The sequence below is a fragment of the Tyto alba genome, unplaced genomic scaffold (genome assembly GCF_018691265.1).
Source record: "Tyto alba isolate M040663 unplaced genomic scaffold, T.alba_DEE_v4.0 Super-Scaffold_39, whole genome shotgun sequence".
NCBI lineage: Eukaryota > Metazoa > Chordata > Aves > Strigiformes > Tytonidae > Tyto > Tyto alba.
The window spans coordinates 14,967,863-15,037,800 of record NW_024881314.1 but is presented as its reverse complement, the minus strand read 5'-3'; the positions used below and the strand labels follow the sequence as shown (position 1 = coordinate 15,037,800).

The 69,938-nt window shown below is 49.4% G+C and overlaps 3 protein-coding genes and 2 pseudogenes across 3 annotated transcripts in view; 2 read left to right on the top strand and 3 right to left on the bottom strand.

Moving 5' to 3' along the window:
• LOC122154362 (dnaJ homolog subfamily C member 9-like) overlaps positions 1–2,389 on the bottom strand; it is a 146,253-nt gene extending 143,864 nt beyond the window's left edge. The window contains exons 1-3 of the mRNA XM_042802316.1: positions 2,385–2,389; positions 972–1,065; positions 766–906 (exon numbers count right to left, since the gene is read on the bottom strand). Of these exons, the coding sequence (XP_042658250.1) occupies positions 766–906; positions 972–1,065; positions 2,385–2,389 (240 nt within the window). The remainder of the gene's footprint in view (positions 1–765; positions 907–971; positions 1,066–2,384) is intronic.
• A 12,682-nt stretch (positions 2,390–15,071) lies between these two features.
• LOC122154361 lies at positions 15,072–24,163 on the top strand (annotated as a pseudogene).
• A 20,065-nt stretch (positions 24,164–44,228) lies between these two features.
• LOC122154381 (PHD finger protein 7-like) lies at positions 44,229–52,625 on the bottom strand. Its single transcript, XM_042802586.1, has 14 exons — positions 52,148–52,625; positions 51,350–51,420; positions 48,997–49,097; positions 47,868–48,000; positions 47,317–47,448; positions 47,072–47,196; positions 46,708–46,802; positions 46,512–46,613; positions 46,098–46,222; positions 45,848–46,010; positions 45,655–45,758; positions 45,325–45,438; positions 45,055–45,173; positions 44,229–44,888 (listed from the first exon to the last, which is right to left on the bottom strand). Exons 6-14 carry the CDS (start codon positions 47,121–47,123, stop codon positions 44,311–44,313), a joined length of 1,452 nt encoding a protein of 483 aa, XP_042658520.1. The 5' UTR covers positions 47,124–47,196; positions 47,317–47,448; positions 47,868–48,000; positions 48,997–49,097; positions 51,350–51,420; positions 52,148–52,625; the 3' UTR covers positions 44,229–44,310.
• A 2,081-nt stretch (positions 52,626–54,706) lies between these two features.
• LOC122154384 lies at positions 54,707–61,686 on the bottom strand (annotated as a pseudogene).
• Positions 61,687–62,683: 997 nt separating this feature from the next.
• Positions 62,684–69,938, top strand: part of LOC122154360 (basic proline-rich protein-like) — a gene marked incomplete at both ends in the record, with an annotated part of 8,488 nt that continues 1,233 nt past the window's right edge. The window contains 5 exon segments of the mRNA XM_042802315.1: positions 62,684–62,828; positions 64,985–65,336; positions 65,515–65,702; positions 66,183–66,199; positions 66,482–66,594. Coding sequence (XP_042658249.1) covers positions 62,684–62,828; positions 64,985–65,336; positions 65,515–65,702; positions 66,183–66,199; positions 66,482–66,594 — 815 coding nt within the window.

The following is a 69,938-nucleotide window of genomic DNA, read 5'->3' as shown; positions in this document are numbered from 1 at the left end:
TAAAGATTAGCAGCAACCTATCACAGCTCAAAAGCCTTTCACAACAATTTGGGGGGGGGGGGGGGGGGGGGGGGGGAGGGGTGAGAACACAGGTGTCCAAATGTGAAAGTCAAAGACACAGAGCAAGATCTGTAACCCAGAAATCCTGTAGCAAACATTTGCCTCAAGAACAGTTCCATTTTATTTCTAACAAGGAAGATTAAAACTTAGCATAAAAAAAATGCTTCCCTTTGGTCCCGGATTGATATAACCTACCCGCCTTTTTTCTCGCAATCATTTTCTGCTTAGACTCTCTTACAAAACCTTTGTAGAATGGGACTTCTCCAGAGGCAATGGCTTTTTCTACAATTTTCCATGTTCTTGGTCCATCTGTATAGTCCACGCACAACACAGACTCCATTATTCTGTCCAGGTCACCCTCAAAATCCACGTACGCTGCTTTAATAACAGCTAGCTCTTTGTCCAAATCTTTCTAGCTCTTTTCGAAGTCTTCAATATCTTTCACTGTGATCTGAAGCAAAGAAGTGACACTTCTGGAGTTACATGATTAATTCACCAGATGGATTTCAGAGACAGCGTTAAAAAAAAAAAAAACAAACAAACAAACAAAACAAAACAAAACATAGCAAAACAAGAGAAGCCACGTGCTTTACCTGAAGCTCGCCAGGGAGACACGGCCACAAGCCCGAAGCAGGGAGCTCCCCGCTTCCTGCAGGGCCTGCCCCCGCCCAGGCGAGCCCTGCGGGGCCCCGGCCCAGCTCTTACCTTCTTGAAGACCAGCCGCCAGTACTCTTGCCAGTCCCGCTCGCCCCTCAGCACCTCGCCCTCCTCCTCCACCGTGCCCTGCTCACCGTACAGGGCGCGCTGCTCCGCCTCGCTGAGGGCGGCGTAGGCCTTGCCCAGGATCTGCGGGCACGGAGGGGCCGGCCGGTCAGGCCAGCAGCAGCGGGGCGGCCGGCAGCCTCCCTCACCTGGAACCGCCGCGTCGCCTCCTCCTTGGCGTGGGGCTCGGCGCGGCCGGGGTGGACACGGAGCGAGGCACGGGGGCAGCCGCAGCTGGATCTCCTGCGGCGAGGCCCGCCGGCGGGTACCCAGGACGCAGCAGCGCTCGGCAGAACCGAAGGCGGCCCCGCACGGCTCCAGCAGCCCCAGCCTGCCCGGCCTCCCCTCGCCAGCCTGAGGCCAGCACATGCGTGGCACGGCGGCAGCAGCGCCCTCAGGGAGGCGGGCGGGATTCCCCCCCCTCAGCCGCACCGCGCCGCTCGGCCCCGCTCCGCTCCGCTCCGCTCCCCTCCGCGGCTCCAGCCGCTCCAGCGGGCGGGCGCAGGGGGCGGCAGGGGAGGGGGAAGGCTTCCCACACAATTAATTGGAGCAGGCAGGAGCTGCGCAGACGCCGGCGGCCAGGCTGCAGCCGGCCCGGCTTTCCCCGCTGCTCCCCCGCCGTTCCGAGGATGGTTTGGGTGCGGACGGCTGCCCCTCAGGGACGGGCCGGGAACCTGCTGAGGAGCGAGAGCCTCCGCCCTCGGGACGCAGCTCTGTGTTCTCCTGCGAAGGAGGAAAGCCAGGTGCGCTCAGACACAGTTAGCAGCAGTACATTTTAAAACCAGCGGAAAACAAACAGATAAAACAAACGGGCGAGCAACTCCTCTTTGGCTTTCCACTTCCCACTGGTAAAACGAAGCTTTGCTGGCTTTTGTGAGTCATTCGGGATGGATGAAATCCACTGCCTGCTGAAAAAGCTTGCCTTCCTTCTAAAAATAGACTCTCCAATATACCTATGAGGCTTTCACTAAGTCAGACAGACCCCGGTAGAAAAAAACAAGCACCTCTTCAAAATACCTACATTTATTACATCCAAACTCAAAGTTCTAACAGTTCACACATAGTCTCTTCCTTCCAGGCTGTCCCAAATGTGACAACAGGAAGGCAAAAGTGTTTGCATGTATCCAAACAAAGCCATGGAATAAAAGTCCTGTAAAGATACGTTTACACAAAACTCATGTGGTCTTTAAGTGAAATGCAACATAAGTGGTATACACTGATTGATTCGTACAAAAAGATGCATGAAATAAAAGTTAGTATTTTACCTTTCCTGTGCCTTTTGTTGAAATGTAGAACATTTCACTGCCAATACCATAGAGGGAATAAAACACAGCAGCATTAACTCAGATTTCAGCTCTTATTTACAGCATTTAGACTGGTAACATTGCAGAATATTCTTGCTTTCATTAAAAATATCTTATAAAAGCTAGCCGTTATCTACCATTACTGGAGAGCTCTGCTGATGTCAGTGAGTATCACTATTCACAGCTTGATTAACCAGTTACTGTTGTACAGTTGAGGCTACAACTGCAATGATTATTTCAGTCAGTTCTGAGAGATACCGCATCCTCTCTTACCTTGATCATCTTTTCTACTTCTCCAGTGGGCCCTTTATGGGTTCTCCAAATTTTGGTGCTAATGCAGACTGCAGCATTAACACAGCAGGACAAAGACATGACAACCAAAGGGCATCAAATATAAAATACTTAACCATTTCATTCTTCCGATTTTTTCAACTTTAACTTTGCCTCGTTTTCATATGAAGAAGCTTTGGCTGTTTCAGCTTTGTTTACAGGTTTCAGCAGTTTTCTTTTCTGGCTTTGCTTTCTGGAACGTATCAGGTCTTCACATCCAAGTTTGACCATTTTTGCTTCCCACAACTGCATTTCATTCTCGTACCGAACCTTATCATCTTCAGCAAGCTGCACGTATGGCTGGGAGAAAATAAGGTATCAACAGTTACAGAAGGGGCTTTGTCAGGATAACTGCCATGTCACATCCTCCTCTTTGATACAGAGGTGACTTACTACACGACCTGTGTAGTGCACATCCCAGGCATCCACTTTCACCTTCAGAAAATTCAAAAAACATCCAACATAAAAATACAAAACCTTAGTATTGAACTGTGGTTATGTCAACAGATTGACATCCCTGAAGAGGAAGTTTATTCAGTACGACTACTAACAGCTAAGGCTTTTATGGGAGTACTAGTCTGAGAGAGATGGCTTATGTAAGAAACAGGAACTGATATTTCTGCAGAACTATTTCAAATTCTTTTTCTACAGAAAAAAAACATGAACATAGTGCATAGTTCTAAGAACGCATTCAAAATAATCTGGAAGAAGGGCATTCAGGAGGAAGGACGGTAAGGTACAGAATACTTGAAAATTGGGAGGTTTAGATTAGATTTCGGTATAGCACCCCTCCAATTTTCAATACCCCCATCTGCAGGTTCGTATTTCAATACACTGAGAAAGCTGGCAAAAAAGTATCCTCAAGACAACCAAAATTAATAAATTACTGCGTGCACATTACCTGTAGATTTCTGTTGCTTTTACCTGTCCAAAGTCTTTCCATGAGCAGCAAATTACTATGCTGGCATTTAAAAATGAGTATTATTAGAAAAAACCCAAACTGTTGCAGATTATTCCACCTTCCTCCCTAGATGCCGCTCAGCATCCATTTCCAGGCATACAGAACTTCCATCCCATCCCACTGACTCACATTTCATCAACACTGTGAAAGAAATGGTCACTACTGGAATAAAAGTAATGACGATCTTTTTCAAGGCGTACAAATAAGATCTCAGAGTATTGTCCTCAGTATTATATTTTGAGCAACCGAGTTCAAGATTTCCTATGAATTTATTAATTTTGACTCCAGTTTGTAATTTTCCAATTAGATCAGAGCCTCACCAAAACCCACTGACATACCTGCTGTTGAGAATCGGACAGTTGTCACCATGCTTCAAACAATTGCTTCCTCTTTGCCTACAGGATACAGAATATACAATACGTTAGGATTATTTTCACAGCAGACTGACCACAGGGTTACAGATGAATGTCACACTAGTGAAAGCCAAGTATAAACCAATGTAAAAAAGCAGAAAGTCATATGGGATTAATACCCCACCCTCCTAAAATAGGTAAATGATAAACAATACGATTCACCAAGTTGCTGGGCATCACTCGAGTCACATTTACAGACAATATAAGCACAAAGCAGTTTAAGTTCGCCAGGAACCTAAAAGAGCTTGTACAGCCTCTGCGTAGTGTTTGTGTGTTCCTAGGCAAAGGAAGCAGAGAGAGCTGGATTGCTTAGCGTACCAGTGGTAGTTTGGAGGGGAGACTGCTGTACAGCGACGATCGTACGTGCTAGCGCTTTCTGTGAGAAGTTCTCGCTGTGAGCCTAAAAGCGCTGTTCTGGCTCTGATTAGTGTTTGTGTGTTCCCAGGGAAAGGAAGAAGACAGACAGGGATTGCTTAGTGCAGCGTGGTGACGCGGAAGTCTCAGACACAACATGCACGATCATTGTGATCAAGTTAATGCCACTTTATTAAAGGATACACAGCAATTTATACACTAGCACAAAGCGCACGTGTTATGTTTGGTTGCTATTAGGTTAAAGCTTTGGTTGCTATTAGGTTAAAGTTCACACGCCTTGCTCTGCCATACCTACATTTTGTTTATACAAATTTTTATCTTCTTTTTTACATTCCAACCTCCTTACCTCTTTGCAACATAGGCAGTTTCTCAAAACCCCAATTTCCTTATCTCTTTCCACCTTGCATATGTCCTTCACAACAGCTGCGGTTGTGAGGCCCCTTGGTCTGGATCGCTCACAACGTGCCTATTTGCTTCCAGCCACTCCACAACTTTTAGCAAGCATACAAGTAATTATCGTATGCACTTGTAGCACTCGGCTGGCATTATTAATTTCCAGACTTGACTCAATTACAAGTTTTAAGAAGAGCTCCTTTCTAGCATATTCATAGTTCTGGTGAAAACAGACATACTCCAGCAGCATGTGAAGTTTTGCCTAGTAAAAGGGATGTTCACAAAACAAATCCATCCTGTATCTTGTAATTTACTTTGATATGAAAAACCTTGAACAAAAAAATACGCTGTGTCAGCAATCAAGTTAAACAGAAACCAAAAAGGTGACTAATCACTTCAGCAGACCTAAAGAGCAGGTACTTTAAAATTAAGTGAGTGTTTTTGTATCATCTACCATTTCTAGTGGGTCAGACTTTGATGTGATACCTTACTACAGCTTGTTCCGCTACTCAAGTTAGAGATGTGTCCATCCTTAATTGCGTATTCAAGGTCTCGGCTCTGTTGAGCAATGTTGAAATAAGCCTAATAAGCCTACTGACTGGTACAGCATCCTGAGCCTCGCACACATGCAAGCTCACAGAAGAAACTTGGCAGGTGAAAGTCAAAGACACTCCTCCTTTCTCACTTATTTTCTAAGCATTTTTCTTTTAACTTCAGTAGCATAAAGATGATAACACAAAATAGTGCTAAACAGAAACCACTCAGCAAGCATGACAACTTTCCAAAGTCAAATACCTGTGTATGTCCTTTTTTTCTTTTCTCCTATGCTGAATATCCTAATACAAAGACAAGGACTTCAAACACTGTCACTGTGAGACCCAAGCAACAGCATTCCAGAAATTACTCCAGGAAGCTGTACTGCCATCCTGCATCCCCTTGTTTTGGTCAGTATGTGTTACAAAGCTATCTTAGCATACATAAACTAAACTGGAGAAGGCAGGTCCAGTTGTATGTTAATTACTTCAGCAAAAGTCAAGCATGTAATCTTCTTCTGTAGCACAGCACTTCTGCCTAACTGGACAAGAACACTGAATGACAGGAAAATCACAGATGCATCAACACATACAAAGTGCTGGATGAATGAAAACACTTGGCCAATGGGAAGCAGACTCAACATAGCCAGTACCATGCTCTTCAGAAGCAAAACCTTGTTTGGTTTAGTATCAGCCTCAACTCAAAGCAAACAGAAACATAAAGTGGGTTCAAAATTATCAGGTTTCTGTAGAAGTCTTCTTCTGTTTGTAGGAACTGCTAAACTACATAGGATTAGCGGCAGGTAAACAAAACTGGGAAATCGGCAGTAGGAGATACAAAAAAAATACAAAAATGATGAGGATCTTGCGTAGTATCTGTACATGTAAGAAATTGGTCTCCCCCCGCCCCGCCAGGCTCCGGCAGCCTCTCTCCCTGCGCCAAGGCTGTGCCCGCCTCCGACCCAGCCCCGGCCCCTCCTCCGCCTCTTCTTCCTCCCTCCCTGCCCGGCCCCACAGCCCACACTGACCCCTGCCCGGCGGGGGTGTGCGGCGGTGGCGGGGCCAGCAGCAGCACTGGGACCCCGCCAGCGACGGGGGGCGCCGGCAATGCCGGCGGGGCGTCTCCTTCGAAGAGCCGCTGCCGCTTCTGCCACGCTGCGGCTGCTGCGCCGGGTCCCCGCAGGCCCCCGGGGGTGGAGACGGGGGCCTGGGGGCGGGCGAACCGGAGGCAAGGAGGCAGCCCCCGCCCTGCCCCGCCCTGCCCCGCCCCTGGGGCCCCTAGGGCCCGGCCGCGGCCCCCATGGTATGAGCCCCGCTGCGCACACGGCCGAACGGGCCCCCCCCACCCCGGCCCGGGGGCGGGGCTGCTGCGGGCACCGAAGGAAAGAGCTGGGAGCCAGCCGGGGTTAGTGTTGGGGTGGGGGGTTGCAATGGGATTTGGGGTTTCAGGGGGAGCGACAGCAGCTCGGAGAAGAGCAAGCACGCTCAGGCCCTTAGGAACAGGGAGCTGGGGTGGGGTGTGCCTTGATCTCTGTACGAATCGTTATGGACTCCGAATTAAAACACTGGGTGCTGGTTATGGACCTTGAGTAGGTACCAGAAGGGACTGGTGTTCGTTTGGAAGATCAGCCAAAGATGAAATGAGCGTGCGCAAGGATGGAGTTCAACCGGCGCACACGGTGAGGAAGACTATCGACATGCACCAGAGGACCCCCGTCCAACATATCCACACGTGGGTTAGAGACATTTGCATATGATAATGCTTTCCAGGAAATAACATGAATATGCTAATCATTGCCCTTCCCTCTTGGTATTCAAATCAATCAGTAAAGTTGCCCAGTGATTTCTGGTGTACCATAATGAGATGGTATCCAACTAAACAGCTCAGAAAGTGAAAATCCACCTGGAGCTATTGTGATCTGATGTAACATTTAGAAAAGTTTGGAAGTGGTACGGGACGTTGTGTTGATTTTGTTGAGATTTGTTAACCTCGGCACAAGAGGTGCTGTGAATCAATGCACAGGAACCTCCTTGGTGCAGGGTAAGCATAGCAAGTACTAGATGATTTTGTGCCGCTGTCAAAGCTAAAAGAGAATTTTCCTGTTGCGGGGCTGAAGTGGCATCTGCTGTGCGAATTGTCTGTGGCTTCCATGGCAGCAGAGAGATTTCTGAGAGCTCTTTCTAGTTCATTTACCCTGACTGTGGGGATTAACGTTTTCACTAAACGTCTCCAATCATGGGGGGTTCCTCAGACAGTGGGGTGATGAGGTGGAGGGTCAGATCTATGCGTGGGGCAGGGGCTGCGTTAACCCCCCCACCTCCCACTGCAGGAATTCCCACTGGCAGAGGCGATGTGAAACAATCCTCAACCCTTTAATGACTGAAGAAGGAAAGAGAGAGATGGGAGAGGGCTGGGGCTGGGGCTGGAGCGGGCGGGTGCGGGTCGCATGTCCCAGGGGTTGTGCCCCACAGCTTCTGTGCCCAGCTGTCAGAAGCGGCCGGGGGGGTGTGGGGCACTCTGCCCCGTGGGGTCCCTCAGGGCTCTGGCTCGCTTGGTGGGCACGCTGCTGTCATGCGGATGCTCTGCCTCTTGCTGCTGCCCACCGCTGCGCTGTCCCTGTGCGGCAAGTGGGTCCAACCCCCCCGGGGCTGCCTCCGCAGCGCCTCCCCCACCAGTGGGGCCCTGAGGGGTGGATGACACTGGGGGGCAGCCGGGGGGCTGGCCGGGGGGCTCAGTAGCGGGATGCGCAGGGGGCTCAGCAGGACACTCTCCAGAAGACCCTGCGGGGGATCCTTCCAGGGACTCTCCACAGGACGGGCCTCTGAAGTCTCCTCGGAAGTCTCCAGGGAGCTCTCCTCCTCAGCAGCCTCCGAGGGGCTCGGGGGCAGCCGGGTGGGGAGGTCTGCTGCCACCCCACCCTGCTGCCCCTTGGGGTCCTGCGAGGGGGAGGCCGCCGCACCCCAGAAGGGGTCAGCGTCCCCCAGCATGGCCACTGCCAGGCTGAACCTTGGGGCTGTTGTCCTTGCACCTCATCCTCCAAGAAGTCGGGGACTTCGCCGACGGAGGTGGTGCTGGCGAGGCTGTGGGGGACATCGGGGAAGGTGTTCTCGCCGGCCACCATCTCCACTGTCGCCGCCTGCTCCTTGCAGCCGCCCTCTGCCCTGTGCTCCGAGAGGTGGGGGAGCTCGTTGAGGGAGGTGGTCAGGTTGGGGACATTGGGGACAGTGTCCTCACCATCCCCCAGCCCCGCCGCCACCGCTCGCTCCTTGGGGCAGCTGCCCCCTCCCACATACTCGGAGAGGTGGGGAAGCTCATCAAGGACCTCGACAGTCAAGCGGGGGACATCGGTGCTCAAGCGGTTGTCCGTGCTGTCCCCTGGCTGTGCCACCACCGCTTGGTCCGGGGAGCCTGTTGCCATTCACCATGTACATGGAGAGGTCCGGGAGCTCATTGAGGAAGGCGGAGCTGGCCAGGCTGTAGGGGAAATCAAGGACATCAGGGACGGTGTCCTCGCTGTCCCCCAGCCCCGCCACCACCCGTTGTTCCTTGGGGCAGCCACCTGCCCCCACGTACTCGGAGAGGTCGGGGAGCTCACTGAGGAAGGCAGCCAAGCCAGGGTCATCGGGGCCGGTGTCCTCGCTGTCCCCCAGCCCCGCCACCGCTGTCTGATCCTTGGGGCAGCTGCCCTCTGCCATATAGTCCGAGAGGTCGGGCAGCTCTCGGAGGAAGGCGGCCAAGCTGGGGCTGTCGGGGCCATCGGGGACAGTGTCCTCACTGTCCTCGGTGTGGAGCCAGGCGGTGGTGTCCTCTGCCTGCTCAGGAAAGGCCTCAGCGAAGGCAGCTGGCCCCTGCTCGGGCAGGTCTGTGCGCTTCCCCGGGGCTGCTGGGGTGGTCACCACTGCTGAAAAAGCAATCAAAGACAACCAGTCCTTGGTGATGCAAGCTCTCCTCGGCTTGGCCACCCACCTGCGGGCCCTGCCACCCCCTAAAACTCACCCTTTGGCTGTATGGTGGGTCCGCTGGTCGGCGGATCAAGGGCAGGGGGGTGGGGGGTGGCAGCAGGGACGCTGTCCTCAGTGGCCACCACGTTCTTGTTGGAGGCCTCTGATGGCTTCTGGGCGCTGCCAGGGAGGGTGTGGGGCACAGGGGGGCCCTGCACCCAATGCTGAGTTGTGGGGTGACAGGGTGGCGGGGGGACGGGGTGGGCAGGGACGTGCCACAGGCAGGAGCCCGTGGGGTACAGGGGATCCCCCTGGACCACAGCCCCTGGCCCCAGCCCCATCGGCTGGTGGGGCACCAGTGTCCCCAGCACCAGCTGCTGTCCCCAGCTGTAGGCAGGGGGACAGGGAGCAGCCATGGGGGAGAACTGCACCCCAGGGGGGAGCTGCACCCCAGGTACCAGGGGGGGAAGTGGCACCATGGGGGGAAGTGGCACCCCAGGGGGGAGCTGCACCCCAGGGGGGAACTGTACAATGGTGGGGAGCTGGACCCCCAGGGGAAGCGGCACCCCAGAGGGGAGCTGCCCCGGGGCCCCCATGGGCCCTGGCACCCCCTGCCAGACGCTGGCCTGTGGCAGCTGGGAGGTGACGGGGTGGAGCTGGGCGGGCTGGGAGGACACCGCCAGCCCTGGGACGGAGAGCAGCATGCCAGGCAGGGACCGGTGGTGGCATGGCCTGGAACACTGAAGCTCTGCAACCCTGTCTGCCTGGGGGGTTGGAACGTGCCCCATTATGGCATCACCTCCTGATGACATCACACACGCAGGGGCCGGGACCCGGGACCAGCTGTGAGCCCCTCCACGGGCAATGGGGTCCTGGTCCCCCCGGCCCCCTCGCTCCATGGCCGCCCTCAGCCTCTGCTCAGCCACAGCCCAGGTGACACCCACCCTGTGCCTGCACCCTGCTGGGGGCTGCTCTGGGCAAAACCAGCCGTGGGATGCCCCTGCAGCTCATTAAGATTATTTAGCCTGGATAGGGAGCTCCCCGGGGGGAGGCCCCAGCTGCCCTTGCAGCAGCCCACGCAGGAGGAAGCTGAGGCCCAGGCTCGCTCATGCCAGTGAGGAGGCCACAAATCCTCTGTCACTGCCGTGCCTGCGGCCAGTTTGGAGGGGGGGAAGGTGCTGCCTGGGGCCGAGGAGAGGAGAGCCCCAGGGCGGACGGGGGGCCCCGTCCTGACGCCTCACTGGCTTCACTCCCGGGCAAGTGCTTCTCCTCTGCGCCAGGACGGAGAGCACAGCGGGGGCTGGAGAGCGTCCCTAGGAGCTGCATGGGCTCTGGGGACATCCCTGAAGTGGGGGTCTGTGAGAGCTGTTCATGTCACATTGTGAAATTTTAGTCTATGTTTTTGAACAACTGAAGACATAATAAGCACTGGTTTGAGGGTCTTTCTGAGAATGTTTTACTAGTGTAGGCTTAACTGCTGCCTGTGGCATAATAGAATTCAATAGACCGGAAAAGGAAAAAGACAGGAGTTCCCCATTCCTTGTGGAAAACCTGCGCTTCAATATTAGTTCTCAATAAGCCCTGCAGTCCATTACTAACCTGCGGCCTGGGGACTTCGTTCCTGCAAGCTGCTCCCACGGGTGGCTGGGAGGGAGGAGTGTGGTCGCAGTGGAGAAGAAAACGACGGGACTGTGCTCTGAATCCATGTTTTCATCATCATTAAAGATTGGTTTTTGTCTGACAACAGGGAGAATAGTATTAAAATCTCACCCTTCCCAAACTAACTTGGATACTATGCCCTGTGGTTTAAGATAATACAAGTAACCAGTTTTCTCAGTTTTTATAGTCCACTTTGTCATGGTAAAAACTTTTCTTTCACTAATTTGAGCAGTTTGGTTTTTTTTCTAGACAAAGTAGTGGGTTACATTTACGGCTGATGGTTCAGATTGGTGTTTTTCTCTGGGTTTTGTGAGGTGTGGTGAGTTTGGCATTTTTCAGCTCCTTGACAGGAGGGGCAGAGTTCATGTTTCAGGGCTCATATGCCTCTGCTTTATTTTGACAGACAACGATACTTTGTTCGTAGAAGCATAACCATGTGCATTTATACGCGATTAGACATTAACTGATTCATTTACAAACTACACTGAGAAGTTTCCCGTAGTGATGCTTCCCTCTCAGATAAGCACAACTTTTTAAAAATTCCCTGTTAGCCGAAAACTGACAGCTTCCCCCTTCAACTTTTAAGCACTTGTGAGCATCTGACAAGGGTCCCTCTCTGAGATATTCTGGAGCAATAAGGTGATCTCAAGTGGGTTTCGTTGTTTTTGTTTCTTCTCATTAACCACACGATCACTCTTAAGCTGTCATAGGTTTGGATTTTGTTTTGAACAAATACCATTACACTAGGTTGGAAATGCCTTTTTCAGTGACACTCGGAGGATATAGTGCAGACTTTCAGGATACAGTAGAGGTTAACTATTGCTATATTTTGATGTTAGAACTTGAATATGTGTTTGATTTTTTGCGAACAGATTGATGAGTCTTCTGCATCAATTTCTCTGGCGCAGCTTATTAAGGTATATACTTGTCAAATACTTAAAAAAATAACAAGTGTTTGCTTTGTATTTTTAAATCTTATACTGTGATCTGTAGCTGGATAACTGTTGTAATGTGAACAAAACTTAATTTTTAATAATTTACAGTACTTGTTTTAACTTTACAATGTGTGCCTATTTTGTTACTGTCTTGTAAAGATTAGTTCCCAGTTTGGGAAGATAGAAGGGGAGTAACTTCTCAGCTGCAACATACTGTTGCAGTACTACTCACCTTCAGAACACAAAGAAGCAGCACTTCAGAAGCTCTTTTGCTGTTTCTCATTTTTTTCCTTAATTTTGCACTGGAAACTAACAGAATTTTCACAGAATAACTTAATTTGCTGTAAGTTGTGAACAGCCAAAAGAGAAGCGTTCCTGTACCACGCACAACTGCACGGCTATTTTCTAATTTCTAGTCACTGTATAGATCCATTCGTGGAACGCTGCACAGTTTCATGTAGACAGTGGACAACACAATCTCAGTTGTTTGAATGCAGGCTGTGGAAATTGTGTAAATGTACCTAATGGTTTGTAGGAACATACCATGTGTATGTGTGGCATATTAGCAGATGTGACTTTCTGAAGCTGTTGTAACGCCATGTTTTGCTATGGAACTGCTTGCATTATTTGCTCAACGCTGTGTAACTTTGCCTGGGAAAGCACTAGTGATTGCACTGTGTGAAAAGGAGGAGTGCTAGCCAGGGAAATTACTAGTTTTTAAAGTGACAAGGATTAGAGAAGGTAGGACCCAATGCAGAGGAGCTAGTTCTTTCTTCTGAAAATAAAGGCTGGAGTTCATTACCAAGAAAGAGAAATCTCCTCTCCCTCCCAATGCAGAATTAAATTGTGTATATTTGGGAAGACAGAAAACCAACCAAACACACACAATTAGTTTGGAAGGTAGCCACCAAAAGAAATTGGTCTCCATTAGTGCTGTCCCTAAACGTACCCTTAGTTCTGTAAACTCATGTGAAGTTTTACTCTAAAATGTGAAACGCTGTCAAAGTGGTGTACGCATTGAAGCTTTCGAGAAAATTTAAGTGTTTCAGAAAAATGCAGGAACATGGCATAAAGCAGCTCAAAGCTGTTACTTATTCTAACCTCTTCAGTGCAGACTGGTTTAGCATGGAGGCAACGTGTTGCAAAAAAGTTTTCTGCATTATTATTACTACGTATGAAATGCTTTATTTGAATTTTGGTCTATGCCTAGTAATGCTTAGTCATTTTGGGACGTGTTTTGTAAACAGCTTGGGTTCAAACAAATTAGTCGAGTATCTGTAAAGTTTTCTCTAAATGTTAATGAAAATTATTTCATGGATGTCAACCTGGATTTTGTTACGGTTGAGAAAAAACTGTGTCTATGAAACGGCCATTTAACAAACTGTTGAAACTAGCTGGTTACTTTTGTGAATGAATTCATATAAAAACAGACACACGAGTGGTAGATCTGAGTGACAGGTGCTTGAAGGTCCAAATCATTTACAGTCGCTCCCTTAGGCCCTGCTTGTGTCTGCACTAGTGTGTAATAAAAACATTTGAACAAATACTACTGAAAAAAAAATCAGCTGGCTTCAACAATGTGACGATCTCGTTCTGTGTAAGGTTTCTGTTACAATTTGCATGTTAAAAAGACACAGTCACCTGGAGAAAAACTGCAGGTTGTGCTGACTGTAGTTAAATCCCTTCATATGAAGAAGTTAGTAGGCAGGGGACGTGCCATTTGGGCTGCCAACAGCACATGACAGTCAAATTTCTACCAAAAAGGATCTTTTCCTGAGGCGTTATAAGAAGCTTGATTCCTTTTAAAGCTTCTGTATCTGAAGGCAAATTTCAGCAAGCAACATCTTCCCCAACTCTTAAGTTGTGTGTCCTTTTAATGCTGGAAAATGTTGTCCTGGGTTGAGTGAGTGGTGAAGTTTTTTGGTGGCAGGGGAGGGGGATATCGGGGCGGCCCCCTGTGAGAAGCTTCTCGAAGCTCCCCCAGCTCCACGTCAGCTCCACTTCTGTTTGGGAAATTGAGCCAATCGGCTGCGCCTCTGCGATAACGTATTTAAGAAGGGACGTGGTGACGGGCAGTCGGACTTGTGAGGAGGAGTCACTGCAGCTGCATGAACACCAAGGTCAGTGGAGGAACGGAGGAAGAAAGGAGGGGGGAGGTGTGCCGGAGCAGAGAACCCTCCTGTATCCTGTGGTGAGACGGCAGGGCGGCCCCCCCCTGCCACCCATGAAGATCTACGGTGGAGCAGACATTGATTTACAGCCTGTTGTTCCTGCTCGGATGATCAAGGTTCTGTGCCCGAAGAAGGCCGGGGTCTCATGGAAAAAGGTAGCCCCGCTGCTGTAATTCAGTGCTGGGAGGATTGCAGCATGCGGGGGAGTCCCACGCCGGAGCAGCTCGGGAAGGGCTGCAGCCGTGTGAAAGAATCCAGTCGGAGGAAGTTAGTGACCCATGACGGAGCAGTGTGGGGAACGCTGCGGCCCATGGGAGGAATTCAAGTCAGAGAAAGTTTGTGGAGGACTGTCTGCTGTGAGAGGGGGACCACGATGGAGCAGGGGGTAACAAGTTTTGGACACTCCCCTCACCGAACATGAAGGAAGTGGCAGCACTGACTGCACCCCCCATTCCCTGCCCCTGCACCACTGGGGGAGGAGGTAGAGATATCGGGAGCAGAGCTGAGCCCGGGAAGAAGGGAGGGGTGGGGGGAAGGTGTTCTCAAGATGTGGCACTGCTTCTCACTGTCCTACTCTGTTATGTGTTGTTTGTGTCTGTAATAAATGTATGGGTTTTTTTCTTCCCCTAACGAGTCTGCCTTTTGCTCGTGATCATAAAAGGGGGATTTTCCCCCATCCCAGTCCTATCTTGAACCCCAAGCCTGGCTCTCTGTCCCTTCTCATTGCCGGAGGGGAAGGGAGAGAGAGGTGCTGCATTGTGGTTGGCTGTCAATCAGGCCTAAACCACAACAAATGTAAATAATGATACTTGCATAGAACTCTCTCAACTAAATGTACAGTGAAGACCTTCCCCTTCAAATAGTCTGGAGCTTGAGAATCAGTTTAAAACTACTGGACAATAATTTTTTTTCTACACATAACTTCAATCCACTTGGAAGAAAATTGGACTGGTTACGTAAGACTTTATGTAAGGTACAAACAGAGCCTAAGGTTTTGAGTGCCCAAGAATGCTCTTTTCAAGTAGGTTAAGAGGCACATAAACACCACGTCATGGCATAAGGACTCCCCAAAACACCTTCAGGAGAACTATATTTTATATAAGCAGCTGTTTTCATGCAACCTCAGCTAGGGTGGTCCTGCTCTTTACAGCATTAGGTGAGTGGTGTTGTCTTCAGCTGTGCGGGCTTAGATGTGTTTCTAATGTGTGTGTCAAATAACTGCCTGTTAAACAGACTGCCAATATGTCTGAAGCCAAAACTTCCAAAGAAGAGAAGATAAAAGCTATGATGATACAGTCTTGCCGGCAGTATGATCCAATCAAGTAAGTGTTGACAATGTCAAATCTGTTCTCTAAAGGCTATGGAAAAATTGTAGAGATGTTTGTTTGGACAAGAGTGACACATGCATACCTTTTTCTTTTTTTTTCCCCAAAAAATTTTAGTTACATGAAGAAATCCTTGGGTCTACCTCCACCATCATTTACTTGTTTTCGTTGCAGAAATCCTGGCCACTATATAAAGAACTGCCCAACAAATGGGGTAAGATTGTGGGGGACTTCTGGTGTTACTTTGTTTTTAATTGTTTTACCTCGGCAGTTATGTGACAAATACATGAATATTCATCTTGACAACTGTTCCTCTTGGGGTGAAATACAGAGGTTATATGGCAGTGGTGCAAAGCCCTTCAAATTTCAAGGGAAAGATGGAATTCTCAACATGAAATTTTCTTTTTTTCTAGGTCATAGACATTACATGTGCCCACAGATCTTCCTCTGTGAACTTGAATGCATATCTTCATATATTTCAATCTTGCTGAAATTTTTCTGTTAGAAAGTTCAAAACACTGCTCAAGCCTTTAGAGCATCCTGGCTATATTCATCAAGCAACCCTTAGGCTAAGTTAAAGGGGAGGATTAGAGCCTTTTGCTGCTCAAAATAATCAGTGAAATGTCATTGTAAGTGTGGGTCTTAAGATGAGATATGTCCGTATTTCTTTTCTTATCAGGACAAAAAAATTTGAGTCTGTTCCCAGAATTAAAAAAAGCACAGGAATTCCAAGGAGTTTCATGATGGAGGTGAAAGATCCCAATACAAAGGGTGCTGTGCTGACCAAGACAGGAAAATATGCAATACCAGCTATTAATGCGTAAGTATGGAATTACTGGGACTGACCAAAAAGTGAACGAGAGAAGCCGTGCGTAAATGCCTGAGTGACAGTGCAACCAAGCTGGCCATCGTCTGTAATTACGGGGAAGGAAGCATTGTCATTGGATCTTAACCTTGAAATCTGTGATACTTTCTAATATTAAAATAGGGAGCTCCTGCTGTTTGTGTCCCTGGAAATTGGTTAAGCTGCTGGTATGCTCGGAATCTGTATTTCTACAAAGCATTTCAGTACTGTTTACAGTGGAGTCGTTCCCTTTGAAAGCTCCTTTTACTTCTGGTTTATGTTTCAAAAGCTTTTTGAAAAATTTACCATAGAGCTATTGGACTGAGATGTCCTTCCCCTCTGGCTTTTACCAAAGCCCACGTGTGAAACAGACTGACATTTTCTTGTTGCTATAAATGAAGAAGGTACTACTGTGTGCTGACAAGAGTGGCTGTTTTAAAATGCACTTGGAAGCACTTCTGATTTTCTGTCATGGATCTCCTTTCATAGAAGCTGTAACACAGACTTCCATGTATAAAACATAATTACTCAGAGAGTAACTTTCCCCAAGCCTCCAATTTACATTCACCCTCTGGCAAAGGAGAGGTAGGATTCATGTCACCTGATTTCTAGATGTCAAAAATGATTTTTCCAGTCTGAGCTAATTTCTTAGATGATACAACAAATGGGAAAGTTCTGCAGAAGGAAAGTTGTTCCCCCCCTCCCTCTTCCAGTGTTGTGACTCTAGAAAAGTAGGTTAAACTAAATGCCTGTGTTTCTGAAGGCTAATGTGGAGTGAGAATTCTATCTATTATCCTCCTTTCATAAAAACCAAAGCTTGGAAAAGTTTTCCTTTATCCATCTTTAACTTTTTTCTTTTTCCTTCCCCACATACCCTCCAGGGAAGCTTATGCTAGAGGAAAGAAGGAGAAGCGTCCCTTCTTACCAGAGGAGCCATCCTCTTCCTCCTCAGACGGTGATCCTCTTCCAAAGGAGTTGATATGTCTCATTTGTAGAGATATCTTGACTGATGCCGCTGTTATTCCCTGCCGTGGAAACAGTTATTGTGATGAATGTTAGTGTTCCTCCCGTGTTTGTTAGATCAAAGCACCACATCTGATATTCTGAAAGCAGAAACAGGAGATAACAAAATTACTTTGCTAACAGCTCTATTTAATACTTAACTATACCCTGATTGGGAAAGAACCCTGCTCATAGAAATTAAGACAAAAAAAAGCAGAAAGGTTTTTTCCCTTTTTATGCATCTAGTTCAACCCTCTTTACTTGCAGAGGGACGGGTATGAGAGGAGTGCTTAATTGTGCAGGTGACTACAGTATTGGATATCAAATGCATTTAGCCCGTCCACAGCCTTTTCTCTCATGCAAAACTCTATGGCCAACGCTGGTGACTTCCTGTGATCTGCAACAAATAGCTAGTTAGGCATGTGATCCACATTCTTCTCCATGGCAGAGTCGGTTAAAACCTTCAGGACTTGAACATACTAATGATTGAGGTGCGTTTTACTCATTAACCTTGAGGTTGGTGACTTCGCACTGTTCTAGATAGTGGAAAAAAGACTAGTTGGAACATCAAGACACAGCCTACTCTACATCTTCAAATATTACAAGAGTGAAATGTCAAAACCGTATAGTGTTTTGCTGCGTACTATCAATTTTTTACACTACTGAACATTTATAGATTCAGGGTCTCAATTCAAGACCATATTCACCATCAATCATTTAAGTGTTTTTATAATTGACTAGAACTAACAAAATTTCCTTAGTTTGCCTACGAACTATTCTGATGATTCTAATTATTCACAGGTATTAGAACAGCATTACTGGAGTCTGAGGAACACACATGCCCAACGTGTCACCAGACAGATGTTTCTCCTGATGCTTTAATTGCCAACAAGTGCCTACGCCAGGTAACAGGAAGATTTTTACATCAACTGTTTGTAAGAAAAGTCTGTTTGTAAAAATCTGAAAGGGAAGAAAATACTAATTTACATCTCCTTAAGCAAGGCTGACTGAATAAAACTAGATTTATTTCTCAAATACATTATCTGTTGCTACAGAAGCATACAACTCTTTAGAGACAATCTGGCAAATTCAGGTCACGTGTTTGTTTAACATGATTGCCTCAGTTTGGTGTTAACACTGAAGTACTTTAAATACAGATACTCTGAGCTACCAGTCATTAATATCAGTGTTTAATGTGATGTGTTCATACACAGAACGCTTTGGGCTGGAAGGGACCTTTAAAGATCATCCAGTCCCAACCCCTTCCACCAGCCCAGGGTGCCCATCCAACCTGGCCTTGAACCCTTCCAGGGAGGGGGCAGCCACAGCTCCTCTGGGCACCCTGGGCCAGCACACAGGGAAGAGTTTCTGCCTTATGTCTAATCTGACTATATCTGTGTGTTGGCTTATTTTGGGACTGATAGTATTTATGGGAGCACAGGAGTAATTTTACTCTGTGGGGGCTTTTGTCTGTATATCTCCTGGAGGTTCCTATTACCTTCTTGCAAATGTTTTTCTGCCTTCAGCAGGTGAACAACTTCAAAAATGGAACTGGCTACACAAAAAGGCTCTGTAGGCAGATTCAGCAGCAACAGCAGCAGCAGCCGCCACCACCTCCACCGCCACTCAGGGCTCCGACACCTCCTGCTGCTCTGGTGACGGCCTCTGAACTTTCTAAATCTTCCTCTGACAATCAGCAGTTTGTTGGAAGAGAACATAAGTTTTCTTTCAACATATGCAATAATATTTGTATTTTGCTGGAGCTTATTTTCCAACTGTTTGCATTTATTCACCAGGGCTATCAGGTTCCTGTACTAAAGCAGCCAACATTACCAAGTCTTCTGGGCCCCCAAGGACAATCAATACCCACAGCTGGTAAGTAACTGTAACTTTAGAATTTCTTCTAAAAAATTTTCTTCAGATAAAGTGAATGGGATTTTTTTCTTTTTCCTCTCCCCACACCAAAAGGTCACCCAATGAGAGCTGGTGGAGGCATCAGTCCAGGCTGGGAACTGTAAGTATTCTACAGAAATGAAATATATTGCTACTTGTAACCTGTTAAACAAGGCAGTAACACATAAATTATACAACAGCTGCTTTACAATGAAATAAGTATGCACAGATAGTTGTGGAGAATACAAGTGGTAATTAATTTTTAAATGGCTTCATTTGGCCTAACAGAGGGGTTCCTTCTTGCAATAAGATTATTTAAAATAAAACTCCAGTACATGACTCAAAGAGGACTCTGAAAAATTAACTCTTTTTGAGGAAACCATAATTACATATAAAAATGAAATCTAATTAAAGGATTGGGTGAAAATCCAGCCTTTTGATTAATGGCTGAATAGGGCTGAAGAAATTGATTTCCCAATAGAAATCAGCCACCAATAGATTTTTTTAGAAACCTAGTTAATATTGACAGATCAAATTACTGGAAGAGGCAATGCTGTTATTTTATGACAATTTTGAATGTCTTCAATTTAGTCATCTCAAATAGCCAAGCTGTTTTCTCTCAGCCAGAGAGAGAGGATCCTGTTTTATCTATTAGTGCAGTATCGAGTTATTCCTTCCTTTTGGTATATATTTGTTGTAGAGAGATTGTAAGGGTGCACTGTGTTTATAAAATCTTGAAGATCAGTCAAAACAAAAACCAGGATCCATCCCACAGATTGTCTAAGACCTCAAATTCAGTAAGAAAGAAAATAAAAAGTCAGGGACAAGAACAGGCCAAATACATCATCACGAGGCAACAACACAGGAAACGTGTGGAAGAGGTTAGAAGTCTGAGAGCAGATGAGTTAATCCCTGTGCAGTACGTTGAAGATCAGAAGTGTGAAGTATTAAGTGTATCGAGGAGTGGCAGAGGAGAAGTGGGCACTTGGCTCGTGGGAGATGGGAGTCTCTTTTAAGCACAGGCAGACTCCATCCACAGTTGCAAAGCTGAGTACACGGAGAGAAGACTGAGGGAACTGCTGGGGGTGAGGGTGTGGAAGGAAGTATGAGGATCGAGAAGTGAGTGTAGTCTCAAATGAACGGAAAGCAGGGAGGGAAAGTGCTCAAGGTGAGAACAAGAAGTGCTTGCCACTGTGCTCCTGCTTCGTTCCTTCACTCTTTCAAATCAGAGCACAGTGTAACAAACAGTGATACGTGTTTTGGGGTTTCTTTAGAAGTCCAGACTGAGGATGCCACACAGGGAACATATCCAAAGGACTCAGACCCCAACAGTACCAGCACCAACACCGGTCTTTGTGCCTGTGCCTACACCTCCCTTGCACCCTCCACCACCCCACTGCACCTCCTCTCCCACCGCGGGTACCACCACCACCACCATTTCCTCCTCAGTACACACCTGATCAGCCCCCATCTGCTGAGTGCACTGTCCCCCCTCCAGGATATCCCCCAGCTCCTGTAAACATGTCATCAGCTTGGGTGCCAACAGCAGCACCAGCGGCTCATTCAGATCCCACCCCAACGACACGAGCACCTCCTTTACAGAATCATAGAATCACTGAGATTAGAAAAGGCCTTTAAGATCATCAAGTCCAACCGTTATCCCAACAATGCCAAGCCCACCACTATACCACATCCCCAAGCACAAAATCTACACGTCTTTTAAATATCTCCAGGGATGGTGACTCCACCATCCCTGGTCAGCCTGCTCCAACGCTCAACAATCCTTTCATTGAAAAAATTTTTCTTAATGTTGATCTAAATCTCCCCTGGAGCAACTTGAGGCCATTTCCTCTTGTCCTATCCCTTGTTAGCTGGGAAAAGACACTGACACTCATCTCGCTGCAACCTCCTTTCAGGTAGTTGTAGAGGGTGATGAGGTCTCCCCTTGGCCTCCTTTCCTCCAGGCTAAACAACCCCCAGTTCCCTCAGACACTCCTCATCAGACTTGTTCTTTAGAGTCTTCACATCTTCATTGCCCTTCTCTGGACATGCTCCAGCACCTCGATGTCTTTCTGGCAGTGAGGGGCCCAAAGCTGAACCCAGTATAGGAGGTGCAGCCTCACCGGGGCCGAGTGCAGGGGGACGGTCACTGCCCTGGTCCTGCTGGGATTTCTGACACCAGCCAGGCTGCTCTCGGCCTCCCTTACCTAGGGAGGAGTTTTCCAGAGGACAACAGAGACTTAAAGTAGAGTAGGCATTTGGCTCAATGAAGTTGCGCTGGTTTTCGTGTTTATATTTTGATAGCGTATCGCACTGCAGTTACACTGCATCTGACATGAGCAAAAATGGCATTGTGTTCCTTCCAATATACTTTTTCGTTGCAGGTGGTAAATGTGCAAAACTAAACCAAGACACAAGTAATTCTAAAACTTTCCCTAAGCCTTGTAGGAATTCTAAACTGCTTTTGCTTACATAGGATGTCCACCTTTTGCATTTGCATGCAGTATACATTTTCTCATATTGGCCGTGTTTTGTTTCTTGGTGTCTTTTGGTAAAAAAGGTCAAATTAGAATTGGAATAAAGGTTCAACTTCTTTTAACAGGGAAAAGAAAAAATCCAAACTTGATGAGATTACAAACGATTCTGCCAAGGAACTGTTGGAATATAAAAAGATTCAGAAGGAGCGTAGGCGTTCATTTCCCAGGTAACTGGAAATTAATAATTTTCCTGTCTGTAATGGAGCAGCAGATTGTCTAGAAGAATCAGGAGGAGTTCCACTCCACCTCTCTCTCGTTAGATGGACTGGATGATTCAAGGGATTAGCAGTGATAGGGGTTTCAAATGTAGGTTAGTAGCTCCAATATGGTAGAGATTACAGCTGACCGACAGCGATAATTTGGCAGCAGTTCTTACAGAGCAGGTGTGTCTTTCGGTAAAGCTTCTCTGCAGTGACGTCCTTCACCTCCTGACAGCCATGAGGAGGCCAGAAACTGAATAGGTGCAGCTGCTGGATTTTGTGTGCCTCCCTGCTCTGATTGTAACCATTACCACAAAGCACTTCAGAGGAGATATGGGAGAGAAATTGTCTTCATTTCCACTTTTGGTTATCTCATGTGGATACATGGAGAGATTTTAACCTGGACTGCCAGCTGGTGGCTTTCACTAGTAATTTCTTGATATTTTAAAATTTTTCTTAGGAACTGAAAGGTCAGACATGTTTGTAGAGAAATCTTAAATTGGTAAAGGACTTTGAGAGGAGGCATGATGCTCATGAACATATGTGGAATAATGTGAAATGGCCCTTTAAAAAATAACAAAAGAAAAACTTGTGAAGAAGAAACTCTGGGTAGCTGATGTTTTTTATCCCCAGAATTCACTTGGGCAGGAGTCAGAATAGCTCTCTCTTAGTACTGCCATCAGTATCTTTCCTTGAATAATGGCCTCATGGCATATTACTAGACGCTGAGTTTAACAGCTTTTAGATATGACTTTTCCTGAAATGCGGGCACTATCCTCGGTTAGAGCTAGAGCTACGTACAAAAATTTGCTAGGGTATCTGTCTAGAAGTCCTGTATGTAAGATTGCAGCACAAGTACTTTGCATCCTGTACAAGGTCCCAAATAAATAAGTAGGGAAGTTAAACAGACTAAGCTGGCACTGTAAAATGGAGCTTTACTGTCTTCAGGTGAAATCGTGTTCTCTTGGTATTTGTTACCGTTCTCTAGCCATTAAAACTTGCTCTTTCTGCATCTTACTGCAACAAAAATGATTTGCACCGCAGGTGGTTGTGGAGTAGTGAAAATATACACGTAGCAGTAGAAGCCAGTAACAGCACCTTAAATCAGTCAATAGCTCTGGTAGTTCATGTGATAGAAGTAAGTGGAAATAGATGTACCCTTCCTGTGTGTTTTCACACTAACAAAGCAGCAGTTCTGTCTTGTAAGTGGAAACCTTTGCGTGTTGCCAAATTCTTCAGTGCGAAGTAGCATTATGTCAGCATCTGAAAGAAGCTTTGACATGAGCATATGGAGAGGAAAAAAAGCCAAACCAAATTTGGGAGGGAAAAAAATGGGGAGAGTTATTCTTTTGAGTTAATTTCATTTATTTTTACTGTGTTGTGTTTTTCTTAAGGTCCAAGTTTCCCTGCAGTGCTTCATCTTACAGTAGAAGTTTGCATAGCTACTCCGAGGCAAGATCGGGTTCTTCCCGCACTCGCTCCTACTCTCGATCGTTTCGTCATTCCCGTTCTCGTTCCTACTCGCGATCGCCACCGTACCCAGGAAGAGGCAAAGGGAAGAGGCACAACCATCGTTCTAGGTCAAGGCCATGTGGTTATGATCAAGGTTCAAGGTCAAGATCACCCACATCCAGAAGGTCCCATTCACGGTCAAGGTCTCCAGTATTTAAAGGCCAGCCTCCCCCTAAACTTAGAAGGAGAGAGGGAGCATTTTAACAGATATAAAGAGCTCCACCATATGATATGAAAGCTTTTTATGGCAGATCTGTTGGCTTTAGCGATCCATTTGACAAAGGACTGACACAGAGAATGGGAAAGGAACTATAGGGAAAAATTTTACAAGGGCTGTGCTGTTGACACTCAAACTTGACCTCCAGTAAACAGAGAGGACTTTTCTCCAGCTGGGTTTGGTCCACTTGGGACGAGATGGGAGGGCTCACCAAATGCTCGGGAATGTAGGAAGGATTATTCTGGTGGGTAGAGCTACCAAAGTCATAATAGAGCTGGAAATTACGCTGAAAAACCGTCTGGAAGAGAGAGCGATGGCGTCAAAGACCCTACAAAATCCAAAGAGAAGGCGGTGGAAAAGCCACTGGAAGATGACGAAGGAAAGAAACATAAAAATTACCAGAAGAGAGGACAATGGGAGGAGAATTAAGGATTTCCCAGTCCTGAGTGGTATGGGAGATGGGAGACAACCAAGGGAACCAGTTACAGCAGCAGATGTTAAAACAAACTCTGTTCCCAAGCAGAGATGATGCCACCCCTGTGAGAGATAAGTTATGGAAGCAGATGCTATTGCTTTCAGACCAACCTCTGAAAAGGAGAAAAAAGAGAAGAATAAACCAAAAGAGAAGTATAAGCCAAACCCAAAAATTGAAGCGGCAGAGAAGAAAGTAGAAGTGGCCGTTCCTCCCAAGAAAGTCAATATAGTAACTCCAGCTAAAGTTCCCAAGAGCAGGTGGACACCGATCATGAAAAATCTCCTTGACAGGAACCTCCTGTGAAAAAAGTGGAGGAGTAGACAGCTTTAATTCCTTTATGTTCTTAATTCATCTTCATATGATCTCTTGTCAGGCATTTTTGAACTTGTGCATGCTCTTTATTTTGAAGAGAAGCACACAGCATCATTTCTCTTTTCTTGGTATTTAGCTACAGCTGCCAACCTTTCCAGAGCAGAGTTATGCTGTAAAACTTATTTTTTTTTTTTTTTTTTTGTGGGGAGAGCAAGAGCAATCTCAGGAAAGGATCTGCCCTGTAACAGTCACATTAAGAAGAAGTGGTAATGACTGCAAACGTGACTTTCAAGTAACTCAGCTGGGCTAATAGATGTTCAAATAAGCTTACTGCCCTCAGACCAAAATCTTAATTGGAACAGATAATTAAACGGGCATCTTGCTCTCTAGATTTCTTATTTGTGAATTCATAAGCACTGATTATGTATTCATGTAGTGGTTTGGGTAGTCCAACATGTTTGTTAATTCTGACTTGGGGAATTGCTCTAATTAGATAGCACTTGGTCAGTGCTGTTTTGGTTCTAGTTTGATTTGAGTTTATAATGGCTTTAATCTTCCTAATACAAGTCTTGGGTTTTTTGTTGTTACGTTTAATACAAATATGAAGACATGACTTCAAACAATAAACAACATGTGATAGAAAGAAACCTGATTCGGTATGTCTTTAATTAGATGTGTTGTATATTACAAGCCATGACAGGTCACTGGAAAATAACTTGATTGGTCAGTCCAGTAGACAGCTCCCTTTTACGTTTGTTTTCTTTCTCGTATTGGATGCATCAAAAAACTCAAGAAATTAAGGAAATAGGCTTGAAAGGTAAAAATAAAAAGAGGCGATCGTTATTAAAGGCATAAAACTAAGAAAATTGGCGTCTTTGGTGAAGAAAGAGCAGAAGGTGGCTGACAAACTCAGGATGCAGCAAGTATATTCCTTCTCCATGTTTTAAGGTTTCTCAGTATTTGAAATGAGGCTTGAAAGGCCTCTATGTTTTTTTTCCTCCTTCAGCTCCAAAGTAAGCTTTTTATGACTTCATCATAACATTGCTGCCATACAGCTTTGAAGAACGAAGGATTAAGGGTGAACAGTGAATGAGTATTTTTTCAGGAGTGGGGTGGTGGGTGGGCGTTGAAGGGAAGAGCTTCTTCTTGATTCTCTAGCAGTCTTGGTGGACACTGGCAGGAGAAAGCATTTAATTGACTTCTTTATGTATTATTATCCAAGCTGACATAAAACCTAACTTGGAGGAAATCATACACATGCTGCATCCACAAGCCCCTTTGCACTAAACTCCAGAGGAGAAAGGAGTCCCTGCTTCAACAGCCGTACAGCTCAGGCAGGTGCTACCAGGGTTCCTCCTGCCCCTCCTTCAAGAGGAGCAGCCCCCCACGGCTTCCACTGGCGCAGGTGTCCATGTGGATGCTCCAAAGCAGGCCTTGGTTCTGGTGTGCAAAAAGGACAAGGCTAAACAAGTTGAGTTCCCTGAGTTTGTCTTTAAGAGTATATTTAATTCATTTCCTATCCCTTCTGTTATATAGCAGAACACAAGAATGACACAGCAGATGAGACACTGGCTTAAACTGATTAAAAGAAAAAAACAAAATAAAACAACAAAGAAAGAGAGAAAGTGAGGATTTAAAAGATGTGACTCACTGCCCAGATGTTGTTCATTTCTATCAGTTATCAGTATTTCTGTAAAGCTTGTGGCTGGGGATTGGGACATTCTTGCTAACCCTGGTTTTAAGGCTGCAGTGACATAATACGCAATTCAAGCAAATCCAGCCAAGGTGCTCTCAGGAGCAGCAGTAATGTGCGTTACAGAGCACCTTTATCCCGTGCTGAACAAGGGTGGGGAAAGACATAGCTCCCTTTGGGAGATGCACTCACATCATGTTGAAAATGTTGAATGCAAGACCTCGCTAAATTAGCTGCTGGTCTCACTTAAGGCTGAGCAGCTGTCACCTGCCTCTGTGAACAAGAAAAATTAAGTCAATGAGGTGGATTCAGCACACTGTGGAAGAGAATGAGTGCGGAGCCGCGGACGAACGACACGCCGAGACAGGTTCAATGTGGAAGATAGAGCATCAATCAACGCGTGTCTTTATTGGTCCAGGGTACATATATTTATACAGACAATGATAATTATTATGCCTACTAGTCACTAGCTGATTGGCTTAAGCTCTAAAGGTCATGTTTGCACGGTCCACCTACTTGCAGTTAGCTTACAGCACAAGCTTCTCATAACACTAAGTTTCTCATGCTACTATTTCTAATTCCTCTTGTCTTGTTTTCGATACACGACAGTACCATAACACAATGTTTCTCAGACCACCGTTACCATAACACTAGGTTTCTCAGACCACTATTCCTAATTCCCCTTAACCTGTTTTCGACACACCACGGTACACAGGGCTGAAGCATCCTTGACATTCTTCATGTATCAGCAGCTGCGAGCAGCTGCAGGCAAACCCTAGTGAGGCCCAGCATCAGCAGCTAGAGCAGGCTCTGATCATACAATTGCTCGGTGGGCTCAGGACCCTTGTCTCTGAGCCATTCTCCAATAATTCCCCCTTTTTCTTTTTGTATGAGCAGAGCCTGCCCTAACGTTCGTTCAAAGATTTTCTTAATACATGACAAGGCACAATTTAAGCATGCAGGCTTACAATCTATTGGCTAAAGGCACTCATCACGCAGCTGGGAGTGCTGTGATAGGTCAGCATCGTTAGCACGCGTGAACAAACTAAACCTATTTTGCGGTTAGTGTATCCAGGCATTCAAACTGGAAGGAAGCACTAGCCTGACTTCCTCATTCTTGCCCTTCCAGGTGACCTCAAGGGCAGGATTACCACGTGGCAGTTTTCTGCTCAGAGACCCAGCCTGGATTGTCCAAACCCTGTAGGATCAGTGCATAACCCTGATCCCCCCCCCAAAAAAAAAATTCCTACCAGCTTTTCCTCCTTTTTCTTTTTTGGACAATCCAGACTCCTTTTAACATTTGAATCATAGCATTCATAAAGCATTTCCACACAGACCCCAATACCATCATGACAAGCATAATGACAATCAGCATTACCAGTCCATGCATCAACAAAGCTTTCAGCCACCCAGTAATTTCCAAGTTTTGTAGATTTATAACCATTCTGTCAGTCCATTTTCCAAATTCCCAAGTTTTGTAACCATTCTGTCAGTCCATGTTCCAGTCTTATGCAGTCTTATGTAGCAAGAAAACCATCCTTACAGTTTTAAAAGTGTCAGCAATTGTAACAACAGAGTATGCAATACAGAATGTAATACAGGTTTCTCCATGCTATGTTTTAAACATTGCAATGAACCCACGACATACAGTGGATCTGATACTACATGAACAAGTTTTTGATACCAGTGTTGATGTTGAACAACATACAATGACAGTTCAGAGTTCTAAAGTTCGTAAGGAGTCTCCAGACCCCCTGAGGAGAATCTTGTGATCTTGAGTTCCCAGGTGTCCCCCATTTGTTGTCACTACCAGGCAGGCCAACGCTCCAGCAGCATGCCAGTCCCCTTCTAACAAGGCATCACGAATCACCCCACTCCATCGGGACTGAGCTAAAAGCGGAGCTGGTTCTGGTGAGGGTGACGGGAGTGGGTGTGGCTGGGCTGCCGGCAGCGCTTCCTTTTCTTGTAATTGTAAATGCAGAGTTCTGTTCTGTAGCTTAACTTCTGTAATTTTCTTTCAAGTTCTCGGACTTTGTCCCTGTCCCTTACCGATGTGTGACCCTCTTGCTTTAATTCAGACAGAGCCGCTGTTTTTCTCTCCGAGTCAGACTCTGACGCGCCGTCAGGGGCGGAACCATCCGAAGGGGGTGGGGGGGGGCGGCCGGCAGAGTTTATGGTGGCATGCCACTCCATCCGGTACCCCCGCGCCGCCTGATTTCTCTGCGGCTTCTTGCACGGTGGAGCAAACAGGAATACTTGGTGACATGCCCTTAATAGAGCGCAGCTGCTGATTAACCCCGAAGAAGGTGGCTAATCGTGACGGACTGTTGCTTTCGGCAGGGACCGGCGGAGATGGTAGAGCGCCGACAGCCGCCGTAGCAGCGGCAGCTACTTTATTTTCTGCTGGCATCTCCCCCAGAGCTTTTACAATTGTTCGACAGACCACCCCTTGCTGTCGTGCTTCACTGCCTTTATTGCCTCCAGTGATAGTCTCGTCCCACAATAAATCACCTACTTCGCGCCACTCCTGTTGGCTAAATATTAGCGAGGGGCCATCGTCCCTCCACCCCTCCGCCTCCGAGGTGGGGGGGGTGGGGGGGGCATGACTGTAAGGGCACTGGGTGGGGCTGGCCTCCGGACTTCCCCTACTTATGTTAACTGAAACCAGCACTCCTGTTGATGGTACAGGAATACGATCAATGTCAAAAAGCATAGATCCGGATGCCTCACTATCTGGGGTAACAGTGGAACTTTCCCCCCCCAACTTTGTAGTTGCCACAGCTGCAAGGTTCTTTTCAAGCTGATACCGCTTAATAGTATTCACCATGTCCCACCACGGGTTCATCATTTTCCTTGCAGCTTTATCCTCGTCAATTACCATATCCCATAAAATATCACCTAATCGTCTCCACTCATCGACATCAAAAAGAGAATTAGGATCTTGAAAACATCCTTTGACCCGTCCTAACGCTACTAAACCCATGAGTGATTTTATACAATCCACTCCCCGCTTTTCTAAAAAGCGCTGTAATAAATCCAGGGCTACCTCCTATTCCATCTCGTCAACCTGGTGCTCTTTGATTAAGGCACCTTCGGTCCTGTGCTCCCTGGATAAGGCACAGTACCATTACTGCCGACCCACCCCTGATTAAGGCACTGTCGGCCCTTTGCTCCTTGACTAAGGCACAAAAATACTCCCGCCGGCCTGTGCTCCCTGATTAAGGCACAAAAAATACTCCCGCCGGCCTGTGCTCCCTGTTTAAGGCACTAAAAATACTCCCACCGGCCTGTGCTCCCTGTTTAAGGCACTAAAAATACTCCCGCCAGCCTGTGCTCCCTGATTAAGGCACAAAAATACTCCCGGCGGCCTGTGCTCCCTGATTAAGGCACAAAAAATACTCCCGCCGGCCTGTGCTCCCTGATTAAGGCACTAAAAATACTCCCGCCGGCCTGTGCTCCTTGATTAAGGCACAAAAAATACCCCCTTACTTTGATATGTTGCTGATGCTCCATGATTAAGGCACCAGTTGCAGCTCTTTCCAGCAGCCCTTGCGGAGAGTGACGCTCTATCTCGGTTCAGGTCCTCGGAACGACCCGTTGGAGGCCCACTGTCCGATCGTTCTTGATTCGGCTAGGCGCTGCTGTATCTGATGTTTCCCCACGTTCGTTTCTGCCGCCGCTGTATGCAGCACCTTTCCGCGTCAGTTCCGGCGCCCCTCTGCATCAGTTCTGGTGCCTCCCTGCTTCCGCTTCCGGGACCACCCTGCGCTCGCCTCCAGTGTCCCCTCGCATCCACCCCCAGGGCCGCTCAGCGTCCGCCTGTGGCGTCCCTTCGCGTCCGCCCCTGGGGCTGCCGCAGTCTGCTCCTTACCACGTCAGTTCCGGCGCCTCTCCACTTCCGGTCTCGGGGCCACTCACTTCCGCTCTTCGGGGCCGCTCCGCCTGCGCTCTGTGGGGCCGGTCACTTCCACTCTCGGGGCCACTCCAGACGGCTTCTCTCCACATACTCTCCTGGGGCTGCTGGGGCCGGCGCCTCTCCGTCTCAGCTCGTGGACCCCAGACGCTGCTGTATTTGGTGTTTCTCTGGGTCCGTTCTCGAATTCCTCGGTCGTTGCTGTTTTCTCCGGGTCCGCCGCTCCGTCCGTGTTATTCTTCTATGCAGGTCCCTGTTCGGGCGCCATCTTGCGGAGCCGTGGACGGGTTCAATGTGGAAGATAGAGCATCAATCAACGTGTGTCTTTATTGGTCCAGGTACATATATTTATACAGACAATGATAATTATTATGCCTACTAGTCACTAGCTGATTGGCTTAAGCTCTAAAGGTCATGTTTGCACGGTCCACCTACTTGCAGTTAGCTTACAGCACAAGCTTCTCATAACACTAAATTTCTCATGCTACTATTTCTAATTCCTGTTGACTTGTTTTCGATACACGACAGTACCGTAACACAATGTTTCTCAGACCACCGTTACCATAACACTAGGTTTCTCAGACCACTATTCCTAATTCCCCTTAACCTGTTTTCGACACACCACGGTACACAGGGCTGAAGCGTCCTTGACATTCTTCATGTATCAGCAGCTGCGAGCAGCTGCAGGCAAACCCTAGTGGGGCCCAGCATCAGTGAGGCAGCATCAGCCCTTAGAACAGGCTCTGATCGTACAATTGCTTGGTGGGCTCAGGACCCTTGTCTCTGAGCCATCCTCCAACAAACGAGCACTTCAGGCTGAACCTCAGCAAGACATGAGACACTGAAAACAGATTCTTCAGTGATGCCTCTTACCAGAGAGAGCTGCAGGAGTTTCAGCACGTCTAGTGGAGAACGAACGCTCTGTGGGTCCAAGCATGCCAGTATCAGGAAGGAAAGGTGGGCTGTAATGGTTTAATGGTCTTTATTAAGTTAAAAAGGGGAAGCCTAGCAAGGCAGAGCAAAGCTTCAAGTCACCAGTGCCTGGGGAACTACTTCAACAAGGAGGTGACACCGAGCACACTCTCGGTGGTCTCAGTCCAGCCGGGATCAGGGCGACGCACTGAATAATGACAAATTCTCTTCAGTTTGTGAAGGGGGAACACTGTCAAGAGGCAATGCTGCCATCCTGTATGCAAGCCCCCAACTTATTACCTCCTATTTACATCTTTCATTTCTGTTTTCCCATCCTACTGACCTTCAGATCTAGCCTCTTTACTGACCACTCACTCATCCCACGCTCCACAGCTGCTGTTCCGACCTGCAGCTTCTCACGCTCGCAACAGAGTGTTCCGCACTCTTGCTGCATTTACCCACAACCATCCTTCTAGTCTGAGGGTCAGTTTACAATTTTGCTAACCACCAATAATTCATTCCCACATATCCCCCTTCTTTGTTTTAAAATTTCATTTTCAAGGTGACTACTGCGGTCCATCACAGTTTGGCCTTCCACACTGTAGACAGGAGGCTTCGTGTTCATCGCAGGATGGCAAGTTGGCTGATTTGGTTGAAATTGGGGCCAAATAAGTGAAAGAAGTCATTGAAATCTGTCACGGTTTGATGCGGAAGTCTTGGACACAACATACATGATCAATGTGATCAAGTTAATGCCACTTTATTAAAGGATACACAGCAATTTATACACTAGCACAAAGCGCACGCGTTACGTTTTGAAAGCTGCTTGTTCACACGCCTTGCTCTGCCGTACCTACATTCTGTTTCTCCCTCTTGTTATCTTGTTTCTTACATTCCAACCTCCTTACCTCTTTGCAACATAGGCAGTTTCTCAAAACCCAACTTCCTTATCTTTTTCGACCTTGCATATGTCCTTCACAACAGCTGCAGATGTGAGGCCCCTCGGTCTGCATCGCTCGTAATGCGTCTATTTGCTTCCAGCCACTCCACAGAACTCTGTGCTTCCAGGGGACAATAAATAACCAAGAGAAACCTATTCCTGCAAGCACAAGCTTGGGGCAGGCTGCTCTGTCACGGGAGAGGTGAGAAGAGCCGAGAAGTGCCTGGTTTGGGGTGGGAAGTGCCTGGGCAAAGGGAACCCCAAAGTTAGCTGAGCTGTGTGACCATGCAGGGTAAGGACTTAAACCAGGGGGGTTGTGGTGCACAGCCAGGGATCACGGATTGGAGCCGAGACATGCAGGCAATGCAGAGAGGAGGCTGGACTGGAACGGTGTTTGCAGCTCCGTTGCTTGGCCATCCAAGTGACAGGGTGATGATGGGACCACAAAGCAGCATCCAGAGGGTGACAGCAAAGACAACTACAAAGAAGGAATTCATGTTCATTGTCTTCATTGTGCAGGTATGATTTGGGGAAAGGCAAAGCTCACCTGGAGTTGCTTGCAAGCAAAGTCAAGAGCAAAATGAAGAGCTTCAGTTGCTCATGAGAGACCAAGGCTGAACAAGGAAAATGCAGGGCTGTTGCTGAATGGAGAGGGCAAGTGAATAACAGCAGCCAGGGGTGGGGCTGAGGGACTCAGTTTGCCATTACTGAAAAGGTCTCCAGGCCTGCGTGCAAGGTGGTCAGGGGTTAGAGCACCTGGCCTGTGAGCAGAGGCCAAGAGGCCATGAGGGAAGGCAGAGGACAATCTCATCACAGCTCACCTTTCCTATGAGAATATTCCTATTCATGGAGAATAAAGAGCCAGGCTCACAGTGGTGCATGCTGGAAGGACAAAAACAATGGGCAGAAGGTGAAAGAGGAGAGGTTCAGCCTAGACATAAGGAAAAACTTCTTCCCCATCAGCTCCATCAAGTGTTGGAGCAGGTTATCCAGATAGGCTGTGCAGTCTCTGTCCTGGGAGGTTTTCAAAATCCAGATCGTTCAAGATCGAGCTGAAACACCTGGGTGTTTTTAATAAAATGGCAATGTTTTCCCACCATGGCAGAATGTGGAAACTTCCAGGAAGTACATTAATCATAAGAGAAGAAATACTGATCTCCTTCTGCCCTTGCATTACCCCTCCTCTAGTACACTATGTGTTTAATCTCTGTCCCCTTTCAGGTGTTCCCACCTCTCTTGATTAAGTGACCATGGCTAAGGGCATCCTGTCAGCACACAAGCCCTTCCCTTGGCTCTCCAGATTTCCCCCTCACTCTTTGGTGATTCAGACACCTCTCAACTATTTAGTTGCTGCTTTGAGCTTCAGGGAATTAGACATTTGCCTTATCTCTGAGAATTCTAATCAACTCTAGAGTCAGCTCCTTCATTATGTTTATATCTCTGCATTCCTAACCATCTGTCTAAAGCAGTTTCATGTACAAACATGTCTTGTGAATGGTGAACCTCATTAGATACAACTTGGACTTGGCATACAGTTAGGCAGAGTGTTTTAAAGCTTATTGAATCACATCAGGTGTAACTTCTGTTTACGGCAATGAGGGGAATTCTTCCTGTGCCTGTGTGCAGCCAGTTTTCTGAGGAAAGCAGGTGGGAATTGGGGCCAAGGAGCTGTAACAGTCAGCTGTAGACTTCAGTGGAGAAGTCTGATGTAAGGAAAAGTGATGCAAGGCTCAGGGGGCTGATCAGAGAAATGAGGGGGCTGGGGAGGTGAGGAGCAAGGTTGTCCATAGAGAGCCTGGCCTCAAGGGACTGCTTTTCCTACCTGCCCATATCAGCCTAGCGACCGTCTGCATCACTATCACTTGGAGAACGCTGCTATCACTTCTTCTGTAAACAAACATACAAAAATTTACAATATTACAAAAAAATACAATATTATCTTTTATCTGAAAGGCTCATCTGAACTCTTCCTCTTTAACTACTGTCCTGAAACCTCTCCAATTAGGTGCAGAAGTCTTGAAGACTTGAAGAAAATTGTGGACAGAGATAAGGCACCTGAGGGCTCTCTGCCTTTTAATGAGCCCCGTGGTGGTTTTAGTGCCGAGTGTGTGGATGTGCAAGGCTGAGAGGAGCTTGCTTAAACTGCTCAAAGAGTCAGAGTCAGCAGCAAACATTGAAGTTTCTTGGAGTATTACTGATCCCCCCTGATGGCCATTACCAACAGAGGCTCCCCATGGACTCGTTAGAGCAGGAAATTGCAGGCAGTGATGCCAGTCAAAGGCAACGTGCTGGTGGCTCTGATGCAGTGTAAAGCCTTGGTGTGTTTTATCAAGCCAAATGCCAAGCCCTGACCCCAGCCCCTCAGAAGAGAGATCCTGTCCATCGCATGAGTCTCAGGCCTCTTCCTGGGATGTGTTTCAGGGGGTGAGGCCAAGTGAGGGACAACAGTACGGCACCTCCTGTGTGAGGAGACAACGTGGCCTTGGTGCCATGAGGACAAGGTATCTCCTCATAGGCCTGTGGTGGCAGAGACATCAGCCACAGCCAGGGGCACAAAGACCTCTGTTCTGTCAGGGCCTTTCAGCCTTGCCAGTACCCTTGGCCACCTCTATGAGGGTTGGTCCTCCACTGTCCCAGGTCTGCGCCTCTTTCCCTGCGGGCTGTAGACACCCAACACACTTCCTCACCGTGTTCTCACCCCCCTGGCATGTCCTTACCCTCACTGACAACTCCCCATCCCCACTGGCTGTTCCTTCAAACAGAAAATCATGGGCTAACCCAGAGTGACCTGTCGTGCCAAAGCACTACCCTTCAGGTGACTTCTCTTCCTCCTCATATCCATCTGGACATCCAAAACTGCGTTTTCCTGTAGTTTTATTTTCTTGTGCTCCTTCCCACTACCAAAAAAACATGCAATCATCTCTGAAAGTACCCATCAAGCTTTCTCACGGTACTGCTACACTTCCCTGAGCCTCCACTTCACCAGGCCAATGAAGCCCCCCCCCCCCCCCTCAGCCTTTCCACACATGGCCCCTAACCCCATCTTGGCAGACCTCATATGGGCCCGCTCCACCCCCTCCCCACTCCTCCAGAGCAGGGAATCCCACATGAGGACACACTATTCCAGATGTGGCCCCAGCAGTGCTGAGTCGGGGGGGTGGGGTGATAACTCCCACTGTCTGGGTGCCCACGCTCCTCCCAATGCAGCCCAGTATGCACATGGCCATATTCACGGTTAGCACCACTGCCCTGTATGGCGTCCTTCGTAACGCCCAGGCCCTTCTCCTTAAGGTTGCTCCTCCTCCCGTTCAGGTCCAAGCCTGCATTGATCTACAGGGTTGTTTTACCCCCTAATGTAGATGATCAGAAGATCAGAAGGAGAAGATCCCTTCTCCTTGGAAAACTTCTCGAGGTTTCTGTTGGCCAAATCCCTGAGTTTCTCAAGGTCTGCCTGGACTGATACTCCACTGTGTCAGCTCTTGTTCTGTGCGTGCATGTGACTCACCTGATTTGTGGTATCACTAGCAGCGTCACAGCATCGGGAATTTAAGTAAGGATATGACAGATAATAAGGAGGAGATTCTAGTTAAAGTAAATTGCATGCCAAGATAGGTATTACAGTGGTGACCATTCCAGAAATGCCAAATCAGGGTACAAAACAAGCATGGACATACTGGAGAGAGTCCAACAAAGGGTCGTGAAGATGATGAAGGGACTGGAGCATGTCTCCTATGAGAAGGGGTTGCGAGACCTGTGACTGTCCAGCCTGGAGAGACATGTCCATTTCTGGAAAGGGGGGATGGAAAGCCCTGCTGGGCATATCTGTCCCCCTTGAATCCAGGTCCTTGTGCAAGGCTCGGGTGGTGGAGCTCGTCTGGTGCCCACATTTGTCTGAGGGATGGCTGGTCAGTGCCATTCCCAAGCAGGGAGTGAGAGATTTGGTGCCGGGACAAGTCCTGCCCAAGGCGGTTGCAGCTCACAGCTGTGGTGTCTCAAGTCACTGACCCATGGATGGGGCCTGTGAGAAATAAAAGCCCACAGATGTCAATCACCACAAGTAATGTGGCTGACATGATGCCAAGATGCCAACATGGAAATTTCCAGCCCATATAGTATGTTCAGGAGAAGAAATCCTGATCTTCCTCTGCATTGACCCTCACTAATCTTTCACATCGATCCACATGTCCTGCTTAAACTGACCCCTTCTCAACTTTCTGCAGCCTGCCAGATACTCCTCCTAGCCAAATCCTTGATTATGTTCCTACCTGTCCTTTCCCATGTATATCACTTGGGATTTTCCACTAAGGTTACTGACTGTGGGAAGTGGCTGGTGATAGGAATGGCACGGTGCGTGGGAACTGGGGATGGGGTGGGACACGATGGACAACAGAGCTTACACACACAGTATCGTACAGAAAGGATCCTACTTTTCCCACATATTCAGACTTCATCAGGAGTCACTCTGGATCAAGAGGAATTGGGGGAGGCTGATAACTCTTGTTCTGGAAGCAGAAACAGACGGAAAACTGGTAAAAGCAGGTATCTTGTTCTATTGTTACTTCTTACAGAAATCTTCTGTTTGGCTACACTCCTGGAGTCTCCCAAATCAGCCACACGAGACCTGAAGAATTAGGGAGAATTATGCAGGGAGCCTTGGATTGTTAGGGCATTTTGCATGATAATGAGCTCTCTGGTGCCAAGTTCCTGAACTGCAGATACTGAGAGAATGAACCAGCTTATATTGGGCTAAAAAGACAAATATTTTTTTTTTTGGGGGGGTGGGGGTGTGGAGGACAGGGGGGAGAGGGCAGGGGGGGACAGGAACAAAGGTGGCTTCTGTGAAAAGATGTCAGAAGCTGCCCCCATATCCATCAGAGCCAGTTCCAGCCGGCTCCAAGGTGGACCCACAGCTGGCCAAAGCTGAGCCCATCAATGACAGTGGTAGCACCTCTGCGATAACATCATTAAGCAAGGGGGGGTGGGAAATGTTGTGCAATAGCAACTGGGGGAGAAGAGTGAGGAATATGTGAGAGGAACAACTCTGCAGCACCAAGGTCAGTGAAGAAGGAGGCGAAGGAGCTGCTCCAGGTGCCGGAGCAGAGATTCCCCTGCAGCCCATAGTGAAGACCACGGCGAGGCAGGTTGTTCCCCCACAGCCCCTAGAGGTCCACGGTGGAGCAGATACCCACCTGCAGTCCTTGGAAGACCTTATGCCAGACAAGATGAGTGTCCCCCAAACGAGACCGTGGCAACGTGAAGAGCCCGCACCAGAGCAGGCTCCTGGCAGGACCTGTGGACCCATGGAGAGAGAGGAGCCCATGCTGGAACAGATTTGCTGACAGGACTTGTGACCCCATGGGGGACCCATGCTGGAGCAGCCTGTTCCAGAAGGTCTACAGACCATGGGAAGGAGTCCCGCTGGAGAATTTCATTCAGGACTGTCTGCCATGGGTGGGATTGCACACTGAAGCAGAGGAAGAGTGTGAGGAGGAAGGAGCAGCAAAGACAACATATGATGAACTGACCACAATGCCCATTCCCCATCCCCCTGTGCTGCTAAAAGAAACAATTCCCAGGAGCTCAGTTTTACATGCGAGGTATGCAATGCATGCACCCGAGGGGCATTTTACACAGCAGTTCTGTATGTTCCCAGCACAGCCCCTGTGAACTTTCTGGAAAGCTGACAGTGTGCATCCCGGCCACAAAGGCTCGGGCTGAGGAGCCAGAGAGGAACGTGGCCAGAGGAGGATGAACGAGAGCTCCTAAAGTCTATCCAGAGGAACAGCACGGCCAAGGGACTGACAGGAGCCTTTCCACATCACCGTCAACTTCCTGAGTTTTCAGGCTGCCCCCTCCTCCCCCGGCGTGCATGTCCAGGCCCCTTACTGCACCTGAGATGAAAGCAGGGCTCCCAGGGACAGCCTTGCTTTTTGATACAGCCGACTCATTCTCAAACCAAGGGCAGGGGAGGAGCGGACCACAAAGATTCTTACGTGATGTACAGCCACTGGGGAAAGGAACCAAAAGCTTGTCTTCAGCATTTCCATGCTGCATAAGATAGCATTTTAGAAGGCGCTCAATAACAATGTATTTTAAAATTTTGGCTTGTAAGGCATCCACTACCATTATGAGTCTTTAACATGAACACTCTTACTGTAGAAGTTGCACAATTAATAGGGAAAGAGTTTACTTGCTCTTAGATTTTTTAATTTCCTCCTGATGCTTTAGTTTTTCGAAGAACAACTGAAAAAAATCCGAACTTTCTACGTGTCTAGGAGCAACACAAACAGCACCTATGTCAGCACCTGCAGAGAGATTCCATTTCTTCTGTTATTGTTGGAAGTCACTTTCAAACATCAGAACTATGACCAGACAATAAAAGTTGTACCTTTAGTGTGTACTCGAAGCTTGTAAGAACCACATGTAAATATTCTGACACCAACATTTGCTGCTGCTGAAGGGGGAAGATTCTGTGGGTAGAAGAGAAAGTGTTTACTTTATAATATAAGATACACATTGACCTGTGTGCAAGTTTAGGTGGCATATGGGCTCTTTAGAAAGACTACAACAGCCTCCATAAACAGTGTGTCCTGGTTTGGGCTGGAATAGAGTTAATGTTTCTTTTGGGTAACTAGATGAGTGCTGTGTTTTGGATTCAGCATTGGGTTTGGTATGAGAAGAATGTTGATAGCACACTGATGTTTTCAGCTGCTGCTGAGATTTCAGGGACTCTCCAGCTCCCCATGTCCTGCCCGTGCGCAAGGTCACAGGGAGCAGGGAGGGAGCACGGCCACAGCACCAGACTCTAATTGGCCAATGAAATATTCCAGATCATGTAATGTCATACTTACTATATAGAGGAGGGTTAGTCGGGAAGGTGGGGCTCTCTCTTGCTTCCAGGATTGCGGTTGTGGAATCTTGGTATTTTGGGATCTCTAGCCAGGAACGGGCTGGGTAGTTAGCAGGTGGTGAGCAATTGCATTGTGCATTGCCCGTTTATAATTTCTACTACTGTCATTGTTTTTATTTTATTACCATTATTAAACTGTTTCTACCTCATGCTGCGAGTTTCCCTTTACCCCTCCAATTCCCTCCCCCATTCCCAGGTTGAGGGGAGGGTGTGTGAGCAGCTGTGTGCTGTTTGGCTGCCGACCAGGCTCAAACCACAGCACAGTGTCTTCTCACTCCCATACTGAGTTGTTAGTCTAATAGCCTGCTACTGTTTTTCTGAAGTGAGTGCTTGCAACTTAAAAAAAAAAAAAAAAAAAAAAAAAAAAAAATTATGAGTAATGTAGCAGTCTTTTCATTAATTTACACAGATTAAGACCTGTTATTAGTCTTCCCCACAGCAGATGCAAATAAATGAACACAGTCTCTGCAACCACAACAACGGGGATCAGGGATCACTTCCCCCCTCAGGGTCCTGACCTCCTTTAAGTGCAGACGCCTGTCCTGGAGTGGGCTCCTGCAAGGGGTTTAGGTTGGCCTCTACGCCATCGCTGACCCCTGTGTGTGGCAGGGTGGGGGGCCCTGCCATCTCCTCATGGGATACAGCGGTCTCTTCTCTGGTGCACCTCCCTCACGTCCTTCTCCTTCCTTCTGCTGACCGTGGTGTCCATCCTTATTGCAACTGCTCCTCACAAGTCCCAGCCCCCTCTGAGGTTCCCCTTCTTAAATACGTTACCACAGAGGCGCAGCTGGTGGGCTTGGCCCTGGCCAGAGGCGGGTCCCACTTGGAGCGGGGGAGTTTTCGAGAAGCTTCTCACAAGGGGTACCACTGTAGCCCCCTCCCCAGCTACCAAACACCATGCCACAGAAACCCAGCACAGTAGGGGAAACTACTTTTCAACTCTGGCAGAAATACTGATGCATACCTACAGTACAGAAGCATCACAAAATGAAGGAATGACGTATCTGTAATTCTACAAGATAAAAAGATGCTCAAAAGAATTCTCATTATGCACAGTTCACAATGTGAAGCTGGTTTCTTTTCCTGCTACTATGGTAGATCCACTGACTGACAGGTTTTCAGATCCAAGATGGCTGCTTTTGTCAGGTGACCCTGGATTAGATCGATGTCTTGTGAATGCTTCAGGAATAATCACATTATAGTACGCAGGATGGAGGAGCTGTTCTTTTCTAGTGCATGCCAATCTTGGTATTTTTTTTTTTATTTACATAATGAGATGTGGAACATTCACTGTTGCAAAATTAGACTTGTGCTAATAGCAAGTGAGTTCTGACTTGAAATGCCTTTCGTTGTTTTATGGTATATATTTGATAGAACTTCTTCAATAAGCATGAATGAATTGCTTTACAATATGGGAATACGGTAGTTAGTTAAGCAACATCTGCTGGGAACAAGATCTCATCTACCATGATCTGGCAGCTGAAGGTGTAATAGCGGCTCCTTTGTTTTCTTGCTACAGTATTTACCTGTTCAAGTGTTTGTACGTCTAAAAATGTCGCAGGCCCCATGTTGTTTGGGAACGGTATGCTAGAATGCTGCCTCCAGTCAGGTAGCCCAGAACTGCATTCTGCTTTGGGCTGGATTTGTCCATGAGAGCTGAATTTTTATCCTTGTTTGCTTCACCGGGAAAGCAGTGCAACACATTTGGCCGTGCCTCAAGGGAAGGACAGAAACAGAACTGCAGGCAAGTCACAGGACTGATCTAAAGAGTTGTGGCACAGCCCTGCAGAGGAGGTGGCCACAGGCCGTTTGCCTCCAGTTGACAACAAGGGCTCTTTAACTTGCCGTGGGGCAGATGGTGAACAGTCGCATGAACTTTTCCACCAGCTGAGCTGCGGGGTTGCAACAAGTAGCCCCCGGGCAGGAATATCTGCTAGTGACACTGCGGCTTCTCTAGGGAATGTCTCAGTGCAGCCCTGAACTAAATGCAGACGGAGCTGGTGATGTTTGCTCCTAATTTCAACAAATGCTGAATTCACTCAAGTTAGCTCGGCAAGCTGACAGCTTGTGTCAGTCATTCCAGCTCCCTGGAAAGTGAGGTTCAGCTCTCAAGAGGTATCTGAAAAGTTTTCCGACAAACCATGCTTTGTCTGGAAAAGAAAGATTGCTAAACAGTAAATATTCCATAGCAATGGATTGATTTTAATTTGTTTTATTTTGTTAGGATCCTGTCTTGGGTTTGTGTGTGGCAGGGTTCTGGTAGCGGGGGAGGGGGATATAGTGGTGGCCCCTGGAAGAAGCTTCTCAAAGCCTCCCCAGCTCCAAGGCGGACCCACCTCTGTCCAAGGCCAAGCCAATTAGCAACAGTGGCTGTGCCTCTGTGATAACGTACTTAAGAAGGGGAAACTGCAGTGGAGGAGGAGTTGCAAGGAAAATATCTCTGCAAGCACCAAGGTCAGTGGAAGAAAGGAAAAGGGGGGGGAGGATGGCCGGAGCAGAGACCTCCCTGCAGCCCGTGGTGAGAGGGCAGGCTGTGCCCTGCAGCCATGGACGTCACTGGTGGAGCAGATGCCGACCGGCAGCCCTTGGAGGGCCCCACGCCGGAGCAGGGAGCTGTGACCAAAGAAGGCCAGGACTCTGTGAGTGGCCCACGCTGGAGCAGTCCATTGCTGCGAGGATTGCAGCCCATGGGAGGGACCCACGGTGGAGCAGGGGAAGAGTGTGAGGAGGCCTCCCCCTGCAGAGGAAGGAGAGGCAGAAACAGCGGGTGATGACCTGAATGCAACCTCCATCCCCTGTCCCCCTGCACCACTGGTGGGGAGGAAGAAGAGAAATTGGGAGCAAAGTTGAGCCTGAGAAGAAGGGAGGGATGAGGGAAGGTGTTTTTAAGATGTGCTTATATATCTCACTGTCCTACTCTGTTTGATTGTTATCTTAAGTGTTAGCGGTGTTCTTTTTTTTCCCCTGAGTCTGTCTTTTGCCCGTAACTATAATGAGTCATCCCTCCCTGTCCTTATTTGGATCCCTAAGCCTTTTGCTTTATTTCCTCCTCTCCATCACTGAGGGGGGAAGGAGTGAGCAAGCAGCTGCATGGTGCTCAGTTGCCCTCTGGGGTCAAACCACAACAGATGCTTAAAACTGGGATGCGAGTTGTGACTTGAAATGACCCAAACCAAACTGCATACAAGCAAGCTTACTAGTTTAATAGGGCAACGCTTCCAGCTGAGACAAGCATTCATTAAGCTGACTCCTCAATCTGATTTGTGGTGTACTGACAGGCCATTCAGCCTTGTCATGCTGTTGGCTTGCCTGTAAGCTGTGACAAATTCAAAGACATACAGACCTCCAAAGGTGTTAAGCATACGGGTCTGCAAAGTAGGTGCCTCCAAGTATTACAGGAAATTAAAATTACATATTGTGCAAAATGACAGAGCTTGGTTTGGAATGGTTTTGGGGTGTTGAATTATGATGGCTTTACACACCATCACAATTAAACACAAGTAACATCTTATTCTGGCAATGCGATGAGCATGAACCGTGAAGAATCAATATAGTCTTATGGGTGTGACTGTGTTGGGATGTAGGAGACCTTAACTTTGCTCTGCTGTGCTCTGCATTGCTGTGTTGTGTGGAGTTGTTGCTGCTGCTCTGTTCTTCCTTGGGCTTGTCTTCCCCTCCATCAGCTGCTACAGCTGCACTGTTGCACATACAGCAAAGCAAGGTTTGACTACAAGGCAATCACTTTAAGCTATAAATATCTGTAGCCCCCCCCCCATTACATCTTAATTGGTAAAATGACCAAAGGAGAGCTGTGAAAGAATGCCAGGAATTGATAAAGGAACTGATGAAGCCGACAGAGTGAACCTGAAGAAGCAACACTGTAATTAAAACAAAGATATACTGAGATAAGCACAAGGGATGACACCATAAAACCATCAAGCAGGGAAATATCAAGATAAGCACACAGGAACAAAAGCTGTTAGTTGAACAAAGGAGAACAACTTGAACTATGAATGAGATTTCCTCATTAACATAGTAAAAACCCACCCTTGAGTTGGAAAAAGCCCCCTACCAACAAAAGTCCCTTTGTCACTGAACATGCACAGTTAAAAAAGAGGATATTGTGACTTTAAATGGAGACAAGATGTTGCAAGGACCAATGTGAGCGAAGGTGGCCAAATTTAACAGTAAAAAGTACTGATAACTGTCACTCGGGATGTATAAATGCTTACTGTGTATTAACACAGGTGTGCTAGCTTTGTGGAATTAGCACATAGCACCCATCTCTGTGAAGATATGGATTAAACAAATGTCTCAACTCTGTGTATTTTTGGCTTATTGCTCACCAGGTGAAAGTACCCAGATTTTTAGGACAACACCCCCATTGAGCCCAGCGACACCTCCTGTATGGCAGCAGACTGCAAGGCAGTGATCTCCCTGTTGAACAGGGATCTCTCTCAAGGTCACTCATCAAACTTGAGAGACCTCTTACCTGGCATCTGATATCTATAATGACATAAGCAACATTTTACATTAGGCCTAAAAATATATTGTATGCTAGTGACATTTGTATATCCAGACACAGTATGATTATTAGAAGTGTAGTAAGAAGTAGAGCGTAAGTGCTGCCTACATCGTTATTGAAAGTGCATTTAAAACACTGTGAAACCACAGTTTGGAACTTCTGGGCGATGTGGTGGTTGAAGGCTGTCTTGTGTATAGTGTTCATGAAATTATAGAGCTCCTTCCTTTCCTCATTGCCTCTGTTGACAGAAAATCCCCTGCTTGCCTGAGAGAGGACAGCAGCTCCCTCCTCTAAGGCATCAACTTCCATGCGGCAGGAAGGCCTCTCAGGAAGACACTTAATGCACACAGCGTAAGGCCACCTGTAGCTCGCCCAAAGAGCAGAGGGTTGTTCAGTCTGCCCAGCCACCCCACAGGATTTCCTTCACGCTTTGATCGCCTTATTTCTTGATTCAGGCTTCTAGCTCGCTGCCAACTTCTACAGAGCTCTTCAGCAGTTACTCTGCAACCAAATTCTGTCTCCTCCCTGCACAAGAGAGGGGCTTGCTGGTCTCCAACAGGTGGGAAATTCTTTCTGATAATGGACATTGCCCAGGTGCCTTGTTACACTCCAACAGAGCTCCATGTGAATTTGTTGCTCTCAGAGGTGTATGATGCGACTCAAGGCCTCAGGAACAGGTGCTGCTCTGGCTCACCTGAGCTCTGCGCAACATGTCCCTTACCAAGTGTTTACAACCTCTATGCAAAAAGGATTTATTGTCTTCTACTGCAAGAACGAAGACTTCAGCTGGTACAGCAGCAACCATGGTGGGCAACAGGAGCTGGAACTGGGGAAGGGCAATGCCCTTTGGCTACTACTGCAGCAGCACCATCTGCAGCAACCTTCATGTCACACCTCCAGAGGTGACTCTGAGGGGAACTTTTAAAGCAGAGGCGCTTTGCCGCTTGTGTGATCGAACTTTCCCCGGGGAAGCGGAGCAGGCTGCGGGGCCAGCGAGGCCCGAAGCCCACGGCCATGGCGCTGGGCAGCCGGCCAAGGCCAGCCCGCGAGGAGGGAGGTCTGGGGAAGGTGCTGCCGAGCCCCGGGGAGAAGACAACCCTGTGGGCCCAGCCCCTAACGCTGCCCCTCGGGAAAGGGAGGGGAGGCGAAAGCCGACAAAGGAGCGTGGAATCTCCCCGGGCAGAGATGAACGGCCAACTTTATTGTAACACTGGAGGGGGATCAGGGCCAGCAGGCAGGGCCGGCGCAGGGCTGGTCGCGCGTCAGCGTCCGGGCCGGCTGTAAGGGTTCTGGGCCCGACGTCGCAAGCGGGAACGGTCTCGCCCCCGCACGGGCCCGGGGTGGCTGGGGCGGCAGCTGCTCTGGAGCCGTGCAGAGCTGGGGGAGGACCCCGCTGGCAGCTGGCTGGCGGTGCTGGGGCTGCCGGTCTCGGGTACCGGGGAGCCACGGGAGCATCCCGGCACCGGCTGTGCGGGGCTGCTGCTCTCAGCCCTGGGTGCTGGCGCACAGCTCCTGCCACGGCCTCTTGTGCGCCGGCTGTAGGGCTTTTGGGCCCGACGCCGCGAGCGAGAGTGGTCTCGCAAGCGGTCGGGCCCAGGTGGGCTGGAGCAGCTGCTGCTCTCAGGCGCTGGGGAGCTTTGGGATGGCCCCGATGCCGCTTGGCCACCAGTGCTGCTGGGGCTGCTGTTCTCCCCTGCTGCAGAGTGAGAGGAGGACCCCAGTGCCGCTGTGCTGCCGGTGCTGGGGCTGCTGGTCTCTGGTGCTGGAGAGCTGTGGGACGGCCCCGATCCTGACTGGCTCTCAGCGATGGGACCCGCGACCTCCGAGCTGCCACTGGAGGCTGTAAGGGGAAGCAGGAAGGTCACGGGCACGGCCCCCCAGGCCCGCGGCAGGAGAGGCCAGAGTGGTGCCCCCAGCCCCCCTGGAGCAGAGGGGCTCTGCCAAGCCCAGAATGGGCACCCGCTGCCAGGCCTCACCCGGGGGCACCCGAGTGCTTTGCCTCTTACCGGTGCCCAGGCCAGCACAGCTGTCACACTCCCATATGGCCGTGTCGGTCCCCAAGTGGGAACAGCGTCTGTGGGTGCCCTCGGCAGCGCAGGAGCAGCACAGGAGCAGTTGCCAGGGCCTGGGGAAGCAAACGGGTGCGTGGCTGTGAGGACAAAGTGACCGCAGCACAGGATTGTCCGGCAGAGCTCTTGTTCTCCGTCCCTCCGCTTTGAGCCCTTGGTGAGACAGAGATCCTGGGCAGAGCCCAGGGTGCAGCTCGGGCAACTTACCCCTGTTGCTCTGCGTGCTGCCTGCCTCCTGTGCAAAGGCACTCACGGGCATCGCAGCGGCTGTGCCTCTCATTTGGTGCTGCATCTGCAGGCTCGTTCTCCCATGCCGGCAATCTGAAACACAAGGGAAAATTGCTGAGCCCCTGCTGCCCCGGCACAAGGCAGATGCAGGGCGCCCCTGCTCTTCCCCCCCTGCCCGCTTTCCGACTCCTGCGGGAAGCTGAAGCCCAGGCTGAGGGGAGAGGCCGGAGGGCCGGGAGCGCAGGGGCAGTCCCTGGCATGGCAGAGCGCTGGCACCCTCCTGTCTGGTGCGGCGGGCAGGACACCAACCTGAAAGGGACTCGGATGCCCATGGTGAGCATCTCCAGGAGAAATGCACACCTGTCTCTACAGAGAGGGCACTGGAAGCAAATGCCAGCGCGCGCAGCCTGTCCCTGCAGGGGAAACATGAGGAGCAGGCGTGAGGCCTTGGTGCTGCTGGGCGCCCACCGTGCCCCCCCATGGGCGAGAGAAGGGCTCCTACCTGGATGCAGGCCCTGTGGAACCAGGCGTGTTTGCACGCTGGGCACACCATGGTGCCGTAGGACTTCCTGTCCTCAACAGTGTCCAGGCAGATGAGGCAGGCGGTGTTCTCCCCCGGAGCCGCCTCCACTGCCTGCTCTGGGCGGTGCTGCCAGCAGAAGGACCTGGGGAGGCAAGAGGAAAGGGAAGGGTGAGGAGGTGGGAATGGCTGGGTCCTTCCCCGGTGGTGGCGAGAAGGGGAGAGGAGGTACCTGTACTGAGGAAGGAACTGTGTGACGCATTCCCCCTCCACGGCGCAGGGGAGGTGGAAGCTGCGGTCGCAGCCCTCCTGGCAGCAGGTGATGGTGGCCCCACTCTTGCCACAGACGAAGCAGCGCTGGAAAGAGCAGAGCAGCCCCCATCAGCGGCAGCCACAGGGCCTCCACAGCCAGCCCCACGCCTCCAGGCTGGGCGCAGGATGTGGCCCCACTGCTGGGTCAGAGCCCGCGGATGCGCCCGGCACACGAGGCTCCTGTGCTGGGTGGAGGCTCTGTGGAGCTGCTAGGCACGAGACTTTTGTCCCAGAGCTGCTTGGAAGGGCTGGGATTTCTTTCTTGGGGTCTGGGCTAAGCTCCCACACCGCTCCCGTGGCACCACAGATCTCCCTGAGCTTGTCCAGTCCTCACCTTCTGTGCTGCCCGCTCGACTGTATGGCAAATATCCTCTATGAGGAATCCCATCAGGCCCACGTTTTTGACCCGTTGCTGGAAGAGGCCGTTGGCAAAATACTGTGCAGGAGAGACGATATGAGGAGGTGATGAGGAGGAGAGCGTGGCCGGGACTGCCTGTCGGCAAGCTGGAGGGAGCCCCGGGGGCACTCACCAGGCAAAAGACATGGGCACAGATCCCTTGCAGATCCTGCAGTTTGTACCCACAGATGTCCGGGTCAGCCTCTGCTCGGCCACACAGCATGCATGCTGGAGGGGAGAGAGCAAATGACAGCGGGAATGAGCAGCTCATCTCTGCAGGGCCGGGGCAAGCGTCCCTGAGGGCTGGCCTTGCAGGCACGGGTGTCCCAGCAGCAGGTGCCCACGGCCCAGCCTGGGCCCCGCTGGCTGTGGCACGGAGGGGCCCTGCCCCGGGGCACTTGGGGAGCTCCTGCCTGCCCCTGCCACCGCTCTCGGCCCCACGCTGAGCGCCCCGACAGCTCCTCTGCTATGCTGCGGGAGGGATGCTTTGCTCTCACCTGGCTCCATCGAGTCGTCGACCTTCTGCTTCCTCGCAGACATGGTGCACATCAACGGTGAGCGCTGGGAGAGTCGCTGTCCCTGCAGCGCTGGGGTGTCTCTCCCAAGTGCTCCTCGGCTGACTCTGGGGGAGAAGCAGGGCGCGGGTCAGCTGGCAGCAGAGGCCCAGCGCCCCCAGGCATGGGGCCGCCCTCCTCCCTCGGCAGCCCTGCACGAGCCCCGTCCCCCCCTGCCCTCCCCTCACCTCACCAGGTTGCACTGAGGCACAGCCTGAGCCCAGCGATGATTTATGTAGGCTTGTCCCCCGCGGGTCACAATGGCCACAGTGACATCAGCAGGGTCCCCTTTAGCATTGACTGCTCGTTCCCAATGAGTGCTGGTTTTGCAAGGCAATCCCAAAAGCGGAACACGGGTTAAAACTCTTTCTCGAGGGACCTTTGGGCAGGGGGGCCAGACAGCAGAGCTGCCCGAGTCTCTGGAAAGTCTCTCTGAGCTCCTCCTGGGCAGAGGCAGCACTGGGAGGAAGCCCCAGGAGCTGTGGGAGGGAACAGCCAAGGGCATCCTAAAGGCTCTCCTGGAGGGCTGCAAAGGCAGAAGGGCCAAAGGTGGAGAAATGGGATGGATCTAGGTGGGGTGCTTGGAGAGGGAGCAGTGCTGCAACTGTGAAGAAAGCTGCAGCTTGTGGGAGGGAAAAGAGATCCCAGAAATAAGTCCACTGTTCATCTGGTGCCCTGGCCACCTCCCCAGAGCTGCCTTGGTCAGGCAAGGCAGACCCTGTGGTCCCACAGAGCCCACCTGCTCGCTGCCGGCCGCCCACTGACTGAGGAAGAAATGGGCGTAGGACAGTGCCGGTGGGGAATAAGCTCTTTCTCCAGGTTGCAGATCTGAGCACCTCCTCTGGGGTTCAGTCATTTTCTTGGAGCCGTTTCTACAACAGACAGAAGACATAACCAAGATGACAATGGGAAACTTGACTGGTGTCGAAACAAGATCTTGTCTTTATGCCCCTGACATCCTCCATTTCAGAGAAACATAGAATCATAAAATGGTCGGAAGGGAAATTCAAGACTGTCTAGTTCCAACCCCCTCCCATGGGCAGGGGCATCTTCCATTAGACCAGGTTGCTCAAGGCCCCATCCAACCTGGCTTTGAACACTTCCAGGGAGGGGGCAGCCACAACTTTACTGGGCAACCTCTTCCAGTGAAGGGGTAAAGGGAGTCTCATAGGTTGAGATAAAAACAGTTTAGTAACTGTAATAAAATGAAACAATAACAATAATAGAAAGTACAAATGGGCAATGCACAATGTGATTGCTCACCACCCACTGACTGCTACCCAGCCCATTCCTGGCCAGCAATCCCAAAATCCCAAGATCCCACAATGGCAATCCTGGAAGCGAGGGAGAGCCCCCCTCTTCCTGGCTGCCCCTCCTTTCTACACTGAGCATGATGTTACATGACAGGGAATATTCCCTTAGCCAGTTTGGGTCCGGTGCTCTGGCCGTGCTCCCTCCCAGCTTCCTGTGCACGTGCACACGGGCAGGACACGGGGAGTTGGAGAGTCCTTGATGCCTCAGCAACAGCTGAAAACATCAGTGTGTTATCAACATTCTTCTCATACCAAATCCCACACTGAATCCAAAGCACAGCACTATTCTAACTACCAGGACCTCGACATTGGACAGCTTCAGATAGCAGACAGGTAGCAGTTTACAGCAGGGCAGCAGCCTAAAGCCCGACAAGGAAAGACAAGGACTGGCAAGGGTTAGGTCAGATTTGACAGCTCTGAAGGATGAAGGTAGTAATTGTTTCCTATGACAGAAAGAGAAACACAGAAAGAGAAACAGAAAGAGGCTGAGAAGAACAAAAAGCAAAGCCAGGAAAAGGAAACCCATTCCAAACACATTTTGTGACTTGTTTTTACCTGACATAAAACAGTAAGTAGGCTTGCTGCCTGAGAGCTGTGTCGATGTCTCAGCAGTTCACAGATGTATCGTCCATCTTGTGTCACCGTCCATTGCTGGCCTGTGAAAAAAGGCATCGATATGTGGAGATGAACTGCGTGGTTTCTCCAGAAGAACACAGGCAGAAAACTACAGAACCAAGAGTACACACACCAAATCAAATCCACTCCAGCCCCTAAGGAGACCTTCTTTCCCAAAACCTTGGCTGCCAGTAACCTTGCCATGCAAATTTGTCTTCCCCAGCACACATTTTTCCCTTCTTTGGAAGGAAGTTGCTCTTAACCTTTGTGTAGCAGTAGTAGTGTCCTTCCTGACAGCTGTCACCACTGTGTACCAGGACAGCATATAAGGAGTAGAGGAGCGGTTCTCCAGTTGTCTGCGACATGTATGGGTGGAGATCCAGATACTCGGGATACTCCACGACCTACGGAGAGACCAAGAGGGCTCCGAAATGATCCTGAAATACTACACGAAATAGCCCTCAAAGAGCAGGGGCCAGAGGTGTATAAAAACATCTCTGGGGCTCATGAACACTTGGTTTTCCCTCAAGTGATGTCTTAGGCTGGCAGGAAAGTGTTGTCGGCCAAAGCAGCTCAGTTGGAGCAGAGTACACGCTTGTCTTCCCACGGGAACTCTCCTCTCCCCAGAAGGAAGCATGAAAAATGCAACATGAGGGCACTGCTTCGGGAAATCCGCTTCAGGAAGAGAAACTTGCACTCCAGTTGTGTACGCATGTTGCTGATCTTCCCATCGGTGAAATCTTCAAACCTTTTCAAACAAAATGTGAGAACCCTGGGCGCGTGGTGGACGGTAAACCTCTTGGTGGCAGCAACCATCTTGTGACACCTTGAAGCCAAGCACAGAGCCCAGTGCTGAAATGCACCCTGCCTTGCTCCGGGTGGCCAGGCAAGCTCTCCTGTCTCACACAGCCTTACGCTATTTTACGGCTATTTAGTACCATAAGGCCATACGAAAAAGTGCTGTGTCTCATTATTGTCCATTAAACCTGTGTGAAAAGGTGACTTATGATGGATGACATGCAGCACCTTCCCGCAGGATCTAGTACTAATATGTCGTTAGTAATCATCTTACTGGCTATTTATCAAGCACATATAAATTATATATGTTTCTTTTCTGAGTTAAGTAATGGTGGCCCATCCACCTGGGTCCAAATTGGTGAAAATTTAGTCAAGTCCAATTATTAGTGTCAATTTCGGTTTTAAAGACGCGTCATAAAAAGAACAAGTCCCCACCTACTATGTTCCACCAATTTAGTGTGGTCTCTGATGGTACGAGGGACCACATCGCCACGCAAGTCCAAAAGACTTGTTCGCGTGCCCACAGACACAAAAGCTATCCGTGCTGATAGACACATTTTGCCAGTTCCAGGTAAGGGTAAAATTTAAGCTGGACAGCACTCCCTTACAAGCTGTCAGACTGCGCCCAACATAGGCCCGTGGGCCAGGCTCTGGGTAGTCAATTTAGACTCCGAAATTTTGTACCACCAATTAAATACTATCAAGTGGTTGGTGAAGTCACTTGATAGGGAGGAAGTAACCATATCTCATCACACTGGGGCAGAGGCCACTTCAGTTACCCAGGAGGGTATCCGGCGGGACCACGGGGAGGCATGACCTCTGCAGCTGAGCCCAGTTAGTAACTATGATCCCGTCTTAAGAGAGTCAGTTACTCCCGCCATCCAGCTGCTTGGGTGTCACAAATTCCTCCAGAGCTGTGGTGACAGATGAGGCTGCCTGGAGGAGTGAGAAAGGAGAGCAGTGACCTGCGGGAAATACCCTCGCCCAAGCACTCACTAGGAGTTTACACAAAAACCCAGCTAGATGACGCTGAGGAGAGCCACTGCGAACCCCCAGGCAGTGTCCAGGAGGAGGCAGAAAGAGGGTATTATGGTCGACATTTCCCTCATTTCCTGGGGATTCCTGGGGCTATCAAGAGCTCCATCCCTGTGCCACCGCTCAGTTCAGCTCCCGATGGTGTGAAGGATCGTCGGTAAGGAAAACAACACAACCCATCAGCCTAGGAGCCAGATGGGTGTTGAGGGAGGGCAAAAGAAAGAGGGATGAGAGTCTATCAAGGGTGCAGTGAGGATAATGGGTGCTTGTCCAGCTTAAAGCCAGCACCTACAGGGAGAGCAGTGCCATGGCCTCCCCAGGAGGACACCGTCCATTCCACACCCCACCCACCACCAAGCGCTCCTGTGTTCACAGTATGCATTTTTAAGTCAACCATGTTCATTCTGGAAAGCTACAGGGGCCTTGGGACGTCTTGAAGCACAGTTGCCAAACCTCTTACTTTTATATCCAGTGGAATATCCAGGAAGGGCTCGTAGGAATCAGAGACCGCGTTGCAGCTCAAGCACGTGACTGGAAGGCAAATCAAAATGGTTGGTGGTAGGGGAAGTCAGCATAAGAACTCATGGGTGTCTTCCTGCATGCCAGGCTCAGAATGTTCTCCTATTCCTAAGAAAGAAGTTAGTAGTTCTCTCCTAAAAGAATGGAAAAAATCCTGTAAGAGCACCTGAAATGACTTACGTGAGAGCACACTGACGACAGCCCAAGGCTGGATGGCACTGCCTGAGGAATACCTGACCTTGTTAACGTGTGCTTCCATCGTGCACATCATGCAGAAGCCTTGCTGGTGACCTGCAGAGGGAGGGAGGGAGGGAGGGAAGGAAGCTTCTCAAGTTAGCAAAATACCCATAGCCATGGGAAACCTGATGGAGATCTTGAAGTTATAAGAACAGTCTCCACTCCTCCCAAGGTGCCAGTGTCCCAACAAGGCCAGGACATTTTAGTGCATAGAAGACATTCTTCATAGGGCCACTAAACTGACATAAGTTTCTGTGCAATAAACAAAGAGAGTTTGACTTGCAGGAATAGGGACCAAGACCCGGGGCTAGGAAGAGGTGCCTTTCTGAAGATGAACACACCTACATAAGACAAGCAGCTTCTCGGCTTCAGTGTTCCAAGAACACCCACTATAGGACTGACAAAGAAGGGCTGCTTTTCTCCTAAATCAACTTGCAGATTCTGGGAAACCCTGGGAAGCGCCCAACCGATTTCCAAGGAGATATTTCATAAAAGCACTCACCTGACTGGCTGTGCTCCCGAGAGAGCAGGTAGCTGGCCAGAGGGGGTGTGTACGTCAGGCACTGCAGGACGGAGTTGAGGAAGCACGTGTTCCCCAGGTTGTAGAGTCCTGCTCCAGCTCTCTGTCGTTGCTGCCAGTCCATGCAACATGCTGGAAGTCCAGCAAACCCACACCCGGATTTCTGTGCGTCGGGCTATCTTCCTTTCCCTCTTGAGTCTTGAACTGGAATGGCATCTCAAGTTTTCTCTTTTGCTGATTGATACTTGGTGAAAACAAGCAAATATCCAGCCCAGAAGGTAACTGTACTGATGTCGGCTCTTTCTGCGAGCAACGACAACTTTCAAAGTCTTGTGCTAGGGGCAGGGGAGTGATAAAATGTGTTTTCCTGTGTGTAACCAGAAACGGGGAGGTGGAGAGTCCTGGATTCCTTAGCAACAACTAAAACCATCAGTATATTATCAACATTCTTCTCATACCAAATCCCACACTGAATCCCAAATCCAGCACTATTCTAGCTACGAAGAAGAAAAAAATTAGCTCTAACCCAGCTGAAACCAGGACAGTGTGGCAGCAGGCAATAAACAATGTAGTATTTTGAAATGCAGGAGAAAAAAACGTCTCTGAAAAGCAGGGAGAAATCAAGGATAGGGCAAAATAATTATTCACAGTTCTTTATTAAAGCAAATCTTTAAATATTTAAAAAGTGATGTTGTTACAGTAGGACAGAGCAAGTGGTGAAGACATTGGGGCTTAAATGGTCACCTGGCCTATTGTGCAAGAAATAAGTGCCAAAGAAATTCTGTCTTGCTGATGTGTATTAATTGCTATGCAATTGTATACTTTTTATATTCTTCATGCAGCTCAGGGCATGCAAATACTTACATCTTCAATGTGAGAAGAGAAATATAACTCTGTGGGTAATCTTTATGCTGCAGAATAACAGGGAGACCAAAAAAAAAACCAAACCCACTGAAAAATCCTGAATGCTATGCAGAAAGCATTTAACAACTTTGGCCTGAAAATATTAATATCAGGTTTCAGTCTCATGCTAATAAAAGCATGAATTTAGAAACCCCTCAAGAATCATGATTTTAATAAAAGCACCCCCAAATATTTTTTTGCAAAGCCAATAGAATGCTCCCTTTTACACAGCACCAGTAAAGATGCTGGGATCCAAAGGGCACTAAGCTGCAGCTGTCAGCGGCCTTTCTCTATCCCCGCTTGCTTCCCCGATCTGAAAGATGCTCAACGTCCTTCAGTGCCAGGGCTGAAACTGCCACATGCCGTCACTGCCATGGTATTCCAACATGGTGTGTTTAAACGAATAGGACTCTTGGGGTAGCATTTGATCTATTGGGTTGTAGGTAAGGATCCCCTTCTTTACTATACATTCCCCCTGTTATCTTAAAGGATTTTTTTTTTTTTGACACCTCTACTATCCCAGACAGAGGTTTCCATGGGGCTTCTGCAGGGTTCCATGGCTGCCTTGGAAGATCCTTGAAAAGCTCACTCCAAAGTCCTGCCACACATTTCAGTTCTGCTAAGCTACTGCTGTTGAAGTATGCAACCACGATTCGGTGACGCTCTTCTCATTAATGGAAAGTGAAAGTCACTGCATTTTGAGTATCTTAAATAAGGCTTCAATAGTCCCTTGAGTGTCCCTGTGTCTGGTGGCAGTGCCGTGTAGAATTGTACCTGCAGAGGAGTGCCAGACATCATGGAGCTGCTCACTGCGGAGCATTCCTGCCCAGCTGCTTCAGCGTTCAATCTTTTATTTCTTTTGGCACACCGGGGCCTTTTTGCTTGGACACCTGATGTCTTGTGGGTTGTTCTGTGTAGTGTTCTGGTTCCATGGGCATGGCCAGCCCGAGTGGGAGCTGCTCTCCTGGCTGCACCGCTGCTTTGGCAGCTGCCCCCGGGCAGCGGGGGGACAAATGCTCCGGCTCCCCAGCTGGAGGCTGGCAAGTTCCCGGGGTGAGGGGGGGACCCCAACGTGTCATGTGAACCCGGCTTCCTTCAGGAGTGGGAAACGGGGTGTAGTGTTTTCTGGGGATATTGTCGTGGGGTTTTTTTGGTTTGTTTGGTTTTCCTTTCATTAGATCTCTGGGGTTCATGTGACCTTTAATAGCCAGTGGGTGGGCTTTAAAGTTAAAGTTAAGCATGTGCTAACTGCTACCCTGAGGTGTAGCTGGAATCCACTTGTGAGCTCCTGTTCCCACCACCCTGGAGAAAGCAAGTCTGGTTTATTTGGTGATGAAGGCAATGCAGGGAGTTGCACTGATGTGCAGTTTTTGAACCTCAGGGCTAAAGTGGCACCGGTCCTACCGCATAGTGCGTCCTTCCCCAGGCTTCTAGAAAACAGAAAAGATACGTCAAACTGACCCCACAAACACAGCCAGCACTTTCTTTATCTGACCTGGAACGTCGGGACATGACCCTGCTGGGCCATCTCTGCCACCCTGTGTGGGAGCCAAGGTGCTGCCTTCACATTCCAGGATAAGGACTTACGTGTTTGTTGTTTTTTTTTTTTTTTTTTTTTTTTAAGCAACTTCAGTGACATCCTTAGACTGGCCGTGTTAAGTTGGTTCACTGCACAGTTGGTCCAGTGGAGGAAACCAGTAAGCTCTGCTATTGCCTTGAGCATCTTCTCGCTACTGTTTAGCCCATTTAAGTTATCTTCTCGTGACGTGGAAAGCAGAAGCAAACACTTAATTTTCTGCCTCGGTCTAGTATTCACACAAATCAATATTGAAAGTCTTTCTGAGATTTGGATCAGGTGGATTTATAATCTGCTTCTCGGCCACTGTTAACTTCCTACAATTTTATTTCTTCTGTTTATCTCAAGTGTTGAAACTCTGAAAGGGGCTGATGAGTTGCCCTCCCTCAGTTTGCTCCTCCCCTTTTGGGAGTGCAGTTATTGTTCTCCTCTTGGCTTTGCCTTTCTTGGCATTTGGATAGAGTTGACCTGTTCTTGCTACTAGCACTGCCCAGGAAACCCCACCAAGAAATCCCAGCACACTGGAGTAAATGCCATGTCCTAGAATGGGTACGTGTCATTAGCCTGCAGTCCTTCAATACCCAAGGACCTTCCTTCAAATTTACAGCACCAACTTCACAATCTGTAGAATACTCAGTACACTTTAGCCTCCAAGTCAGTTACTTTTGCAATGCAATGAGGCCAAAATTGTTGGTCCTTAACAGTGATGAGCAGAAGAATCATGACCACACCACTTCCCAAAATACTGCTACTCTGGAATTTGCCTACACTGCTACAGCTATTGCTTCACTCCAACTTCCCTTACAAAAAATTCTGCCGTTCTTGTAGCACTTGCTCTAGACACATACGCAATCAGTATTTTCTTATTCCTTACGTATCAAGTTTATATACTTAACTTGCCTTTTTATCACCTCTAGTCAGGTTCCTGATAAGCAATGCAGCACCTTGTCTTGTAGGCACTCCCCTCTTCTCCCCACTCTACCCCCATTAAAAACCACACCGAATCAACCCCACGGACAGACCGTGAATCTAAACTGAAGAACAGGTTCTAGTTTAAAAGCCATCATTTAAACAGCTATCCAAAGGTGAAGTACTACTAATGGTCTTATTTTTTCAGCACGAGGTGCCTGTGAAAAGTTTAAAGATCACGAACAATCCCCTTACTCACATTTTGCCCACAGTTTAATTGCACAGAGAGTGAGCTGGAAGTTCTCTTCATTTGGCTCTGGATGCAGTATTTCATCAGTAGCTCTGCAGCCTCTAAGAAAAAAGTTGAAGTGCAGCAGTTCCTAGTAACGGGTACAAGTCAGTTTTATGCTATCCTGGCTCAATAGCTCACAGTTCATTGTTCAAGCCTATGAAAACAAGTTTGGATTACTTGCTTTGTATTTCCTTAAAAATTACAGATTACACGCAACATTCAGTATCACTCCAGGTAACTGATGCCCTCAGCAGCTTTTTCACAGTTTATAGAATACAATTTTTAATAAGGCCTTTCTGGAGGATTCCAAAAGCTGTTTCTTTCGACAGCAGGGAACAATCAAACCAGTCAGTGTTAAACGGTGAGTAAGTTAGGCTTCAGGTATTTTAAATATATATATATATATATTTTTAATGAATCTCCACAAATTCTTCTCTATCAAATGCTCTACCTATTCATCTGAAGCAGTTTCTATGGTGAACTGGAACAGTGCACACCCCCTGATCAAAGAAACATGAGATACAGGTCTATCTAAACACACAACTCCTTGAAGCATCTCAGTTTAAGCCCACTCGCCACCTCCTCAGATCTCAAGTAGACAGGAGATCAGTTTCTGCAACTTGTACAGAAACCGATGGGTTGTGCCATGTGCATTCTATACCAAGCTCTGTAACACTTTCTTTTTAAAGAAGTGTAAATATGCTTACCATTTAAGCTCCGCATACATCTCGTATCCAGGCTTCAGAGACACGAGTCACCTCTGAGATCAAGATTATCAGAAAAAGTTTGCACAGATGGTCTGGCAAACATGAGATCCATCTTAAGAGGGGAAAAAGTGCCAAGTGTGAGTTCGAATGCTGCATCATTTTCAAACAGCACATTAGTGGGGGAAAAGCTAGTCAAGACTACAGAGTGGTTAACATTTGTATTTAGACCTATGTGACTACAGATACATGTCCCGAGAGATTTACTTGCCAGAAAACTCAAGAGAATTGCTAGAAGTTCCATATTTTATTTACAAAACCGTCACTGTATCCCGCCTTTTTAAGCTAGGGAAAGGAAGGGGGTTTTAAGTTGAAAAGATTACTCTCAATTTCCATCTTCCATTAAAAGAGAACATAAATCATAAAATTAAGATGCAAGTTCAGCCACCTCAACTACACTTCAGCAAAGGAGAGAGCATTTCCTTTCTGCGGTAAGCCCTTTTGATCCCAAAGCATCTGGTCTATAGTAGAGTCTGAGGCAAGAAAATTATTCTGTGAACGTCTGTACCAGAGAGAGGCCACAAGAAGGTCACTGAAGGTCTTGGCGATAGTGACACCAAGCAGTAACGTGCTGAGGTACTACAGCATGCAGGTCTGCGCTCACGGTGTGAGATGCATTCAAGATACAAGGATTCCTGCAGCTGAAAAACCTGGGCAAGAGTCAAATGGGGGCTTTCACTTTTCATCTTCCATACCATTTGTCTCACAACCACTTCATTTTTGATTTGCAACAAAACATTTAGTCTGCTCACATGATCCATACGGTGAGCTACACTATCCCCGTCCCCCTGCAGAAAGCTGGTTTGTCAGAGCTCAGGAGGGTTGGCAAGGACACTGTCTCTACTCCCATGCTGCACAATCCCTGTGACATAACTGCTGTTCCAGTGGGCTACCCTGGCCTGCAGCACAGGCTTAGCAAGAGGTGTCCCTGATGTTCCCGTGCCCGCCAGGCTTCCTAGGGGCTTCTTTTCCTATCAGCTCCCATTTTACTGCAGTGCCTTCTCCTGGGATAGGCTGTGGTCAGGCTGTTTAATCAGAGTTTCCTAAATACACTGTAAGGTACCAAAAACCTTGTAAAATAGCAAGGTCACAAGTCCCCGAAAAGTTGTTCTATTCCAAAGCAAGAAAAAAAAAATCCTTACTTAAAGAAAAAAAGCAAAATTCTTACCTCGATGCCATCAAACTCAAACTTGACAACTGATACACACGTATCTTCAACTGCCTGTAAAGGAGAGGATCACTGTGTAAGAAAGTATTTCTTGCTACTTTAATCTTTTCCCTAAACTGTGATAAAATACAGAATTTACACTGCTAAACTATTTGGTATAAAGACTGACTTGCTTCCAAACCAAAAAAATTGGTAGTAAGCTGCAAGCAGTAGAGCACTAATACTGTACTAATACTGGCTTTAAAAAGCTATTTAGCCAAGAGATTCTGAGGCTGATCATGGATTGAAATGAACAAACAGTGCCAATGAGCCACCAGGATCAGTGGCTGTAAGGTACTTACCCTGGCAGTGAGGAAGAAAAGAGATTTCTCTAGCTATCTTACTGCTGGTTAACATCCAGAGAAATCTAACCAACTCTGTCCACATTTGACAGCGCACACTAGTCTTCTCTATTTTTATTTTCTACCGTGCCTGAGATGCTGTCAGCTACCTTCTGGCACAGTCTTCAGTTTTGCAGAGCACTTGTCAGAACTGTGCCACAGCCCACTGAGAGTCTGTTTTCAGGTGACAGTCACCTAAACAAAGGCTCCGTAGCTATGCACATGAAGTCTTTCAAACCGTCTGCGTGAGGAAGCCCAGGCTGAGAAGCACTTCCCAGGAGCTCAGTTTTACCTGCGAGGTACGCAATGCATGCACCCGAGGGGCATTTTACACAGCAGTTCTGTATGTTCCCAGCACAGCCCCTGTGAACGTTCTGGAAAGCTGACAGTGTGCATCCCGGCCACAAAGGCTCAGGCTGAGGAGCCAGAGAGGAACGTGGCCAGAGGAGGATGAACGAGAGCTCCTAAAGTCTATCCAGAGGAACAGCACGGCCAAGGGACTGACAGGAGCCTTTCCACATCACCGTCAACTTCCTGAGTTTTCAGGCTGCCCCCTCCTCCCCCGGCGTGCATGTCCAGGCCCCTTACTGCACCTGAGATGAAAGCAGGGCTCCCAGGGACAGCCTTGCTTTTTGATACAGCCGACTCATTCTCAAACCAAGGGCAGGGGAGAAGCGGACCACAAAGATTCTTACGTGGTGTACAGCCACTGGGGAAAGGAACCAAAAGCTTGACTTCAGCATTTTCATGCTGCATAAGATAGCATTTTAGAAGGGACTCAGAAACAATGTATTTTAAAGTTTTGTCTTGTAAGACATCCTCTACCAATATAAGTCTTTAACATGAAGCATTCTTACTGTAGAAGTTGCACGATTATCACGGAGAGCGCTTACTCACTGTTAGGTTTTTTATTTCCTCCTGATGTTTCAGTTTTTCAAAGAACAACTGAAAAAAATCCGATCTTTCTACGTGTCTAGCAGCAACACAAACAGCATCTATGTCAGCACCTGCAGAGAGATTCCATTTCTTCTGTTATTGTTGGAAGTCACTTTCAAACATCAGAACTATGACTGGACAAAGAAGTTCTACCTTTAGTGTGTACTCGAAGCTTGTAAGAACCAAATGTAAATATTTTGCCACCAACATTTGCTGCTGCTGCTGAAGGAGGAAGATTCTGTGTGTAGAAGAGAAAGTGTTTACTTTATAATATAAGATACACATTGACCTATGTGCAAGTTTAGGTAGCATACGGGCTCTTTAGAAAGACTACAACAGCCTCCATAAACAGTGTTTTCTCACTCCCAGACTGAGTTGTTAGTCTAATAGACTGCTACTGTTTTTCTGAAATGAGTGCTTGCAACTCAAAAAAAGAGATGAGTAATGTATCAGTCCTTTCATTAATTTACAGAAATTAAGACCTATTATTAGTCTTCCCCACAGCAGATGAACATAAATAAACACAATCTCTGCAAAGGGCAAGTCTAGTGCAATAGTTTCAAACCACACTGGGTGCTGCAGGCTGTTTGGGGCGAGATTAGTGCCCATTTCCCATCTAGCTCACCCCACAATCCCTTGTTTCAGCTTTGTTAGCTGCTACAAGTCAACCCACAGAGCCACTTCACACATTTATTCAGTGCCCCAGGGACTTCAAGATTGTGAACTGTAGTACCTTTTCTACCTTATTTCAACGGCAGTTACTACAGCTCTCCTCAATACTTTAGAAGAAAGTTGAAAGTTCCACTTCAGCATAAATCCTAGTAGTATGGCCTTTAAAAGAAATAAAAAGGCATCAGCTGTTTTGACAAGAGCATATAAAAAACCCTTACCTTGCTCTCACCAAATTCTGAAATCCATTCTTTGACCAAGTTATTCAGTTTACCAAGAACCACCAGCTTGTAAAGGAAACTCATGTTAAGTTTGTCCTGAAAAACTCAAGAGGTTAACAAATTTTACATTCTTGTTTTACTGGTGATTCAGTTCTTCTTCCTCTTCAAATACCTGAAACGGCTTCGTTGCTGCAACTGGCTTCTGAGTATGGATGCAATCTATATCCTTAGGAGGAGCCCAGCTAATGGGAAAAGTAATTCCACCGTGCCTTTCAGGCTGGTTCTGCAGCCTGGAAATAATGAGGGAGAAAATATAATATTGAGGACTTCACAAAAGCAAAAAGAAAAATAAACAAACCAAAACCTCACTGGAAAACACCCTTCAGCTTACAGGTTTCCAAATCAACTTCTGCTCTTTTACCCAGAATTAATATAAATGAGAAAAAAAAAAAGTCCTGCTTATGATTTTTAGATAACTTGACCTAAATTAGAAATCCAATGACTTTTTTAAAAAACATTTGTGGATATAAGAAAATAATCAAGTTGCTACCATCTTAATATAATTTATTGCATTGCTCTAAACATTTATAACCTATCACCAGGAAATTAAAGGGTTTGAAATCCACTAAGGGTGACGCTACACACAGCAGACGCTTAGGACACATTTCTGTTTTGTATCAGTTTTGATTTAAGGATATTCCCATCAGCTTCCTGCTAACATTAAACAAGACAATTTAACATTGGCTTCTTTTAGTTAGGTGTTTTTATGCATGTCTTAAATCTAAAGAAAAGACATCACTGCTGCTTGGTTTCTCCTTCCTTGCCTCCATGGACAGTAACTAAGCCAAGAAAACCAAAATCTATTCTCCCATGCAAAGAAAGACTCTGCACGGCCCAAACACCCATTAGTTTTCATCAGTTTTCAAATTATTCCTTAATTAAATGCACAAAGGGGAAGGTCTGGGACTACTGAATTGCTGAGGTCCATCTTTGAAGCCTGTTGCAGTCATCACAGCGACCAAAAACTGTTCAAACACCAGCCTGATTTCTGCAACTGGAGTTTGAAGAAGAGCACAACCCCAAGCAGCCCGGATGAAGCTGCGGGGCTGCTGACTGGAATTGGCGGAGCAGGAGCCGCCCCGGGCGCGGGGAAGCAGCCCCGACCCCCCCGAGCTGGGATTTTCAGCGCCAACTCCCAGCGCTGCGCAGGCCCCCGCTGCCTCTTGCCCCAAGAACGAGGCCCCAGCCGAGCAGCTCGGGGCTGCCCCCCCAGCCGTCCCTCGGGGCGGCCAAATCAGCTCCCTGAGGGGCTTCGGCCGGGACCCCGGGCTGGGGCCTGGGGCGGGCAGGGAAAGGGGCGGGACCCCCCCGGCTCGCAGCCCCCCCGGGCTCGGGGCTCCCCCAGCCCTTGCTGGCGGCTCCCAGCCCCCGCTCCGTTCTCCAGCCCCCCCCGCCAGTCCCCCCAGCCCCCCCCGCCCCACTCCCCAACCCCGGGGCCGCCCGCAGCCCCCCCCCGCCCCGCTCCTCGGTCCCCCGAGGGGCTCTGAGCCTTTCCACAGCCCCACTCCCCGGCACCCCCGGGGCCCACCCCCCGCTCCCAGGCCCCCCGGGGGGCCGCAGCCACCCCCAAGGCACGGAGCCCCCCTCAGCCCCACTTAGGGGCTCCACAAGACCCTCCTACCCGTCCCGCTGCTTTGCTGACACTGCCAGTGGGCGGGCCCCGCCGCGCGCCGTGGCCCCGCCCCCTTTGCAGCCAATCATCGCGTGGCTCCACTGACCGCCCGCGCGAGGCACGTCGGGAGTTGTAGTCCCGGCCCCAGTGTGCACGCGTGCGCACAGCGCCTGCTGCGAGGGCAGCGGGCATGCAAAGAGCCGCGTGCGACAGGGATGCGCGTTCAGGGCCCTCGTGCAATAGTAATCTGAGGAAACATTAACCCAATAGCCCCCCCTCAGGGGCTGCTCACCAGGTGGCCTCCATCAAAGGCCGGCAACTCCCGTGTGAGTGAATGGAAGGAAGACAGGACGGGCCATCGCTGGTACCTCTTGTCCCTGAGATAAGAGGGGAACTGAAACCACTGAGCCAGAAATACAAAGGAGCTGCAAATTAGCCCAGACCTGAAGGACAAGGTGTACGTGACCACAGGACTGAGTTGGCGCAGAAGTAAGGGTCAGCTAGCGAACACAGTGAAGGAGACTACGGGCCTTCATCTGCAGACCCCTGCCCACGACCTCCAGGGAGCACTGCGCAGGTGTGACATGGAGGGACTTGGGGTGGGGGATATGTTAATGATTTCTCGGAACTGATTGTAATATTCCCTCCCTATTCCCAGAATTGTGATGCATGTGTATTGGAGTTAATGAATATGTAACGTTTTACACAATAAAAAGGAGCCTCTTTTGGCTCCAGGGCACGCACGTTTCTGGAGGAATGATTCCCCCCTGTGCCCAGTGCTGAATAAACATACCTACTTTATAACCTTACTGGTTGTAAAGTCATGATTCCGCTCGTCAATAGGCGCACGTGTGCAGGGTCCTCGTGCAGCGGGGTGGTTGTGCAGGCCCCCGTTGTGCTGCTCTGCCAGGCACAGAGTTATTCTATTCGGAAGCAAAACAGGCCGGTGTCTGATACTGCTGTTATAAATGAATGAAGCCAATCTTTATAAAAATATATAATTTCCTCATCCTCCTCCTCATCCACCTCCTCGTCCTCGTCCTCCTACTTATCCTCCCCCTCCTCGTCCCCCTCCTCGTCCTCATCCACCTCATCCTCCTCCTCCTCTTCCTCCTCCTCCTCCTCCTCCTTGTACTCCTCCTCGTCCTCCACCTCGTCCTCCTCCTCCTCCTCATCCTATTCTTCCTCATCTTCCTCGTCCTCCTCCTTGTCTTCCTTCTCGTTCTCGTCCTCCTTGTCCACCTCCTCATCCTCCTTGTCCTCGTCCTCCTCCTCGTCCTCATCCCCCTCCTCCTCCTTCATCTTCCTTGTCATCCTCATCCTCCTCCTCCTCGTCCTCCTCCTCCTTGTCGTCCTCCTCATCCTGTCCTGGGTTGAGTGAGTGGTGGAGTTTTTTGGTGGCAGGGGAGGGGGCTATCGGGGCAGCCCCCTGTGAGAAGCTTCTCAAAGCTCCCCCAGCTCCACGTCAGCTCCACTTCTGTTTGGGAAATTGAGCCAATCAGCTGCGCCTCTGCAATAACGTATTTAAGAAGGGACGTGGTGACGTGCTGTGGGACTTGTGAGGAGGAGTCGCTGCAGCTACATGAACACCAAGGTCAGTGGAGGAACGGAGGAAGAAAGGAGGGGGGAGGTGTGCCGGAGCAGAGAACCCTCCTGTATCCTGTGGTGAGACGGCAGGGCGGCCCCCCCCTGCCACCCATGAAGATCTACGGTGGAGCAGGCATTGATTTGTGGCCTGTCGTTCCTGCTCGGATGATCAAGGTTCTGTGCCCGAAGAAGGCCGGGGTCTCATGGAAAAAGGTAGCCCCGCTGCTGTAATTCAGTGCTGGGAGGATTGCAGCATGCGGGGGAGTCCCACGCCGGAGCAGCTCGGGAAGGGCTGCAGCCGTGTGAAAGAATCCAGTCGGAGGAAGTTAGTGACCCATGACGGAGCAGTGTGGGGAACGCTGCGGCCCATGGGAGGAATTCATGTCGGAGAAAGTTTGTGGAGGACTGTCTGCTGTGAGAGGGGGACCACGATGGAGCAGGGGGTAACAAGTTTTGGACACTCCCCTCACCGAACATGAAGGAAGTGGCAGCACTGACTGCACCCCCCATTCCCTGCCCCTGCACCACTGGGGGAGGAGGTAGAGATATCGGGAGCAGAGCTGAGCCCGGGAAGAAGGGAGGGGTGGGGGAAGGTGTTCTCAAGATGTGGCACTGCTTCTCACTGTCCTACTCTGTTATGTGTTGTTTGTGTCTGTAATAAATGTATGGATTTTTCCTTCCCCTAAGGAGTCTGCCTTTTGCTCGTGATCATAAAAGGGGGATTTTCACCGATCCCAGTCCTATCTTGAACCCCAAGCCTGGCTCTCTGTTCCTACTCATTGCCGGAGGGGAAGGGAGAGAGAGGTGCTGCATTGTGGTTGGCTGTCAATCAGGCCTAAACCATGACAAATCCTCATCCTCATCCTCCTCATCCTCCTCGTCACCGTCCTCATCCTCATCCTCCTCATCATCCTCGTCCTCCTCGTCCTCCTCTTCAGTCCTCCTATCTGTCCTCCTCCTCATCCTCCCCCTCCTCCTCGTCATCGTCCTCGTCCTCCTCCTCCTAATCGTTTTCCTCCTCCTCCTCGTTTTCCTCCTCATCGTTTTCCTCCTCATCATCCTCCTCCTTGTCCTCCTCCTCATCCTGGTCATCCTCCTCATCCTCTTCCTCCTCCTCCACCTCCTCATACTCCTCCTCGTCCTCCTCCTCGTCCTCGTCCTTGTCCTCCTCATCCTCGTCCTCGTCCTCCTACTTGTCCTCCTCCTCGTCCTCCTCCTTGTCCCCCTCCTTGTCCTCATCCTCCTAGTCCTCCTCCTCGTCCTGCTCCTCGTCCTCCTCGTCCTCGTCCTCCTACTTGTCCTCCTCCTCATCCTCCTCCTTGTCCCCCTCCTTGTCCTCATCCTCCTTGTCCTCCTCGTCCTCCTTGCCTTCCTCCTCAACTCCTCATATTCCAACTCGTCCTCCTCCTCCTCCTCCTCGTCCTCCTCCTACTCTTCGTCTTCCTCCTCCTCCTCCTCATCCTCCTCGTCCTCCTCCTCCTTCTCGTCCTCGTCCTCGTCCTCCTCCTCCTTGTCCTCCTTTTTCTCATCCTCCTCCTCGTCCTCGTCCCCCTCCTCCTCCTTCATCTTCCTCGTCATCAGTCATCCTCCTCCTCCACCTCCCCTTCCTTCTCCTCCTCCTCATCCTCCTCCTCCTCATTGTCATCCTCCTCATCCTCCTCATCCTCCCTGTCGTCCTCCTCGTCCTCCTCCTCGTCCTCTTTGTCCTCGTCTTCCTCCTCATCCTCATCCTCGTCCTCCACTTCCTCCTCATCCTCCTCGTCCTCCTCCTAGTCCTCCTCCTCCTCCTTGTCCTCCTCTTCCTCCTCATCCTCGTTCTCCTTGACCTCGTCCTCCTCCTTATCCTCCTCCTCCTCCTCCTCCTCGTCCTCCTCCTCGTCCTCCTCCTCCTCCTCCTCGTCCTTGTCCTCGTCATCCTCCTCATCCTCCTCCTCCTCCTCCTCCTCCTCCTCGTCCTCCTCCTACTCTTCGTCTTCCTCCTCCTCCTCCTCATCCTCCTCGTCCTCCTCCTCCTTCTCGTCCTCGTCCTCGTCCTCCTCCTCCTTGTCCTCCTTTTTCTCATCCTCCTCCTCGTCCTCGTCCCCCTCCTCCTCCTTCATCTTCCTCGTCATCGTCATCCTCCTCCTCCACCTCCCCTTCCTTCTCCTCCTCCTCATCCTCCTCCTCCTCGTCATCCTCCTCATCCTCCTCATCCTCCCTGTCGTCCTCCTCGTCCTCCTCCTCGTCCTCTTTGTCCTCGTCTTCCTCCTCATCCTCATCCTCGTCCTCCACTTCCTCCTCATCCTCCTCGTCCTCCTCCTAGTCCTCCTCCTCCTCCTTGTCCTCCTCTTCCTCCTCATCCTCGTTCTCCTTGACCTCGTCCTCCTCCTTATCCTCCTCATCCTCCTCGTCCTCCTCCTCGTCCTCCTCCTCCTCGTCCTCGTCCTCGTCATCCTCCTCATCCTCCTCCTCCTCCTCCTCATCCTCCTCCTAGTCCTCCTCGTCCTGCTCGTTCTCCTCGTACTCCTCATTCTACTCATCCTCATCCTCCTCCTTGTCCACCTCCTTTTCCTCATCCTCCTTGACCTCCTCCTCCTCATCCTCGTCCCCCTCCTCCTCCTCCTCTTCCTCGTCGTTCTCCTCCTCATCGTTGTCCTCCTCCTATTCGTTGTCCTACTCCTCCTCATCGTCCTCCTCGTCCTCCTCCTCATCCTCGTTATCCTCCTCATCGTTTTCCTCCTCTTCCCCTCCTCCTCCTCGTCCTCTTCCTCGTCCTTGTTATCCTCCTCATTGATTTCCTCCTCCTCGTACTCCAACTCCTCGTCATCATCATCATCCTGCTCCTCCTCCTCCTCCTCCTCCTCATCCTCCTCCTAGTCCTCCTCGTCCTCCTCGTTCTCCTCCTCGTCCTCCTCCTCAACCTCGTCCTTGTCCTCCGCCTTTTCATCATCCTCCTCGAACCTCCTCCTCCTCCTTCTCCTCCGCGTCCCCATCCTCCTCATCCTCGTCCTCCTCATCCTCCTTGTCCGCGTCCCCCTCCTCCTCCTCCTCTTCCTCATCATCCGCCTCCTCCTCGTCCTCCTCATCATCATCCTCCTCGTTGTCCTCCTCCTCCTCGTCGTCCTCCTCCTCCTCATCCTCCTCATCATCATCGTCCTCATCCTCCTCATCCTCGTTTTCCTCCTCCTAGTTTTCCTCCTCCTCCTCCTCCTCCTCGTCCTCCTCCTCGTCCTTGTTATCCTCCTCATCGTTTTCCTCCTCCTCCTCCTCCTCCTCCTCCTCCTACTCCCCATCCTCCTCGTCATCCTCCTCCTCCTCCTAATCGTTGTCCTCCTCCTCCTCGTTTTCCTCCTCCTCCTCCTCGTCCTCCTCCTCGTCCTCGTTATCCTCCTCATCGTTTTCCTCGTCCTCCTCCAACTCCTCGTCCTCCTCCTTGTCCTCATTATCCTCCTCATCGATTTCCTCCTCCTCCTCGTCGTCTTCCTCCTCATCCTGGTCATCCTCCTCATCCTCGTCCTCGTCCGCCTCCTCCTCCACCACATCCTCATTTTCCTCCTCCTTCTCCTCGTCCTCCTTATTCTCCTCCTCCTCATCCTCATCCTCCTCCTCATCCTCCATCTCGTCCTCCTCCTTGTCCTCCTCCTTTTCCTCATCCTCCTCGTCCTCCTCGTCCTCGTCCCCCTCCTCCTCCTCCTCTTCCTCGTCATGATCCTCCTCCTCGTCCTCCTCATCATCCTCCTCCTCGTTGTCCTTCTCCTCCTCGTCGTCCTCCTCCTCTTTGTCGTCCTCCTCCTCCTCCTCCTCGTTCTACACATCCTTGTGCTTGTCCTCCTCATCCTCCTCATCCTCCACCTCATCCTCCCCATCCTTGTCGTCCTCCTCATCCTCATCCTCGTCCTCCTCATCCTCCTCACCCTCATCCTCGTCGTCCTCCTCCACCTCCTCCCCCTCGTCCTCCTCCTCATCCTCATTGTCCTCGTCCTCCTCCTCGTCCTCGTCCCCCTCCTCCTCCTTCATCTTCCTCGTCCTCCTCGTACTCCTCCTCTTCCTCCTCCTCGTCCTCGTCCTCCTCCTCCTCCTCATATTTCTCGTCCTCCTCCTCCTCCTCTTCCTCGTCATCCTCATCCTCCTCCTCCTCGTCCTCCTCATCCTCCCTGTTGTCCTCCTCATCCTCCTTGTCGTACTCATCGTCTTCCTCCTCGTCCTCCTTTTCCTCATCCTCCTCCTCATCCTCGTCCTCCTCCTCCTCATCCTCCTCATCCTCCTCCTTGTCCTCCTCCTCCTTGTCATCCTCTTCATCCTCCTCCTCATCATCCTTCTCGTACTCCTCCTCGTCCTCCTCCTCCTTGTCATACTCTTCGTCCTCCTCCTCGTCCTCCTCCTCGTCCTCCTTGTCCTCATCCTCGTCCTCCTCATCCTCAACCACCTCCTCGTCATCGTCCTAATCCTCATCCTCCTCATCCTCCTCCTCATCCTCCTTGTCCTCATCCTCATCCTCGTCTTCCTCCTCGACCTCCTCCACCTCCTTCTCCTCCTCCTTATCCTGGTCTTCCTCCTCGTCCTCATCCTCCTCCTCATCCTCCTCATCATCATCGTCCCCATCCTCCTCGTCCTTGTTATCCCCCTCATCGTTTTCCTCCTCCTCCTCCTCATCCTACTCCTCGTCCTCGTTATCCTCCTCATCGATTTCCTCCTCCTCCTCCTCATTTTCTTCCTCCTTCTCCTCCCCATCGTCCTAGTCATCGTCCTCGTCCTCCTCCTCCTAATTGTTGTCCTCCTCCTCCTCGATTTCCTCGTCTTCCTCCAACTCCTCGTCCTCCTCCTTGTCCTTATTATCCTCCTCATCTATTTCCTCCTCCTCCTCCTCCTCCTCGTCTTCCTACTCATCCTCGTCATCCTCCTCATCCTCGTCCTCGTCCGCCTCCTCCTCCTCCACATCCTCCTTCTCCTCCTCCTTCTCCTCATCCTCCTCATTCCTCCTCCTCCTCATCCTCCTCGTCCTCCTCCTCATCCTCGTCCTCCTACTCATCCTCATCCTCGTCCTCCTCCTTTTCCTCCTCCTTTTCCTCATCCTCCTCGTCATCCTCGTACTCGTCCCCCTCCTCCTCCTCCTCTTCCTCGTCATGATCCTCCTCCTCGTCCTCCTCATCATCCTCCTCCTCGTTGTCCTCCTCCTCCTCGTTGTCCTCCTCCTCTTTGTCGTCCTCCTCCTCCTCCTCGTTCTACACATCCTCGTGCTCGTCCTCCTCCTCCTCATCCTCCTCGTCCTCCTCCTCATCCTCCTCCTCCTTGTCGTCCTCCTCATCCTCATCCTCGTCCTCGTCATCCTCCTCATCCTCATCCTCGTCCTCCTCCTCATCCTCCTCGTCATCGTCCTCATCCTCGTCCTCCTCATCATCCTCATCCTCGTCCTCCTCGTCCTCCTCATCATCCTCCTCCTCGTCCTCCTTGTCCTCATCGTCCTACTCATCCTCGTGCTCGTCCTCCTCCTCCTCATCCTCCTCCTCCTCATTCTCCTCCTCCTCCTCCTCGTCCTCCTCCTCTTCCTCGTTGTCCTCCTCTTCCTCGTTGTCCTCCTCGTCCTCCTCCTCTTCCTCGTTGTTCTCCTCCTCCTCGTCCTCCTCCTCCTATTCGTTTCCCTCCTCCTCCTCGTCCTCCTCGTCCTCGTCCTTCTCCTCGACCTCCTCCTCATCCTTGTCCTGCTCCTCCTAGTCCTCATCCTCCTCCTCGTCATCTTCCTCCTCCGTGTCCTCATCCTCCTCCTCCTCATATTCCTCGTCCTCCTCCTCTTCCTCCTCATCTTCGTCCTCCTCCTCGTCCTCCTCGTCCTCCTCCTCATCCTCCTCCTCATTTTCCTCCTCCTCCTCCTACCCATCCTACTCGTTATCGTCCTCGTCCTCCTCCTCCTAATCGTTGTCCTCCTCCTCCTCGTTTTCCTCCTCCTCCTCCTTGTCCTCGTTATCCTCCTCATCGTTTTCCTCCTCCTCGCCTCATACTCCTCCTCATCCTTGTCATCCTCCTCATACTCATCCTTGTCCTCCTCCTCCTCCTCCTCATTCTCCTCCTAGTCCTCCTCGTTCTCCTCCTCCTCGTCCTCCTCCTTTTCCTCATTCTCCTCGTCCTGCTCCTCCTCCTCGTCCTCGTCCCCCTCCTCCTCCTCCTCTTCCTCGTCATGATCCTCCTCCTCGTCGTCCTCGTCATCCTCCTCCTCTTTGTTGTCGTCATCCTCCTCCTCGTCCTACACATCCTCGTGCTCGTCCTCCTCCTGCTCATCCTCCTCGTCCTTCTCATTCTCCTCCTCCTTGTCGTCCTCCTAATCCTCATCCTCGTCCTCCTCCTCCTCATCATCTTCCTCGTCATCGTCCTCATCGTCATCCTCCTCATCATCCTCGTCCTCCTCGTCCTCCTCCTCATCCTCCTATTTGTCCTCCTCCTCGTCCTCCTCCTCATCCTCTTCCTCGTCATCCTCATCCCCCCCTCCTTGTCATCGTCATCTTCCTCCTCCTCCTAATTGTTGTCCTCCTCCTCCTCGTTTTCCTCCTCCTCGTTTTCCTCATCATCATCCTCCTCCTCGTCCTTCTCCTTGTCCTCGTTACCCTCCTCATCGTTTTCCTCCTCCTCCTCCAACTCCTTGTCCTCCTCCTCATCCTGGTCATCCTCCTCATCCTCGTCCTCGTCCTCTTCCTCCTCCTCCTTATTCTCCTCCTAGTCCTCGTC

What these genes read in the sequence shown, in the direction of transcription:
- LOC122154381 (XM_042802586.1), bottom strand. Translation starts at nt 47,123, where the DNA reads ATGTGCACCATGTCTGCGAGGAAGCAGAAGGTCGACGACTCGATGGAG. An exon ending in CAGTTCCTTCCTCAGTACAG is followed by an intron (nt 46,011 to 46,097) that starts GTACCTCCTCTC and finishes TTGCCTCCCCAG; the next exon opens with GTCCTTCTGCTGGCAGCACC. An exon ending in TCCACAGGGCCTGCATCCAG is followed by an intron (nt 45,759 to 45,847) that starts GTAGGAGCCCTT and finishes TTTCCCCTGCAG; the next exon opens with GGACAGGCTGCGCGCGCTGG.